At 38.3% G+C, this 72,089-nt stretch overlaps 1 protein-coding gene and 1 long non-coding RNA gene across 4 annotated transcripts; both read left to right on the top strand.

Moving 5' to 3' along the window:
- The first annotated feature begins 20,536 nt into the window (after positions 1-20,536).
- Positions 20,537-24,187, top strand: LOC130983143 (uncharacterized). Of its 2 annotated transcripts, XR_009087265.1 has the most exons (5): positions 20,542-21,079; positions 21,186-21,261; positions 21,690-21,824; positions 22,843-23,239; positions 23,615-24,187. It is a non-coding gene; the product is annotated as an uncharacterized LOC130983143 (long non-coding RNA). The 2 variants fall into 2 exon arrangements; XR_009087264.1 differs by having other exon boundaries at positions 20,537-21,079; positions 21,690-23,239.
- A 17,810-nt stretch (positions 24,188-41,997) lies between these two features.
- On the top strand, positions 41,998-54,097 carry LOC130979555 (serine/threonine-protein kinase VIK-like). 2 transcript variants are annotated; one of them, XR_009086668.1, is made up of 12 exons: positions 41,999-42,523; positions 42,651-42,725; positions 47,384-47,500; positions 48,083-48,177; positions 48,719-48,839; positions 48,959-49,038; positions 49,784-49,843; positions 50,000-50,121; positions 51,630-51,715; positions 51,791-51,906; positions 52,555-52,796; positions 53,859-54,097. XR_009086668.1 is itself a non-coding variant. In XM_057903016.1 (11 exons), the coding sequence occupies exons 1-11, from the start codon at positions 42,242-42,244 to the stop codon at positions 52,676-52,678; spliced, it is 1,278 nt and encodes a 425-aa protein (XP_057758999.1). In that variant the 5' UTR covers positions 41,998-42,241; the 3' UTR covers positions 52,679-53,557. The 2 variants fall into 2 exon arrangements, 1 of the variants encoding a protein (XP_057758999.1); XM_057903016.1 differs by lacking the exon at positions 53,859-54,097 and having other exon boundaries at positions 41,998-42,523; positions 52,555-53,557.
- The last annotated feature ends 17,992 nt before the right edge of the window (positions 54,098-72,089 follow it).

Raw genomic sequence — 72,089 nt, forward strand, 5'->3', positions numbered from 1 at the left:
CTCTAGAATTAGGGTTCTTAAGTTCATTTGCATCTTAGATCTAGGTTCAATTTCTTGTTCTCATCTAGTTTCCTTTACATTCTCTTGTTCCTTCATCTTCATTTTCTTAGTTTGTAGTGTTAATTTCCTTTTTTATGCCTCTCTTTAGTTTTATGAATGCTCATGTTGGATTTGGATTTCCTTTAATGCAATTTATGTTTCCATGTCTCTTTCATGTTTATCATCATTGCTATTGTTGATTTCTTGTTCATTTAAGTTATGGCTTTTGTTAATTCTTGCAATTTATGATGTTTGCTTTTATTGCACTCTAGGTGTTTGATGAAATCTTTTCACTAGTTAGTAAGTAGTTTTCTTTACTCTTGGTCTAGGCTAAGGGAATTGAGTGACCTTGAGTCATTGGGTCTCATTGAATCGATGATTTGAGAATCCTATGTGGTCAATTTGATAACCATTGACACTAGCCTACTACTAAGTCAATTAGTAGCTAGGTTAGGACTTATGGATTGATTTTGGTCAAGCCATTTGACATACTTCAAGTATAGAAGTAGACCTAATGAGCTCGGTTTCTCATAATTGCCAATACATGGTTTGTAAACAAGGATGGTGATCTCAATTTCCAAGCCTTAGCCAAGAGTTCTTTTACTTTCTTTTATTAGTTCTTGTCATCTACTTTCTTGTTATTTCCTTTGCTTTTATTAGTCAAGAGTTCTTTTACTTTCAAGGTTAAGGAATCTAGTAGCCCAATAGGCCTTGTGTTCTAGTTCCACTGGTAAATGACAGGATTTTCCATACACCAGCTGATATGGTGATGTTCCTATAGGGGTTTTAAAAGCTATTCTGTATGCACATAAAGCATCGTTAAGCTTTCTAGCCCAATCCTTTCTAGAAGAGCTTACTGTTCTCTCTAAGATTCACTTTAATTCTCTATTTGAGACTTCAGCTTGCCCATTTGTTTGAGGGTGATACAGTGTTTCTACTTTATGGCAAACTCCGTAACGGCTTAAGATAGAATCCAACTGTCTGTTGTAGAAATGGGTACCTCCATCACTAATTAGCGACCGAGGGACACCAAATCTGCTGAAGATATTCTTTTGGAGGAACTTCATTACTACTCTGGTGTCATTAGTGGGTGATACTATTGCTTCAACCCATTTAGACACATAATCTACTGCCACAAGGATGTAGATATTTGAGTATGAAGTCGGGCAGGGTCCCATAAAGTCTATGCCCCACACATCAAACAGCTCAATCTCTAGGATCCCGTATTGAGGCATGTCATGACCATGAGGGAGATTGCCAGCTCTTTGCCAACTGTCACAGTTACAGACAAACTCTCTAGAGTCCTTAAAGAGTGTGGGCTAGTAGAAGCCACTTTGGAGAACCTTGGTGGCTGTCCGCTCACTTCCAAAGTGTCCTACATAGTTTGAGCCATGGCAATGCCATAGGATTCTTTGTGCCTCTTCTTCAGACACACAGTGTCGGATTATTCCATCCGAGCATCTCTTAAAGAGATATGGCTCATCCCACAAGTAGTACTTTGCATCATACATGAGTTTCGAGCTTGCTGCCTATTGTACTCCTTGGGAATAAATCTTATAGCCTTGTAATTTCCAATGTCTGCTAACCAAGGTGCCATCCAGATGGCAAAGAGTTGCTCATCTGGAAAGGTTTCGGATATGTCAGTGGAGGGAGGAGAAGTCCCTGCTACTGGTTCAATCCTAGACAAGTGGTCAGCCACTTGATTTTCTGTACCCTTTCTGTCTCTAATTTCTATATCGAACTCTTGCAGGAGTAATACCCATCTTATAAGTCTAGGCTTAGAATCTTGCTTGGTGAGTAGATACTTTAGAGCAGCATGGTCAGTGTAGATAATGATCTTGGATCCTACTAGGTAAGATCTAAATTTGTCAATGGCATAAACCACTGCAAGTAATACCTTTTCTGTTGTGGTGTAGTTTTTCTGTGCGTCATTTAGGATACGACTGGCATAATAAATGACGTGCTGAAGCTTGTCATATCTATGCCCTAGAATTGCTTCAATGGCATGATCACTGGCATCACACATCAATTCGAATGGCAAGCCCTAATTTGGTGCAAAGATGATAGGAGCAGTGACAAGCTTGGCTTTCAAGGTTTCAAAGGCATGCATACATTCTTGGTCAAATACAAATTGAACATCAGTGGCCAATAAATTACACAGGGGTTTTGCAATTTTCAAAAAATATTTTATGAACCTCTTGTAAAATCCTGCATGTCTTAGGAAACTTCTGATTGCCTTGACATTAGTAGGTAGTGGCAATCGTTCAATCACTTCTACCTTAGCTTGATCTACTTCTATTGCTTTGTTTGAAATTCGATGGCCAAGAACAATGCCTTCAGTCACCATGAAGTGGCATTTTTTCCCGTTTAGAACTAGGTTTGTCTGTTGGCATCTTTTTAGCACTAGGGACAAATGATCAAGGCAGGAGTCAAATAAGTCTCCAAAGACAGAAAAGTCATCCATGAACACTTCAAGAAACTTTTCTACCATATCAGAGAAAATGGATAACATACATCTCTGAAAGGTGGCAGGTGCATTGCACAGACCAAATGGTATTCGCCTGTAGGCAAACATGCCATATGGGCATGTGAATGTTGTCTTCTCTTGATCTTGTGGATCCACTGCTATTTGATTATACCCGGAATATCTATCCAGGAAATAATAAAACACATGCCTTTCTAGTCTCTCTAGCATTTGTTCAATAAATGGTAAAGGAAAATGATCCTTCCTGGTGGCGTTATTGAGCCTTCTATAGTCAATGCACATACGCTACCCTGTAACTGTCCTTGTAGGAATCAGTTCATTCTTTTCATTATGAACCATTGTCATGCCTCCCTTCTTAGGAACAACTTGGACAGGGCTCACCCAAGGGCTATCAGAAATGGGATAAATAATCTCAGCCTCCTAGAGCTTAGTGACTTCCTTCTGCACTACTTCTTTCATAGCCAGATTCAGTCGCCTTTGTGATTGCACCACTGGTTTGGCGTCACCCTCCAGTAGGATTTTGTACATGCATCGGGTCGGGCTAATGCCTTTAAGGTCACTTATAGTCCACCCAAGGGCGGTCTTGTGTGTCTAGAGCACTTGAATTAGTGCTTCTTCTTCCTGTGGCTCTAAGGCAGAGCTTATGATCACAAGGTAAGTATCTCTATCTCCCAGAAATGCATATTTCAGGGAAGATGGTAATGGCTTGAGCTCAAGCTTTGGAGGCTTCTCCTTTTCCTTAGGAATTTTCAGAGATTCCCTTAAATCAGGCCGAGCATCAGTAAGGATGTCATTCAACCTTTCTTTGAGTCCAGCAGCCATATTTACTTCTTCTACCAGGGAATCAATGAGGTCAATGCTCATGCATTCCTCTGGGGTACTTGGATGCTGCATAGCCTTGATAGCATTTAGTACAAACTTTCCTCATTAACTCTCAGGGTTACTTCCCCTTTTTCAACATCATTAAGGGTCCGTCTTGTAACTAGGAAGGGTCTCCCTAGGATAAGGGATGAACTCTTGTGCCCTTCCATATCCAACACCATGAAGTCAGTGGAAAAAGCAAAAGGTCCAACTCTGACAATCATGTCTTCAACTAATGGTATCTTAATAGAACCATCAGCAAGTTGAAGGCATATGCAGGTTAGTCTGAGTTTCTCAGTCTAGCAAAGCCTCTTTATTAATGAAGCAGGTATTGGGTTAATGCTTTCTCCAAGGTCACATAGAGCTGTCCTTTTGCAAGCATTCCCTAGAGTGCATGGTATCATAAAACTTCCATGATCCTTAAGTTTCTCTGGTAAGTTATTTTGAATGGTTGCACTACACTCTTAAGTGAGGAGTACTGTTTCTGTTTCTCTCCAATCCTTCTTATGATTTAAGATGTCCTTCATGAACTTAGCATAAGAAGGTAACTGTACAAGAGCCTTTGCAAAAGGGATCTTGATCTCTAATGTTCTAAGATAATCTGCAAAGCGGGCAAACTGTTTATCTTTTTCCTCTTGACAGAGTTTCTGAGGAAATGGCATTTTAGCCTTATACTCATCAATCTTAGTTGATGAAGGTTGAGTGTCGTGTGTATTGGAAAAATAAGAAAGATTTGAAAATAAGATAAAATAGAAGATTAGAAAAGATTTTCTTTTAAAAATATTTGAAAAAATTAACAAGATAAGATAAGAATTGAAAAGATTTGAAAAAGATTTAATTTTAAAATTTAGAAGATAAGATAGAAAAGATTTTAAATTAAAGATAAGATAAGTTAGATAAGAAAGATAAGATAAGGAAGTTAAGAAAAGATAAATTTTAAATCAAAAGATTTGAAATCAAAATAAAAAAGTTAGTTTCTAATTTAAAAAGATTTGAAATTCAAATTTTAAAAGAAAAGATAAGATAAGAAAGAATCAAATTTTAAAAGAAAAGATTTGAAAAGAAGTTGAAGAAGATAAGATTTGAAATTTGATTTTTGAAAAAGATTTGATTTTGAAATTTGAAATTTTTGATTTTTAAATTTTGAAATTGAATTTTAAATTTCGAATTTGACATAAGATAGGATAAGATTTTTGAATTTTGAATTTTAAATTTTTTGAATTTTGAATTTGAAACAAGATAAGATAAAGATTTGAAAGAGATATGATTTTTGAAATGATTTGAATTTTGAAATTATAACCAAGATAATGATTTTGAAATTAAAATTTGAAAAACTTGTTGTACTTTTCAAAAATTAAGATAAAGATAAGGAAAGATATTTTATTTTTTATTTTTATTTTTTTTATTTTTGAATTTAATGAAGAAAGAGAAAAACAACAAAAAGATACCAAACTTAAAATTTTTAGATCTAAAAACACGTAGTGTGCAAAAATTGCAAAGAAAAACATAAAGAGACACCAAATTTAAAAATTTTAAGATCAAAACAAGAAAAAAAACAAGAGCACTTTAAAGATCAAGAAAAACACCAAGTACAAAACTCAAAGAATTCAAAGAAAACAAGAACATGCAAAGGACACCAAACTTAAAAATTTTGAAAACCAAAGACACAATTTTTTGAAAATTAAAAAAAAAGACACAAGAAGACACCAAATTTAAAGATTGACACAAGACTCAAACAAAAGACACTAATTTTGAAAATTTTTTTAGAAAAGGACTCAAGAAATTCGAAAATTCAACAAGAACACAAACAAAAGACTCAAACCAAAAACAAAGATTAAATAAAGAAAAGAAAAGGTTTTTGAAATTTTTTTTATTTTTTTCGAAAAAGAAGAAGAACATAAAAGACTCAGATAAAATAAAACTAAACATGTAAAGAAAAGAAAATTTACCTAATCTAAGCAACAAGATAATCCGTCAGTTGTCCAAACTCAAATAATCCCCGGCAACGGCGCCAAAAACTTGGTAGCACAGAATTACACTTCGCACTATTGAACCAGCAAGTGCACTGGGTCGTCCAAGTAATACCTGAGTGAGTCAGGGTTGATCCCAGGAGGATTGTGATTTGAAGCAAGCTATGGTTATTGATCCGAGAGGTTTCCATCGGTTAGGAATTTTCACAAAATAATTCCGTTGCTAGTATTGTTCCCTACCAACAAATAACCTCTAATCAAAGTTTGGAAGGACAAATTATCACAATTCAAAACCAAACATAATACCGGGAGTTTTACTTCTCGGGTCATCTCCCAAGGACACTAGTGATCAATGAGTGTGCAATTTCGGTTGTTATAATCAAAGGGGATTTAATAAAGAGATGAACAAATAAAGAAACAAAAGAACATTCAAAATTACAATTAATGAACCAATAAAGGAATTAAAGAATTAGCTATGTAATATAAATAAGTAAGATATAAGAGTGATTGATGTATGTATGTGTGTGTGTGATTCAAAACATAAATGGGATCTTGGCTTGGGATGAGCTAGGGATTCCTTTCCTTGTTGCAACCAAAACTATGACAATTGTAATGGAGTAATCTGACTTAGTTAACTCTTACATCAAAGAGTAAGTCAAATGAGCATAGTTGTTCTTAATCCACAAATCCTAACTCACTTGCTAATTACCTTAGCAACAAGTTAGCGTACGTTAGTAGAAACAAAAACAATTAACAATCCAAGAATTATCACTAAATGTTGGACATTCCAACTCTAGGAACCCAATTGCTCATTTTTTCCAAGCCAAGAGGTGAAAAGTTAGCCCATAATTAAGATTGACATTTCCACAAACACTTGGTGGGCATAAACACTAAACATGGCAAAATTGAGAAAATGCATGAAACTATGAGCAACAAATGATCAAGAGCAACAATAGCAACTCAACCAAGCATATAACAATCATCAATCATGAAAATTATCAACAAGAGATAAAAATTGCAATATATATATATATATATATATATATATATATATATATATATATTAACACTAACCCTAAACCCTAAACCCTATGACTTTAATTACAAGAAAGAGTATCAAAATTGTAGCTATAAAGAGTAGCAATTAAGAGATACTTACAATAGAGGCTAGCACAAATGCAAGATCAAAAATGGAAATGGCACTTGAAATCTAAAACCCTAATATAAACCCTAATGGTGTTGAGAGAAAACTATAAAACCCGGTTAATCAACGGCTAATTAACCCATAAATGAGAATTTATTCTAGAAAGCCTAAAATCTGATTTTTATGGCTAAATATGATAGAGGAGATTGAGGCGAGAATTTCGGTACCAATTTTATGGAATTCGGACCAACATTGGACCGAACGGGCCAAACCGGGCCAACCGGACCCAAAGTGGGCCCTTGGCCCAACATAATTAAACCAAAACCCTAGTTTTCAGCACTCTCTCTCCTCATTTGTTACACACTCACGCTGAAATTGAAGAGAGGGGAGGAAGAACACTCTCTCAAGTTCTTTCTCTCACTTGATCTTCAAACCACCATAACTTTTGATCTAGAGCTCCGATTGCCGCTCCGTTTACGGCCACGCGTTCACCGCGGAGAGCTCTACAAAACTCATACAATTAATCTTGAGGTAAGCCACGTTTTGCTCTTCGAAATTCCAGCCTTGTTTTCGAGTTTTATGAGCAAAAATGTTGAGATTTTGGGCTCTTTGATGTTATAGGACCCAACTCTCTTGAAGGAGAAGGTTAATCTTGTCTCCTTGGACCTTGGGTGTGGTAAGATTCTCAACCCTAGTGTAATTTGTGATTTTATGATGTTTGGGTTTTGAGATGTTGTGTATGGGTATGATGATTGTGGCTTAGGTTGTGTATATGTGAATATTGGAACTTGATTGGTGATTTTGAAAAGCTTGGAGAAGGGTTTGGTGGTAAAAAATCTGTTCTTGGAGGTTTTGAGGCCTTGAGAGCTTGTGGATAAGTGGTTTGGAAGTGCTCCGATTGAGCTTGGGAAATCGGCTAAGGTATGGTTTCGGTTTCCCGTATCTAATATGTACTGTGGTAGAAAATACTTAGGCTAGAGGCCCTAAGATAGGCATTGAATTGTTGATGTTGTTGAATGGTTGAAATATATGATGTGGTCATATATGTGATGATGATTATTGATGCCTTGGTAGTATGATGTATGATAAATATGCATGTTGTGATATATGCTTGATGATTGGTTATGGTTGAATTGTGGGTTGAACCATGTTGATGGTGAGTATGATATTAATTGTGTACAATGATGATTTATTGGAATTGGTGTTGTTGAAAATTGGCATGAGGAATAGTATATGATATGTCAATATGTTTGAGTTTGAGCCACTTGGGTGAAGTGGGTTAAAATGATGAGATAGTGATTTTGTAAATTGTGGTAAAGTGTCAATGTGTGAGTTGAGGAGGCTTGATGTTAAATTTGATATGTTTTGACTGATTTCAAAGAAAAGGGATGAAATTGGCATGTTTTGATAGATTTTGAAAAGAGTTGGAAATTGCTTGTTTTGAAAATGGCACTTTGTGGTTTTGTATGAAAAATATGGTTTTTGGGCATACTTTGACGGGACATAACTTGGACTACGGATCTCTGTTTTGTGCCAAATCTGTTTAGAAATGAAATTGGATCCAGGATGTCTATGCCATTCGAAGAACGGGTGAAAAACGATTTAAAATGAGGAAGTTATGTCCGTCGGAAGATTGGGGGTTGAATCTGTGAATTCTGCAGCTTTTAACTTAGAAAAATTTTTTAGCAGAATGACCCCTTGCGCGTGGGCGCACCTGGCGCGTATGCGCCGATCTTCCAGAAAGCGCCATCCACGCATGCGCGTGATGTGCGCGGGCGCGCCGATTGTGCTGCACCCAATGCCCAGCCATTTTCCAGAGAGTTATGCCAGAACTGTGCCAGTGTTGTGCCTGGGGCACGAGAATGCCCACGTGTACGCGTGGTTGACGCGTGCGCGTTAATTGGCAAATTTTTAATCCACGCGTTAGCGTGCATGACGCTTGCGCGTCGATGAGTTTTGAGGCCATCCACGCGTGCGCGTACGCGTGGCCCTGTTTTCATCCCAAAGTTGATTTTTTGAGTTTTAAAAGCCAAAACTCATACTTCTAAGCCTCCGATCTCACCACTTATATCTTAAATCATTATGATATGTCTAGCTTTGAGAAGAAAGGCTATTGAATGTGGTAACTTGCGAGTGAAGCAAGGGAAAAATGAATGATCATTGAGGATCAAGCATGATTATGTGAGATGCGGAGGATGGTGGTGGAAGTGCTTGTTATGCCATGGGCCGAAAGGCCGTATTTGTTAATGAGATGACTGGTTATGGATTTAACCGTGATGCCAATGGGCTGGTTATGGATTTAACCGTGATGCCAATGGGCTGGTTATGGATTTAACCGTGAGCCGGAAGGCTAGATTATTGCCGTGTTACGGCGGAGCCATGATTATGGCCATGTACAAATGCATATATGCTGTTGAATGAATTGTGAATGTTGCACTTCCACTGTTGGAGATGAGAGTTTCCCTGGGAGGAAGCAGTGGCTAGCCACCACGTGCTCCAGGTTGAGACTCGAAGCTCTTTTGACCCTATGTCATAAGTGTGGCCGGGCACTGTGAAAGACCCGGATGAGCTCGCCCCCGTAAATATTCACCAGTGAGGGTGATGGATATAGATCATGATTATGATCAAGTTTATAACGAGTATAACTCAAGTTGGGGATGCGTGACAGAGGGACAGTCCAATGGTTAGCTACCAGGACTTGTCGGGTTGGCTCTATAACCGACAGATGATATCATCAGCCACTAGGAACAGGCATTCATCATATGCATACTATATGAATTGTTTGAGATTGCCTATTTGACTGCATATTACTTGCTAGTTGTCTAAATATCTTACTTGTTCCTAATTGTATATTTCTTGTCTGATATAACTGTGGTTGCTACATTATACTCCTGCTGGTGGTTGGGAGGTTTGAAGGAATTGGAAAGGAAAGTATTAGTTAGACTGAAGAATCTTTAGTCAGATGCCCTTATCTGGTTTAGCTTGTTTATAAGCTTTGAATTGTCTGGAGGAAGTTCTAGGATTGCCTTCGGCTTTCCTCTATTATTATGTATTATATATGTGGAAGCTGTTACCATGCTGGGGACCTCTGGTTCTCACCCATGCGGATTTTGTGGTTTTCAGATGCAGGACGTGAGGTTTCCCGCTGAGGCATGCTGGAGACTTCTAGATTTGCGAAGATCCTTTGTTCTCGGGACTATGTTTTGGTTTATATATTTTGCTTAGATACTTTTATCTCCACTAAATAATACAAACTGTGATGACTCCTCTTATGGGAGATTTTGGAGAATAGGTTTCTGTATTTGTGTCCCTTTGGGTTTCCTTTGGGGTTTTCCTTATTTTATCATATGTATATATTTCTATGCTCGGACCGGTTATCTTCGCAGCCGGATCTTGAGTCCTGATATTCCTATTTTTGACACTCCTTTGTATATATATAATCTCGCGTTGGTTATCCTTGTTCATTACGTTATCGATCGGAGTGTTGCGCTTTCGAGTTGCGATTTTTTTGTTTACCCATTTTTCTACAAAGGCTCCTAGTTATAATCAATCATTCATACTACTATACGTACTAAATTTTTATTTTAGAGGTTGTAATACCTTGCCATCCGATGAGCGGATAATTTGTACGCTTTTTGGCATTGTTTTTAGTATGTTTTTAGTAGTTTTAGTTGAGTTCCTCGTATATTTTTATTAGTTTTTAGTTAAAATTCACTCTTCTGGACTTCACTATGAGTTTGTGTGTTTTTCTGTGATTTCAGGTATTTTCTGGCTGAAATTGAGGGACCTGAGCAAAAATCTGATTCAGAGACTGAAAAGGACTGCAGATGCTGTTGGATTCTGACCTCCCTGCACTCGAAGTGGATTTTCTGGAGCTACAGAAGCCCAATTGGCGCGCTCTCAACGGCGTTGGAAAGTAGACATCCTGGGCTTCCCAGCAATATATGATAGTCCATACTTTGCCCAAGATTTGATGGCCCAAACCGGCGTTCAAAGTCACCTTCAGATTTCCCAGCGTTAAACGCCGGAACTGGCACCAAAATGGGAGTTAAACGCCCAAACTGGCACAAAAGCTGGCGTTTAACTCCAAGAAGAGTCTCTACACGAAAAATGCTTCATTGCTCAGCCCAAGCACACACCAAGTGGGCCCGGAAGAGGATTTTTATGTCATTTACTCATCTTTGTAATCCTTAGGCTACTAGTTCCCTATAAGTAGGACCTTTTTACTAATGTATTATCATCTTTCGATCTTGAGATTTTTGAATCTTTTGATCACTGGGGGCTGGCCTCACGGCCATGCCTAGACCTTGTTCTTATGTATTTTCAATGGTGGAGTTTCTACACACCATAGATTAAGGTGTGGAGCTCTGCTGTACCTCGAGTATTAATGCAATTACTATTATTCTTCTATTCAATTCCGCTCATTCTTTGTCCAAGATATCACTTGTTCTTCAACTTGATGAATGTGATGATCCGTGACACTCATCATCATTCTCACCTATGAACGTGTGACTGACAACCACCTCCGTTCTACCTTAGATTGGGTGAATATCTCTTGGATTCCTGATACATGATGCATGGTTGATCGCCTGACAACCGAGTGCTCGCCTGACAAACGAGCCAGCCATTCCTTAAGATTAGAGTCTTCGTGGTATAGGCAAGAACTGATGGCAGCATTCAAGAGAATCCGGAAGGTCTAACCTTGTCTGTGGTATTCTGAGTAGGATTCAATGATTGAATGACTGTGACGTGCTTCAAACTCCTGAAGGCGGGGCGTTAGTGACAGACGCAAAAGAATCACTGGATTCTATTCCGGCCTGATTGAGAACCGACAGATGGATAGCCGTGCCGTGACAGGGTGCGTTGAACATTTCCAATGAGAGGATGGGAGGTAGCCACTGACAACGGTGAAACCCTTGCATAAGCTTGCCATGGAAAGGAGTAAGAAGGATTGGATGAAGATAGTAGGAAAGCAGAGAGACGGAAGGGACAGCATCTTCATACGCTTATCTGAAGCTCTCACCAATGATATACATAAGTATCTCTATCTTTATCTTTATGTTTTATTCATATATCACCATTACCCATTTGAGTCTGCCTGACTGAGATTTACAAGGTGACCATAGCTTGCTTCATACCAACAATCTCCGTGGGATCGACCCTTACTCGCATAAGGTTTATTACTTGGACGACCTAGTGCACTTGCTGGTTAGTTGTGCGAAGTTGTGTTTATGCCATGGTATTGAACACCAAGTTTTTGGATTCATTACCGGGGATTATTTGAGTTGTGAAAAGTATTGATCACAATTTCGTGCACCACCATCTCTGAATTATGACTTAAGCATAGGACTCTGTATGGTAGGGTGTTACATTATGGTATCAGAGCAGTTCATTCCTGTAGAGCCTGAGGGATGGACTGACTATGCTTCTGTGCATTCTCTATGTGTGTGTTATGTGCTATTAGTATATCTGCTTGATATAATTGGCATAAACGTTCATGAGCATGCATTTGGGACTTTGAAGTACTAGACTTCCGATATTGAGACTGATCAACTTAATATCGATTGTTTGGTATGTATAGGAACCAGATGGCACCTCGTGGACGCGGTAGAGGTAGTGTGGGAGGTCGTATGAATGCTCGTGCACCGGAGAATAACCCTAACGACCCGGTGAACTTTATGACTGCGTTGGAGAACATGGCTGCTGCTATGCAAGCCACTGCTGAGGCTCTTGGTCAACAGATGAACAACCATGGTAATGATGGAGGTGGAGTTCAGGGCCCGATGACACTGGCAAACTTTTTGAAGGTTAATCCGCCTAAGTTCAAGGGAACTACTAGCTCGACTGAGGCTGATACATGGTTTTAGGCTATAGAGCGAGCACTGCAAGCACAAGTGGTACCTGAAGGGCAGCGTGTCGAGTTTGCTACCTATATGCTCACAGGTGAAGCGTCCCATTGGTGGCAAGGTATCCGACGTCTTCTGCAGCAGGGTGATGACTATATCACCTGGAATGTTTTTCAAGAAGAGTTCTATAAGAAGTACTTTCCGACTTCTGCTAGGACGGCTAAGGAACTTGAGTTACTGTAGCTAAAGCTGGGTACCATGTCCATATCAGAGTATACTGACAAATTTGAGGAGCTGTTCAGGTTCTCTCGTATGTGCCAAGGGACTCCGGTGGAATATGAGGAATGGAAGTGTATTAAGTATGAAGGAGGACTCCGGAGTGATATCTTTAGTTCAGTGGGACCAATGGAGATCAGGACTTTCTCCGAATTGGTGAACAAGTGTAGGGTTGCTGAAGAGTGTGTGAAAAGGGCAACCGCTGAGAAAGGGATTCACAAAGGATCATTCCCACAGAACCGAAGGAAGTGCTTTGCACCTAGAGGTCCGTCTTTCAAGAGGGGAAGCTCTTTCAGGAGGCCCAACAACAACAACAACTCCCAAGGGAAGAAATTTGGGAAGCAACCTCAGAATGATCAAGCTTGTGCTAGGTGTGGAAGTCACCATCCGGGAGCACCATGCAAGGCCGGATGGGGTTTATGCTACAATTGTGGAAAGGCGGGACATAAAGCCGCAAGTTGTCCGGAGAGGCAGAAACAAGGTGCTGGGAAGGCACAACAGACTGGTCGGGTGTTCACCACTTCAGCTATAGGTGCCGAGGGATCCGAGACACTTATTCGAGGTAACTGTGAAATGGCTGAACAAACTTTAAATGCTTTATTTGATTCGTGAGCATCGCATTCATTCATTGCATTTGAGAAAGCCCATGAGTTAGGGTTGAAGATTATAACCTTAGGTTATGATCTAAGAGTGTACAATGCTATCCACGAAGCCACGGTAACTAGGCTAGGATGCCCGGAAGTTTCCTTTAGGTTCAAGCAGCGTGATTTTGTTCATAATTTAGTCTGCTTGCCGATGATCGGTCTTGATCTTATCTTGGGACTGGACTGGTTATCTAAGAACCATGTCCTGCTTGATTGTTCTACAAAGTCGGTGTACTTTATGCCGGAAGATACAGAAGGACCGGTCGTGGTAAATAATTATTACTTGAATTCGATGATGGTGAACTGTTCCGGAACCGAATGTCAGGGTATCATGTTGTTAACCGCGGGTGTTTCGGGTGATGATCAAAGGTTAGAACAGATTCCGGTTGTGTGTGAGTTTTCGGAAGTGTTTCCCGATGATATTGATGAGTTTCCACCTAACCGAGAGGTTGAGTTTGCTATTGAGTTGGTGCCCAGGGCGGGACCAATCTCAAGCGCCCCTTATAGGATGTCACCGTTAGAGATGAACGAGCTAAAGTCTCAGTTAGAGGATTTGTTGGGAAAGAATTTTATACGGCCAAGTGTCTCTCCGTGGGGTGCTCCAATGTTACTGGTGAAGAAGAAGGATGGGAGTATGCGGCTCTGTGTGGATTACAGGCAGTTGAACAAGGTTACAATAAAGAATAAGTACCCATTGCCAAGAATTGATGATCTCATGGATCAGTTGCAAGGAGCTGGAGTTTTCTCCAAGATCGATTTGTGATCCGGTTATCACCAGATAAGGGTGAGGGGTGAGGATATCCCTAAGACCGCTTTCAGGACTCGATATGGTCATTACGAGTACACTGTAATGTCCTTTGGGTTGACGAACGCTCCTGCGGTATTCATGGATTACATGAACAGAGTTTTCCGTCCGTTTCTGGATAAATTTGTTGTTGTCTTCATTGATGACATACTAATTTATTCCAAGACTGAAGAAGAGCATGCGGAACACTTGAGGACCGTGTTGCAGATTCTAAAGGAGAAGAAACTCTATGCAAAACTGTCTAAGTGTGAGTTTTGGAAGAGTGAGGTGAAGTTTTTGGGCCATGTGGTGAGTAAGAAGGGAATAGCCGTAGATCCAACTAAGGTGGAGGCTGTGATGGATTGGAAGCAACCAACCACAGTAACGGAGATAAGGAGTTTTCTGGGCTTAGCTGGCTATTACTGAAGGTTTATCAAGGGCTTTTCACAGATAGCTTTGCCAATGACAAAGTTAACCCGCAAAGACACTCCGTTTGTTTGGACTCCTGAATGCGAGGAGAGCTTTCAGACATTGAAGAAAAAGTTGACCACTGCACCTGTGTTGGTGTTACCCGAGCCGAATGAGCCATTTGAGGTGTATTGTGATGCCTCATTGAAGGGTCTAGGGTGCGTGCTGATGCAGCATCATAATGTGGTGGCGTATGCCTCACGACAGTTGAGACCTCATGAAATTAGTTACCCTACGCACGATTTGGAACTTGCTGCGGTTGTGTTTGCCTTGAAGGTGTGGAGGCATTATCTCTATGGGGTTAAGTTCCAAGTTTTCTCTGATCATAAGAGCTTGAAGTATCTCTTTGATCAGAAAGAGCTTAATATGAGGCAGAGAAGGTGGATGGAATTGTTGAAGGACTACGACTTTGAGTTGCATTACCATCTGGGAAAGGCGAACGTAGTGGCGGATGCGTTAAGTCGGAAGTCGTTATATGCGGCTTGGATGATGCTTCAAGAGGAGAAGTTGCTCAAGGGATTCGAGAGTCTGAAAATTGGTGCTCGAGAAGTATCCGGAACTTTGTGTTTGAGCCGATTAGAAATCTCAAGTGACTTTAAGTCCGAACTCCTAAAGGCTCATCAAAATGATGAAGCGTTATGGAAAGTGTTACCGGCCATTGAGCAAGGAAAACAGTGGAGAGTGTCGGAAGAAAAAGATGGGTTATGGATATTCAAGGGTAGGATCATTGTGCCGGATGTTGGCACTTTGAGGCAAGATATTTTAAAGGAGGCACACAAAAGCGGATTCTCCATTCACCCGGGAAGTACTAAGATGTACCATGATTTGAAGGCGATGTTTTGGTGGCCGGGTATGAAGAATGATGTGGCAGAATATGTTTCAAAGTGCTTAACTTGTCAAAAGGTAAAGATTGAACATCAAAGACCTTCCGGGATGTTGCAACCTTTAGAGATTCCACAATGGAAGTGGGAAAGTATTGCAATGGACTTCATGTCAGGATTGCCAAGGACTAGGGCTGGTTTTGATGCTATTTGGGTGATTGTGGACCGACTGACGAAGTCAGCTCACTTTTTGCCCATTCGGATGACTTACACCCTTGAGGAACTAGCACGGTTATACATAAAGGAGATTGTGAGACTTCATGGTGTACCTACTACTATAATCTCTGATAGAGATCCTCGTTTCACTTCAAGGTTTGGGGTGCATTTCAGAAAGCTTTTGGAACCCGATTAAGCTTGAGCACGGCTTACCATCCTCAAACAGATGGTCAATCCGAGAGGACAATCCAAACACTAGAGGATATGTTGAGAGCATGTGTTTTGGACCAACCGGCGAGTTGAGATCGGTATATGCCATTAGTGGAGTTTGCACACAATAATAGTTATAATGCGAGCATCGGAATGGCTCCGTATGAGGCCTTGTATGGGAGGAAATGTCAATCTCCGCTATGTTGGTATGACGCTGGAGAGAAAAGCTTGTTGGGGCCAGAAATGATAGCTGAGACTACTGAACAAGTCAAGAAAATCCGAGATAGGATGCTTACGGCGCAGAGTCGTCAAAAGAGTTATGCCGATCAAAGGCGAAAGCCCTTAGAATTTGAGGAAGGGGACCATGTTTTTCTTAAGGTTACTCCGACTACGGGAGTAGGTAGGGCGATTAAGGCAAAGAAGTTGAATCCTAGATACATTGGTCCATTTCAGATCCTGGAGAGGATTGGACCGGTGGCATATCGGATGGCTCTACCACCTCATCTTTCGAACCTGCACGACGTGTTTCATGTGTCGCAGCTTCGGAAGTACACTCCTGATGCTAGCCATGAGTTGGAACCTGAGTCGGTTCAGTTAAGGGAAGATTTGACGCTTCCAGCGGCTCCGGTCAGAATTGATGATACTAGTATCAAACGGTTGCGTGGAAAAGAGGTTTCATTAGTCAAAGTGGCTTGGAGCCGAGGCGGTGTTGAGGAACACACTTGGGAACTTGAGTCGGAGATGCGAACAGACTATCCGCATTTATTCTCAGGTAATTGCATTTTGAATTTTGTGGGCAAAATTTCCAATTAGGTGGGTAGAATGTAAAACCCGGTTAATCAACGGCTAATTAACCCATAAATGAGAATTTATTCTAGAAAGCCTAAAATCTGATTTTTATGGCTAAATATGATAGAGGAGATTGAGGCGAGAATTTCGGTACCAATTTTATGGAATTCGGACCAACATTGGACCAAACGGGCCAAACCGGGCCAACCGGACCCAAAGTGGGCCCTTGGCCCAACATAATTAAACCAAAACCCTAGTTTTCAGCACTCTCTCTCCTCATTTGTTACACACTCACGCTGAAATTGAAGAGAGGGGAGGAAGAACACTCTCTCAAGTTCTTTCTCTCACTTGATCTTCAAACCCCATAACTTTTGATCTAGAGCTCCGATTGTCGCTCCGTTTGCGGCCACGCGTTCACGTGGAGAGCTCTACAAAACCCATACAATTAATCTTGAGGTAAGCCACGTTTTGCTCTTCGAAATTCCAGCCTTGTTTTCGAGTTTTATGAGCAAAAATGTTGAGATTTTGGGCTCTTTGATGTTATAGGACCCAACTCTCTTGAAGGAGAAGGTTAATCTTGTCTCCTTGGACCTTGGGTGTGGTAAGATTCTCAACCCTAGTGTAATTTGTGATTTTATGATGTTTGGGTTTTGAGATGTTGTGTATGGGTATGATGATTGTGGCTTAGGTTGTGTATATGTGAATATTGGAGCTTGATTGGTGATTTTGAAAAGCTTGGAGAAGGGTTTGGTGGTGAAAAATCTGTTCTTGGAGGTTTTGAGGCCTTGAGAGCTTGTGGATAAGTGGTTTGGAAGTGCTCCGATTGAGCTTGGGAAATCGGCTAAGGTATGGTTTCGGTTTCCCGTATCTAATATGTAATGTGGTAGGAAATACTTAGGCTAGAGGCCCTAAAATAGGCATTGAATTGTTGATGTTGTTGAATGGTTGAAATATATGATGTGGTCATATATGTGATGATGATTATTGATGCCTTGGTAGTATGATGTATGAGAAATATGCATGTTGTGATATATGCTTGATGATTGGTTATGGTTGAATTGTGGGTTGAACCATGTTGATGGTGAGTATGATATTAATTGTGTACAATGATGATTTATTGGAATTGGTGTTGTTGAAAATTGGCATGAGGAATAGTATATGATATGTCAATATGTTTGAGTTTGAGCCACTTGGGTGAAGTGGGTTAAAATGATGAGATAGTGATTTTGTAAATTGTGGTAAAGTGTCAATGTGTGAGTTGTGGAGGCTTGATGTTGAATTTGATATGTTTTGACTGATTTCAAAGAAAAGGGATGAAATTGGCATGTTTTGATAGATTTTGAAAAGAGTTGGAAATGGCTTGTTTTGAAAATGGCACTTTGTGGTTTTGTATGAAAAATATGGTTTTTGGGCATACTTTGACGGGACATAACTTGGACTACGGATCTCTGTTTTGTGCCAAATCTATTTAGAAATGAAATTGGATCCGGGATGTCCATGCCGTTCGAAGAACGGGTGAAAAACGATTTAAAATGAGGAAGTTATTTCCGTCGGAAGATTGGGGGTTGAATCTGTGAATTCTGCAGCTTTTAACTTAGAAAATTTTTTTAGCAGAATGACCCCTTGCGCGTGGGCGCACCTGGCGCGTATGCGCCGATCTTCCAGAAAGCGCCATCCACGCATGCGCGTGATGTGCGCGAGCGCGCCGATTGTGCTGCACCCAATGCCCAGCCATTTTCCAGAGAGTTATGCCAGAACTGTGCCAGTGTTGTGCCTGGGGCACGAGAACGCCCACGCGTACGCGTGGTTGACGCGTGCGCGTTGATTGGCAAATTTTTAATCCACGCGTTAGCGTGCATGACGCTTGCGCGTCGATGAGTTTTGAGGCCATCCACGCGTGCGCGTGGAATGCGCGTACGCGTGACCCTGTTTTCATCCCAAATTTGATTTTTTGAGTTTGAAAAGCCAAATCTCATACTTCTAAGCCTCCGATCTCACCACTTATATCTTAAATCATTATGATATGTCTAGCTTTGAGAAGAAAGGCTAGTGAATGTGGTAACTTGCGAGTGAAGCAAGGGAAAAATGAATTATCATTGAGGATCAAGCATGATTATGTGAGATGAGGAGGATGGTGGTGGAAGTGCTTGTTATGCCATGGGCCGAAAGGCCGTATTTGTTAATGAGATGACTGGTTATGGATTTAACCGTGATGCCAATGGGCTGGTTATGGATTTAACCGTGATGCCAATGGGCTGGTTATGGATTTAACCGTGAGCCGGAAGGCTAGATTATTGCCGTGTTACGGTGGAGCCATGATTATGGCCATGTACAAATGCATATATGCTGTTGAATGAATTGTGAATGTTGCACTTCCACTGTTGGAGATGAGAGTTTCCCTGGGAGGAAGCAGTGGCTAGCCACCACGTGCTCCAGGTTGAGACTCGAAGCTCTTTTGACCCTATGTCATAAGAGTGGCCGGGCACTGTGAAAGACCCGGATGAGCTCGCCCCCGTAAATATTCACCAGTGAGGGTGATGGATATAGATCATGATTATGATCAAGTTTATAACGAGTATAAATCGAGTTGGGGATGCGTGACAGAGGGACAGTCCAATGGTTAGCTACCAGGACTTGTCGGGTTGGCTCTATAACCGACAGATGATATCATCAGCCACTAGGAACAGGCATTCATCATATGCATACTATATGAATTGTTTGAGATTGCCTATTTGACTGCATATTACTTGCTAGTTGTCTAAATGTCTTACTTGTTCCTAATTGTATATTTCTTGTCTGATATAACTGTGGTTGCTACATTATACTCCTGCTGGTGGTTGGGAGGTTTGAAGGAATTGGAAAGGAAAGTATTAGTTAGACTGAAGAATATTTAGTCAGATGCCCTTATATGGTTTAGCTTGTTTATAAGCTTTGAATTGTCTGGAGGAAGTTCTAGGATTGCCTTCGGCTTTTCTCTATTATTATGTATTATATATGTGGAAGTTGTTACCATGCTGGGGACCTCTGGTTCTCACCCATGCGGATTTTGTGGTTTTCAGATGCAGGACGTGAGGTTTCCCGCTGAGGCATGCTGGAGACTTCTAGATTTACGAAGATCCTTTGTTCTCGGGACTATGTTTTGGTTTATATATTTTGCTTAGATACTTTTATCTCCACTAAATAATACAAACTGTGATGACTCCTCTTATGGGAGATTTTGGAGAATAGGTTTCTGTATTTGTGTCCCTTTGGGTTTCCTTTGGGGTTTTCCTTATTTTATCATATGTATATATTGTTGTGCTCGGACCGGTTATCTTCGCAGCCGGATCTTGAGTCCTGATATTCCTGTTTTTGACACTCCTTTGTATATATATAATCTCGCGTTGGTTATCCTTGTTCGTTACGTTATCGATCGGAGTGTTGCGCTTTCGAGTTGCAATTTTTTTGTTTACCCATTTTTCTACAAAGGCTCCTAGTTATAATCAATCATTCATACTACTATACGTACTAAATTTTTATTTTAGAGGTCGTAATACCTTGCCATCTCTGAATTATGACTTAAGCATAGGACTCTGTATGGTAGGGTGTTACAAAAACTAAGAGAGAAAACTAAACTAATCACTACAAGAAAAAAGGCTTATGGGCACACTTTTTTCTTGCCACGCTTTTAAAGTGTACCCAAAAGTGGTCAATGGCCACGCTTTTGTGAGGGTGGCCACTAATTTGTGATTTGGCTATGTTTTTACGTTTTTTTTCTGTCTAGCTTAAAAAACGTGGCCATAGAAAAAAACCGGCACGCTTTTACTTAGATACCTACCAATTTGTGTTTTGGCCACGCTTTTTTGCTACGCTTTAAAAGCGTGGCTAATTTGTCTTCTAACGGTAACATTTATAAAGCGTATCGATATGCTGTGTATAATTAGGCATCCTGCAAAAGTGTACCGATATGCTGTATGTACCAAAATTTAATTTCCCATCCCTTCTTTTCACACTTAACATTTTTGCTAAGTTAACCAAGTGATAACAGTGCATATACTACTACGTACACACTTCACTTTTAATTTATTCCCAAATTCACTTTTAACCTAAGATAACCATGGCGATCGCGATGAAGCAAGCCGCCGTCGTACCCATCAGCAAGCCGTCGCACCAAGTTCATCACTGCAGATCGATCGCCGTCGCACCACCCAGCTCGATCGCCATCGCACCAATGTTCATCTAACCCTCACACCCAGCCCTTCATCTAACCATCACACCCAGCCCTCTCTCTGTCGCATCCAACCCTCGCACCATCAATGGTCTCTCGCAAACGATCGCAAACCCTCGTAAACCCAACCCTCTGTCTCTGTCTTTGTCTCAATGGTCTCTCCCTCAATCGGTCTCTCGGCGTGCCCAGGCATCGGTGTGGCCTCCTACTCGCAAACCCTTGCAAACCCTCGCAAACGCAACCCTCTGTCTCTGTCTCTGTCTCTGTCTCTGTCTCTGTTTCAGTGGTCTCTTCCTTAATCGGCACCGTAAACACACTGGTAAGTCTTTCTACACAAACCAAAAAACAAGTCATGAAAGAATAAAAAAAAAAAAAACCAAGGTTGTGAACGAAATTGGTAAAACTGTGTCTGAAAATGTTTTCAGGATCCTCATATTCATATTATACATACCAAGGTCACGAGATCTTTACAAAGATTCTGAGGAATTGAAGAAGAAAAAGGTAAAGAAGCACAATCCAAACTTTGATTTTCTTTCTTTTCTTTTTGTATGTTCTCGTTCTATTTTGGGTTAAACCTATTCAATTGTGTCAATGAAGGTTCTCTCTGTTGTTAAAAGTTTCGTATGCTTCAACAATGAAACCAATTTTAACGGTGTTTTGTTCTTCATGGGGCATGTGTTAGTGCCACCAAATGGCAGAACAATGAAACAGAAGAAGGGAACAAGGGTATGAAATTCTTTTTTCAGATGAAGAAGAAGAAGAAAAAAAAGAAGCAAAAGATCTTGAAACTGTTGTTCTTGCACCAATGTTATTGCTCCCTGTGTCTTTGTTTCCTCCTTTGTTTAATATTTTAGGTTCTGTTTGGCCTCCCTTTGCCTTGTTCTGATAATTATTATTCAGTTAGTTAAATCCATGTTTTAATTTTGCAGAATCTAACCCTGGAGCACTATACAAACTACAAAGCCTCAAATCTTGAAACTGTTGTTCTTGCACTTGTAGATTTGCAGCTCAACACCAAAGCCAGTTCCCTGAATGCTATACGTGAAAAGTATAAACAACATAAGGTAAAAATTTGGTGTTTACTATCTTCACTAATAAAAGTAATATCCTAAATTAGTTTTCAAAGGAATATTTTATCGGATATCTTAATTTTTATTAAATTTTAATTATTAAATTAGTCTTTGAATTTCTCTAGGTTATATTGCTTACTACCTGAATGGACTAATTTGAGAATTTAAAAATTTTTAAGGAATTTTATTAAATAACGTATAAAGTTATAAAAAAAATTATATAAAGATTTTTATAAAATCTTTAGCAAAATTTAACACGTAAATGATCTGTGTAACAAAATGTTAAAATAAAACATTGAGGCTAATTTTCGTAATTAAAATTTGTTTGGTATGGAAGTGTTTGACTGAATATTCTATATGAACTAATTTGGGTATTCCTATTTAATAACTAAATTGGTGAATTAATCGACATATAAATGCTTATAATATTAGAGTTCGTTATGGCTATTATAGTCCATGAAAATGAGTATTATACAGCGCATTGTGCTCAACCCTCACCTTAAACACTACAAGGTAAGTATTTTTTCTGTCTGTTTCCCTGTTCATGTGATAAGGGCCATTATTTTGGAAACTTAGGTATTAATGGTGTGTTGTGTTACTCTGTTTCTCTGTTCTTGTGATAAGGGCCATGAATGAATCTGATTCGTTTTTGTATGTTTAGTAAATGACTGTGATTATGGGACTTGCAAAGGTGGGGAAATCTACACTGTTATGTGCCAGTTCAGGTCTTAAAATAACTTCCTTTGTCCTTGCTCAATAATAAATATATTTGTATGATTTAAGCTAAATTGGAAATTATGAATTTTTTTTTCTTTCGGGTAATTTGCATCCTTCAACCAAGACCTCTGGTGAAGTGTTTGTGAAGGGAACAAAATCACACTTGTCTTATGGATTGTATGTTTTTTCACTGGCTGTGATTTCTGTTTAACATTCAAATTGAGGTTAATCTGCTTAGTTATAATAAATTTATGCTCAAATAGATTTGTATTAACTTTTCTGACATATGAACCAGTGTTATGGTTTTGTGTCCCGAAATCAATGCCTGCTATGTTGAGCAAATTGATGGCATTCCTAAGTTACAAGGTGGTGTCTCCTCTTATGGAAAAATGGTTAGTAAGAGTAGCATTCTTTCTTTATTACTTTTATGAGAATTGATTTATCTTCTTAATAGATCCTCCTAATTGTTTCTCTTAATCTGAGGCAAAATACTCTTTCATTCAGTACCTCTTGACAAGATTGAGTAAGGTTTAGATGTTGCTTTCCAATTCAAATTTCATTCTTTTTCCAATTAAAATCTCCTTATTAGCCATATGTAGCCTGCAAACATAACTTGTAACTGTGTCTTCTCCTCCCAGTTTGATGATGGGCTTGGTTTCGACATTCCAGCGGCATCATACTCTGAATCATAGGTGAGTATATTTTTCCTTGAGAATTGAATTTTATGCCTAGTTAGGATCCTAGTTCTGATTGAGTGTGCGAGATGATAATCTAAGTAGTTGGCCTAGTAGCATAGTTCAAAGATATGCAACAGCAGGTGGTTTATAATTCTTTTTTGTTTTCCTTATCTTTTTAGTCATCTACTTTTTATTTATTTTTTATTATAAATAATTAGCACTGGATTTTCAAGATATCTTTCAAACCCTAAGCACCAGCTCGGGTTCTTCTCCTCCTCTGCTCTCTTAAACTTCCTCCTATTACACAACACGCCAACCTAGATCTATTCTTATCTTCTCAAATTTCAGATCCAAGGTTTCCATCTAATGCTATTCATTTTTTAATTTCAGATCCAAGGTTTGCTTGCTGCGTTATTGGCTGTTGATTATTCAGTGGATTCGATTCGTTGATGTGCAAAAGAAGGCAGCAGCAGCAGCTAAGAGAGGAGGCAAGGCGGCTGCTTTGTTGAAATAATTATGTAGGTGTGAAACATGAAGCATTCATGCTTGGAGCTTCCAAGGGCAAGCACACGAACAAAGGATTTGATCTTTTCATTACCACTTCACCAATACTAGATCTGAATGAGAATCTTATTGTGTTGGGGCGAGTTGTCAAGGGAAATTAAGGATGTTCGGGTGACTAAATTTGCTTCTCGTTGTTATGTCTGTGTCCTTTTTGTTGATCCATATCCTTTCCCATTTAGTTAAGGTTTTCTACACATATTATCATGTCTGAGAAGTTAATGATTATCATTTTTATCGCTAAATTTAAACAAATAATTAACTTCAAATGAGTTGTTCACTGCATATATTTGTTTTAAAATTTCATTTCATCACCATCTGAATAGATAAGTTCATATTCTGACTTGATGATGTATTTTGGAATGAAATTACATCAAAGCAATTTCAATATTAGTTATTTCACTTATAATCTTTCTTATTTCTGAGAAATAATGATTTAATGTCAGCAACCTGTGTAAAATCTACCATGGGTTTCATTATTAAGCTTCATATTCAATGTTACATTACCTTGTGCCAGGAAATTGAAAAAGTGGATATAAATGAACATTACAAACCTAGAGTCTCTATTTGGGGTTTTTTTTTTCATATTTTAGCTGCCATATTTACTCTCTACTGTATTAATCCCTAACCAAATTTATGCTTTGCATCTACTGTTGATTTAGTTTCTCTATATTTTTTGGCAATCTTTTCGGACTATGTCAGAATCATTTAGATGCATATTAGAAGCGGAAAACTGTTAATTATTCTCTATATGTTTAGTTTCTCTATACACTACTAACTTTTAATTTGCAGAATATTCTCTCTGTTACAAATATACATCTCAACCTCATTGTTTTCTTTGCTGAATTCACTTTTCCTTAATTATTAAACTATTGATCCCTATAATTTTCCACTGTAATTAAAAGTCACAAGACCAAACTATAAGTTAAATGCAAAAATTAACACACACACAAAAACTTTAAAATTACTAACTGTCATTTGTTTCAAGATTTTAGTCAATATGCATGTAACATTCAATTGTACCACTGAATGAGTAGTATGAGTGTATCATATGCTAATTTTCCATGGTGGGCACCAGACAAACATGCCAATGAAATAATTGTTGTAGGCCTATCTTCATATATAAATTTATGTGTATTACTTTCTTGTCCAACATTAATAGAACAGTAAAAATAAATTGTGCTTAACTATTGAAACTGCTTGTTTTATTATTTAATGTAGGTTCAAGTTGGGGCCTATATATATATATATATATATATATATATATATATATTGTTTTAGTGGGTTGTGTATTGTTAGAACTTTTATGAAAACTTTCTCTATAATCATAGAAATAAACAAAAAGCTTTTCATCATTGGTATGTATCCAGAATAATCAGTTGTCTAAATATATTGTTTTTACTTTCTATTTTAAATTTTCTGAAATAATACCACATTTTTTTTAAAGTTCACCCATAATTTTTTTTTTTAAATTTGATGAGGATATAGTCATGCTTTAAAAGCGTGGCAATAGGTTGTTTACATCTAGGTACTTTAAGAAAGCATGGCCAGATGTCCCCGTACAGCTACGCTTCTGAAGCGTATCCAAACCCAAACCAATGTGCACACTTTAAAAGCATGGCTATATATTCATTTTTCGGCACGCTTTAAAAGCATCGTGATATGTATACTTATCGGTACGCTTTTTAAGCATATAGGTTAAGACCTATGGCCACGCTTATTTTAAGCGTGGTAAGAGATGAAAGCGTGCCAACATTAAAAGCGTGCTGATAGATCTACAAAAGCGTGGCGATAGAGCAACCGGCACGTTGGCGGATGTGACCCTTTTAAAAGCGTGCTGATAGCTCAAAAAGCGTGGCAAAAAGCTATCGGTATATTTTTTTGTACTTTTCGGCACGCTTTAAAAACGTGGCAGAAAGCTTATTTTCTTGTAGTGAATGCCTCCTACTACTATATAAAAACTACCCTAATGATATGCTATCCTCTACAATGTTTTCCCCTTCCATTATGAGCTTCTAGCATCAGAATTGGGCCTTCAAACCCTTAAAAACGCGAGTCACATGCGTTTTTAATGAACGCATGTGCGGATACTTGTGTGTACGCACAAATATGTGCACACACATTCGACCAAAATCTCAGGTTGTGCGCGCACACTTTGCAATGCTTTGGATTATCGTGCAATGCGTACGATGCCAGCGCGCGCACGCTTCGCTTTGCTTTGGTGCCTGTGCGTACGCACAAAGGCTTGTGTGCACGCACGCATCACTTTGCTCTTCTCCTTTGTTTCTTCATGCTTCCTCCTCCTTGCATGCTCTTAGGGGTGGCAAACAGGCCTAAACTCGCCGGGCCGGCCCGTGTAACCTGCCAAAAAAGGCAGGCTGGGTTGGAAAATTGGGACCGCCAAATAGCAAAAGCCCGCCTAACCCACACCGCTTAAACCACGGGCTTTGACGGGGCGGGAGCGGACTTTCCCGCCAGGCTTAGTATTTTTTTAGCAAGGGTAATTTTACAATTTTTTTTTGCCAAAACCCAACTTCTCCCAACTCAACTTACAAGAGAATGAAGATGAAAATTGAGTGTTTTGGATTATGTTTATTTTGCTTTAGGAACAATATTTATAATTATGTTTTAGATGAAAACTCGGTTTATAATTATATTTATTAGATATTTATAATTACAAACACTTTAATGTTTGTGAATATAAAAATTATAATTTGTTTATATTTTTAGAAATTATAATAGTTAAAAGTAAAAAATAGAAGAGATTTTTTATACCTTTATATATATTATTTAATAGCTAAAAAAAAAGAGGATACTTGGCGGGCTTAGCCCGCTGGCCCCCAGCCTGCCGTTAGGCGGGGCGGCCTAGGATTCTGGGACCGCCTCACTAGGCGGGGCTGGGCGGGCCATCCCGCCAAAGGGCAGGCTTCTGGCTGGGCGGGACGGGCTTCTCCGCTTGCCACCCCTACATTTTTCTCTTCCATTTTCACCAAGTCATTCCTATCTTATACATCTGAAATCACTCACAAACAACATCAAGGTATCGAATGGAAGGCAAATGGAATAAAATTGACTAAATTAGGCACAAAATAGCATGTTTTCATAATCAAGCATGCAATTTAATGGGATAAGTGCAGGTTTATATGATGAAATCCACTAAATTTCAACCAAAAATTATCATCAAATATGGATTCATCAGTTAACTTGTAAATCTTAGTCAGGCGGATAGAAAAGTTGATTGATTGCTTAAACGCACAAAATTGGGATAAGATGGAATTACTATGTTTGATTATAACCAGTGATAAGAAGATGGTTAAGGCTTAGAGATGCTTTGTTCTTCTGGATTAATTCTGGTCTTACTGTTTTCTTCAACTGTGAATGATTTCTTCTATGGCAGGTTGTATGTGATTATCGTCTTTTTTAAGAAATCGCTAATACTCTTCCAGATCTGAATTCCAGGGTTAGTGCGGATCCAATCTGATTGAAGGTGAAGCTCCTGCAGTTCATTCTCCTTGGTGATCCTACTCAAAACGCCACATGACAAGGTCGAATCTTTCGGATCAGAGGATGTTGCGCCTTGGTTCTAGCCTCTACCACAAAGACTCTAATCTCCCCATACCTCGGCTGAACTGATGTTTCGAGAAGTCCCCAACGAAGTCGTGGATTAGTCGTCTAAGAGATGTATAATCAAGCTAGTGGTTCATCATTGTCCGATGAAAGACTCACTCTGAACCCATGTAGAATCATTCTACTAAAATGGGATAACCTTGTGCTGGTTCAACGCATTCATATTGATGAAGAACGAAGATACATCTTAGAATAGAGAATTGATCACGAATTGAAATAGAACAATAGTACTTTATTAATCCATAAAACTCAGCAGAGCTCCTCCCCTCAACCTAGGAGGTTTAGAAACTCATACTGATAGAAAATACGAAGGTGGAATTCAAAAATATGCTGGAAGAGCTCGTGTGTTTATGTGATCTTCTCTCTTAAATACTAAACTAATGACTAAAGATTACATAAAAAGGGTAAAATAGTCTTTTAGTGCTAAAATCTACTTTTGGGGCCCACTTGGTGAGTGTTTGGAACACTGGCTACTCCTTTGTGGGCGTTGGACGCCAGCACAGGACAGGAGGCTGGTGTTGAACGCCAGTTTTGGGCCTTCAATTCTGAAAAGCGCTGGATGTTAGCTTTCCATAGCCGTTGAGAACGCTCCATTTTGGACTTCTGTAGCTCCAGAAAAGCTCATTCGAGTGCAAGGAGGTCAGATCCGGACAGCATCTGCAGCGCTTTCTCTGCCTCTGAATTAGACTTTTGTTCCAGCTCCTCAATTTCAGCCAGAAACTACTTGAAATTGCATAAAAATATACAAACTCAAAGTAGAATAAAAAATGTGAATTTTGTATTAAAACCTATGAAAACTTAATTAAACTTAAACAAAACATACTAAAAACTATATGAAAATGATGATAAAAAGCGTATAAAATATCCACTCATCAATAGGCATTTGGTATAATGGAAGGTTGATTTTGAGGCACCGGGAGTACCTATGCGAGGAAACCAACAAATTAGAAACTTTCCTACGCGCTCAACTACTGCTGGGAATGGAAATAGGCTAAGACAGAACACTGGTAAGCAACCTCACCAGAGTCAGGAGGGCCCGACGTGTAGGCAATGTGGAAGGGATCACACTAGTAGACCTTGTTATTTTTGAATGAGGGTCTGCTACAACTGTGGTGAACCGGGGCATATAGCAAGCAGTTGTCTAGAAAAATCGGTACAAGGAGTAGCTAAATTGCAACAGCTAGGAAGAGTATTCACAATGACTACTGAAGATGCTCGTACTTAGACTCCTTGACCCAAGGTCAGTATTGGGTCAAAACTCGCTTCTTAACTACACTTCACGATTCCGGTGCATTGCATTCTTTATTTCTTTAACTGCTATACGTAAGTTGAGACGAGATGAGAAAATACAACACACCTGAGGATTTGAAAATAAGATAAGGACCGATTACTCGAACTTGTTTACAGGTAAAGAAAATTTTGAGAGCAAAGTTTTTTTTTAGGGGGGTTAGAATGTAACAACTCTAATTTTTTCACTAACGCGAGTTTTTCTTAAAATAATATTTTAAAAGTGATTAGCTTTATTTTCACGAGTCGATTTCGAATTCCGAAGTAAAATAAATGGTAATATAATTTTATTATTATATTATTTATTTATTTTATTTGCTCTAATTATAATGGATCTTAGATAATAATATTAATATTATTATCAAGTTCGACTTTTTGCCGATATAAGTAATTATTGATATTTTTGGTTGAGTTTAAAATTACTAATGCTTCATCAAATATCTTTTAATCCCTAAGGTATATAATTATCCATATATATTATAGACGAGCAAATAATTTAACAGTGGAAAGTACAAGAACTAGACTATTAAAATATAAATCTAACACGTTATTAAATGAGTTAAAAGAAAATAAAATCCTAAATAAAATGTATTCATAAAAATTTTTGGATTAGATGTTTTAGAAGAAGTTAATTTATTTATGAATAGAGAAAATAATTGAAAAGGTGAAAAAGAAATTAAAAAATGTTTATAAATATTAGAAAAGAAATCTCGTTTAAAAAAATGTTTCCACTGACCATGGTTAACTTTATTTTTTGTTATCAGTAGTTTTTAATTTTTAAATCTATTATATATTACTAATTTTACAATAAAAATGTTACTATATGTTATTCTTTTATTACAATTGAAATTAAATTATTTTCTCCAAAATTAAAAAGTTATTCCAAAATGATCTTTGAGATTCACAAAATGCACCGATTTAGTCCCTAACTTCTTAATTACACTAAGGAAAAGTCTAGGGGGCCAGCAGTTTTATTGAATTTTGGCCAGCATGTAACCAGCAGAGGAAGGTGAGCCATTGGATGAAATTTCACACCAATCTCACACCATCAAATCATCATTGATGGCTAGTTGATGGCTAACAATCACAAAAATTGCTGGCCCCCTAGCATTGCTCTTACACTAATTAAGTCCTCCAGATTGAAAAAATGCATTAACGTAGTCCTCCTCATATTTTCCAGTGATATTCTTTGTTGGCGGGAGTGATGTGACGAATGAGTGCACGCTGGAGTGTGTAACAGTTGGTTGAGGTGGCAAATGAAAATTTAAACCCCAATTTAGTCCTTGATCCCTTTTTAAACCCTAACTTAGAAATAGGACAGCACTTTTTCGTCCTCATAATCTTCTTCTTCTTCTTCCCTGCTCATTCTCCTACCTATTACTTTGCTGGTTGGATGATGGTTGGACGTGTCTTTGCTCTGACATGGCCTTCTTGTGGTTGATCGCATAGAACTTCCCTCTCCTTCGTCTACACGTCCAAGGTAGTGGGAGGCACATTTGCAAAATGTTCATAGTCAAGAAGATAAGCAGCAACCTCCCTGAACCCTGTTTTCCCCACCCGAACCGAGCGCTTCAGACCTGGTTGTCCAAGAGCTTTACCAACAAAACCTTTCAAATTATTTGGGACAAAAGGCTCCTCATCAGTTGATTTCACAATTGCTGCATTCTCACCACGGCTATTCAGGAAATAGTAAGCACCCCCAAGCCCACTATGAACAGGAATTGGATCTGCCCCATCTTAATTGCCTTCACAATGTCTTTGACCATATCTTTCATCCTATTAAGGTGATTTGACTGCCCCAATATCTCAATAATCCCACTCTTGTCCCTTTACTGCATATCGCGTCCGATAGGTGACAAGTACGGTGTAGATGAGCTCCTATGAATAAGTTTCCTTGTGTGAAGGAGGGGCGAATCTTTCCGTATAGCACTAAGGTCATTCTTCAAGACCAAATTCCCAAATGTTAGTGAGCTTTGTTCAGTAGGCACATTAAGGGCAACCTGCAGCCTCCTCTTCACAATATGTGCATTGTCACCTCGATCCAATTCCATGCTTAGGACACACCCGGTATCGGTTTGCACAAAAATCCTTCTCCTCTTTTATAAATTCTTTTTAAAAATGAATAAATAAAAAAAAAACCTAAAAATCGATAAGCATTTGAATGATATATTAAAGAAAAAAAAGAAAAAGATGCAAGATTTATCAAACACTCAAAAGAAGAAACACAAAATTGACGCTAAATAAAAGAAAGCTTCCAAAATCGAAACCATAAAATTGAGTTGAGAAAAATAAAAAATAAAAGGATCGAAGAAATCGAAAGGGAAAAAAAAAGAACTGCGAAGAAATTATTATTATTTACCACATGATGATGAAGAAAAAGCAATGGGTACCAGAATGAACAGGGAAGAAGAAGAAGAAGATTATGAGGACGAAGAAGTGCTGCGAGTTAGGGTTTAAAAAGAAGAAGATTATGAGGACGAAGAAGTGCTGCGAGTTAGGGTTTAAAAAGGGATCAGGACCAAATTAGGGTTTAAACTTTCATTTGACACCTCAACCAACCGTTACACACTCCAACATCCACGTCACTCCCGACTGGCAAGGAATATCACCAAAAAATATGAGGGGGACCACGTTGATGCATTTTTTTCAATCTTGAGGACTTAATTAGTGCAATTGGGAAGTTAGAGACTAAATCGGTGCATTTTGTGAATTTCAGAGACCACTTTAGGGTTTAACTCCTCTCTTTCTCTATCTATCTCATATCTTCACCCATTCTATCTCTCTTATTTTTATACCCACATTATCTCTTTTATATATCATTATCAATGACTAATTATAAATTTGACAATTAAAATGTGCGCATCATAATATTCTCTGATTACAATTAAAATTAAATTAAAACTAAATTAAAATTAAAATATAACTATATTATATATTGCTAATTTTACAACCAAAATATATCACATGTTACTATTTTATTACAATTGAAATCCAATCTTTCCTTTCAAAATTAAAGAGTTCTCTCCTCCTCTCCTTCTCTCTCTATCTCTCTCATTTTTGCACCCATTCTATCTCTCTTATTCTTATACCCACTTTATCTCTTTTATATATCATTATCAATGACTAATTACAAATTTGACAATCAAAATTTGCAACATGATATTTTTTAAGAGCAATGCTAGGGGGCCAGCAATTTTTGTGATTGTTAGCCATCAACTAGCCATCAATGATGATTTGATGGTGTGAGATTGGTGTGAAATTTCATCCAATGGCTCACCTTCCTCTGCTGGTTACATGCTGGCCAAAATTCAATAAAACTGCTGGTCCCCTAGACTTTTCCATTTTTTAATTGTAATTAAAATTAAATTAAAACTAAAACTAAAATAAAAGCATAGCTATATTATATTACTAATTTAACAACCAAAATATGTCACATAATAACACTCATTAAAATTAAGATGAATATTTTTTCTAAAATCGATAAACTCTCTTCCTCTTATGTACTTCTCTCCTGTTCTCTATTTCTCTATTTCCTTTTCATTCTATATATAACTTATAATTTATATTTTATATTATTAATTTGATAAACCAAAATGTGTCACGAAATATTCTTTTATTATAATTGTACAGAATGCTTCTGATACGGGTTGAGAGGAGGATCGGGAACCTGCGGGTCGGATCGGATGTCGGACGGCCCTGATGGAGCGGAGGGGAGGTACCTGCAAAGACACTCCGACGCTCAAGTCAGAATAGATCTAAGAGGTATAAGGTGTGTGTGATGAATCAATACCTGGAGGGATCTGGGTCCTCTATTTATAGGTGATGGTGATAATCTTATCTTATCTTATTTGCTTAAGATAAGGGAGATGTTTGAATTCGAAAGTTAGTTAGAAGATCTAGAGGGCCGATTTGGGGCCTTCTAGAAAGACGAGATGGGTTGACCCGGTAAGCCGGGTTCGGGTCTTGGTCGTGGGTCCGGGGTCCGTGGGCCGGATCCGTAACAGTTGCCCCCGTAGCGGGAGAGCGAGTAAGGTCGGTTTGTCGCTAAGAGTTCGAAGCGTTTTTCTGCGTCTTTGGTACTGGTCGAGTATTCGTTTGGCGACAAGGTCGGCTTCTTGATTTCGTTTGGTGAGAGATTCGTCTTGACCGTACTTTGGTCTCGACGTGACCTTTCCGTGTCTGCTGCGCCTGTTGCGTCTTTTGAGGCGTAATTGATTAGTTTGCTTTTCCGAGGGGGCATTTATTGTGGTGGGGGTTTTCTCTTTTTTGCCCCCGAGAGTTTTCATTGCGTGGAGGGTTAGGTGCGTCCTTTCGTCTTTTCGAAACCGTTTCGTTTTTGGTTTTTATTTCCCTCGTCCGTTTTTCTCTTTTGAGAGAGAACTTCTTCATTTCCTGAGAGAAAACTGCTTTTTGCTTTCCTGGTGCTGCTTCTGCTTCTCCTCATTTCCCTGCATTTCTTTCGAGTTTTCTTCTACTATTACCAGGTTGGTATCTTCTTTTTGCTACTTCGTTTGTTTGTGCCTTTTTCTGTTTTTGCCATGTTTTGTTCTGCCTACTTCCCTTTGTTTTTGTTTGCTGTGTTTGGTGTATTGAGTTTGGGGAAGGGGCTGAGCACCGCCATTTTCTGTTTTACTTGTAGTGGTGTCTTAGGTTTTTGTTTTTCGCAATTGTGTCGAGTTGGTGGGCTGATGGTGGTGCTCTTCCCTGTTTTAGGTATGCAGCGTCGGAGAAATGAGGGTGTGGGTGCCCCCATTCCCCCTTCCAGGGGCGTTCCCAATCGCTATGGTTGGGTGACCAGCGATGTGTGGGGCGTTCCATCGCGGTTGACGGAGGGTGATCTCCAACGGCTCCGCGATCAGGGAGCGATCTGCGGTGGCGGTGAAGAGGAGGGGCGATATATACTCGAGCTCCCTGATGCGGATGAGCGCGTCTGCTATCTAAACCTCCGTTCTCCCACCGTGCCGGACTGGATGTGGGTCTACGAATCCATGTTTACTCGGCTCGGGGTGCGGTTCCCCTTCTCTCCGTTTGTTCAAGGTCTACTTAGTCGGTGTTCCGTGGCGCCGTCTCAGCTTCATCCGAACAGTTGGGCAGCTGTTCGGTGTTTTGAGTTGGTGTGCCAGTATCTTGATCTCCCGGTTTCGGTTCCTGTTTTCCTTTTCCTTTTCTTGTGCACGCTTCCGACTAAAGAGGGGAAGCATAAGAAAGGGTATATGTCTTTCCGGGCTCAGCCTCACCGTCGGATTTTCGGGTTGTTTGAGGACTCCTTTCATGGGTTTAAGTGGGAGTATTTTAAGGTGCGTCCCGTTGAGGGGCACCGTCCGTTTTGGCTTACCTTGGAAGGCGAGCGCCGGTTTCCAACTTACTGGAATTTTGGTGCCGGGCCGTCGGTTCTGACTAAAGTTCTTTATGACGATTTGTCTCGGGAGGATAAGGATGTCGCCAGCGTTTTATGGCATTTGTTTGGCGAGAGTCCGTTGAATCCTCGGGACGTTATGGGGGATCCCGAGGCTTGTCGGACATATATTGGTGTGTATATATATATATATATTTTTTATTTTTTTATTTTTTTATTTTTTTTTTTGACTTTTCTTTGTTTTTCCTTGCAGTTGAGATGGCGGGCGGGCTAACTACCTTGGCGAGGTTGAAGGCTGCTTTGGTTCGGGAGGAAGGGTCTTCGTCTCCTTCGACCCCTGTTTCCAACCCAGCCGTGGATTCGCAGGCTATTCCTCAGGAGGTAGTTCCTTCGGGGGGACCTGCTGGTGTTGAGGCTCCTCCTGGCTCGCCTGAGGTAGTCGTGGTGTCGGCTGCTGAGGCTTCTCGGAAGAGGAGTAGAACCGAGGAGCCGGGTAGTGAGACTTTTGAGGAGGAGGGCTTGGTTCCTAGCGTGATGGACCGTCGTTTCGATGCTACGAGCTTTATTGATCAGCATTTAATGCCCGGGACAGAGTCGTTTTTTGATGGTTGTGACATTGCTGGCCAGGCTCAGTCGGTTTACCGTGCCCTTCTCCGGTCTGCTGTGGTTGTTAGGAAGGCGGAGCCTGTGATGGCCCAAGTGGGTTTGTTGGAGAAGAAGCTTCGGCAGGCCCAGGCCGATGTGACCAAGTTAAAGGAGGAGCTTGGGACAGCCAAGGTTGCAAAGGAGAAGGCGGAGAAGTCGTCGGAGGATGCCGGGGCGGAGATTCTCCGACTTGCCGGCCTTGAGACTTCGCTTCTTTCTCAATTGGCTGAGGAGCGGAAGAAATCTTCAGATGCGAGTTCTCAAGCTGCCCTGCTCCTCGTTGAGTCGGAAACCTTGAAGGCTGAGGTTGAGGCTTTGAAGAAGGAGAAAGCGGCTTTGTTGGCTGATGCCGGGGATGCCATTGCTGCTACCGAGGAGACGATGAAAGCGCAGTTTCTTGTGTTGGCCCCTGGTGTGGATGTGTCTGTGACGGGAGCTTTCAAGACCGTTCGTGATGGTCGGATTGTAGATATTTGAGTAGTTTCTTTTCGTACTTTATTTTTGAACATGTTAAGTTTCTGAATGTTTTTATTTGGCCAAGGGCCGTGACTTTTTGGGGATCGTTCAATAGTATTTTCGGCCGTCCGGGCCTTTTGTATGATCCGCTTGTGGTGTTTATTTGGCCGTTCGGGCTTTTCTTGCATTTTTGTTTGTTTTTGTTGTAACCGTTTGTTTGGTCGGTTTTTTGGGTACCCGTGTGTTCGGCCTGGAGGGTGATCAGTCCTCCAGCGATGGCCGTGTCTTCGTTTGGTGTTTTAAGAAACAGTAGTGACTTGTAATGGGGATGAAGTGAAAATAACTTGTAAAGAATTTTATTTGAATAGTTGGGCCTCGTTAAAACCCTTCGTGGGGGAAAGAGTACCCGAGGTTCTAAAAGACAATGAACAATAAAAAATAAAGGGAAATAAAGGGTGATTTAAAGGAAAAAATAAAGAGTGACTTATTTAAGTATAGTATCTTCGTAGGTTGGCCGCGTTCCAAGTTCTTGGTATTTCGCTGCCGTCTAGTCGTTCGAGTTTATACGCTCCTTTTCCTATTACGGCCTTGACCCTGTATGGTACTTCCCAGTTGGGTGCGAGCTTTCCTTCTCCTGGGGTCGGGAGGCCGATGTTGTTTCGTCGTAGGACGAGGTCGTTGTCCGCGAATTCTCGTCGGATGACGCCGTGATTATACCTTAGGCTGATCCTTTGTTTGAGTGCTAATTCTTTGACGTGGGCTATGCTTCTTGCCTCGTCTATGAGGTCTCGTTCTGCTTCTTCGTCGTTACCTCCAACCGTTTTTCTGGGGCTGGGGTCTCCGATTTCTACTGGGATGACAGCTTCTACGCCGTATGTGAGTCGGAAGGGCGTTTCTCCCGTGCTTGTTTGGGGTGTTGTTCGGTATGACCATAGGACTGATCCCAACTCGTCTGCCCACAATCCCTTGGCTTCGTCAAGTCGTTTCTTAAGTCCTTTGACGATAATTTTGTTGGCGGATTCCACCTGTCCGTTTGTTTGGGGATGTTCTACCGAGCTGAAGCGATGGGATACGTGCAATCCTTCTAAGAGTTCTCTGAATTTTTGTCTGTGAATTGGGTTCCGTTGTCAGAGATGATGACTTCGGGAATTCCGAACCGAGTAATGATCTGTCGCCAGACGAATTTCCGGCATTGGGTTGCCGTGATGGAGGCCAGGGGTTCGGCTTCAATCCATTTGGTGTAGTAGTCTATGGCGACGATGAGATATCTAAGTTGGCCGGGTGCCGTGGGGAAGGGCCCGACGAGGTCGATTCCCCAACTGCCGAATGGCCGTTCAGCCGATATAACGCTGAGTTGGTGTGGGGCGGCTTGGTGGATATTGGCATGCTTTTGGCATTTGTCGCAGCTTTTTGTGAGTTGTATGGAATCTCGAATGATTGTGGGCCAGAAGTAGCCGGCCCTGATGATTTTTTGGGCTAGCGTTTTTCCTCCGATGTGGTGACCGCAGCAGCCTTCGTGGATTTCGCGGAGTATATATTCCGTGTCCTCGGATTCTACACATTTGAGTAGGGGTTGCGAGAATCCGCGTTTGTATAGCTGTCCTGCTATGATGGTGTAGTTAGCGGCTTCTCTTTTTATCTTCCTCTCTTCTTTCGGGTCTGGTGGTAGGATTCCGTCGCGGAGATATTGCAAGATCGGGTATGTCCAAGATTCCCGATTTGAGGATGTTAGGTGTGCGTTGATTTCCGTTGATACGGAAGGCGACTTAACGACCTCCTGGATTAGCGATCTGTTGCCGTGTCCTGACTTCGTGCTGGCTAGTTTGGAAAGTAGATCCGCCCTGGCGTTTCGTTCCCTGGGGACGTGATGTATGGAGACGTTTTCGAATCCTTCTTTTGTTTCACTTACTTTTTTAAGGTATTGTTGGAGCAGGGGGTCCCGGGTTTGGTAGCTCCCGTTGATTTGGGAGCATACCACCTGGGAATCGGTGTTAACCTCGAGTATCTTGGCGCCGACTTCCCGAGCTAGGTTTAGGCCTGCCAAAAGGGCTTCGTATTCTGCTTGGTTGTTTGATACTGGAAAGTCGTATCTTATTGATTGTTCAATTGTGATCCCATTTTGGTTTTCGAGTATGATTCCGGCGCCTCCGTGAGTGGAGTTTGATGAGCCATCGACGTGCAGTTTCCATGGTTCGGGTGTCAGCTTCGTCGGAGTCATTTCGGCGATGAAGTCGGCCAAGGCTTGTGCTTTGATGGCGTTTCGGGGCTCGAACCTGATCTGGAATTGGGATAGCTCGATGGACCATGCTAGCATTCTTCCTGCTAGGTCGGGTTTTTGTAATACTTGTTTGACCGTTTGGTCGGTTCGGACCGTTATGGGGTGGGCCTGGAAGTATTGTCGTAGTCGTCGGGATGCCGAGAGGAGTGCGAAAGCCAGTTTTTCTAGTCGTGAATAACGGGCTTCCGTGTCTTGTAGCACGTTGCTTATGAAGTATATGGGTTTTTGTTCCTTTTTCTCGTTTTCCCGGACGAGTGCTGCTGCGATTGTTTCTTCCGTTATGGAGAGGTACAAGTATAGTGTTTCCCCTGTTTGAGGTTTTGCAAGGATTGGAGGTTCTGTTAGGACCTTTTTGAAGTGTTGGAAAGCTTCTTCGCATTCTTTCTCCCATTTGAACGGAATCCCTTTTTTCATAAGTTTGAAAAAAGGAATTGCCTTTTGTGCCGAGGCTCCGAGGAACCGGGATAGTGCGGTTAGTCGGCCGGTGAGCTTTTGGATATCTTTGAGGTTCTTGGGACTTGTCATCTCCAGGACGGCACGGCATTTTTCCGGGTTTGCCTCAACTCCGCGTTGTGTGATCATGAATCCGAGGAATTTTCCTGCTTCCATTCCGAAAGCGCACTTTGTTGGGTTGAGTCGCATTTGGTGCTTTCGCAAGGTGTTCATTATGACCTTTAGATCGTCGGTTAGTTGCTCCCCGGATTCCGTTTTGGCGAGCATATCATCGATGTAGACTTCTATTTTGTTCCCGGTTAGGTTGCGAAATATCTTGTTTACGAGTCGCTGATAGGTGGCTCCGGCGTTTTTCAGGCCGAAGGGCATTACTTTATAGCAGTAGGTTCCGTCTGGGGTGATGAATGCTGTTTTTTCTTCGTCTGGTCGGTGCATCGGGATCTGGTTGTAGCCGGAGTATGCGTCCATGAAGCTGAGGTACCGGTGTCCGGATGCTGCATCTACTAGTCCGTCGATGTTTGGTAGGGGGAAGGCGTCTTTTGGACATGCTTTGTTGAGATCTGTGTAATCAACGCACATTCGCCACTTCCCGTTAGTCTTTTTAACTAGTACGACGTTGGCTAGCCAGGTCGTGTAAGGGAGTTCTCGGATGAAGTTGGCTTCGAGCAGGGCCTTTACTTGTTTTTGGACCTCGGCGGCTCGGTCTGGTGACATTTTCCGTCTTCTTTGCGCCACGGGTTTGGCTAGGGGGTCTACTGCCAGATGGTGAGACATTAGATCGGGACTTATTCCCGGCATGTCGGCTGGTGTGAATGCGAATAGGTCTCTGTTTTGTTTCAAAAGTTGAGAGAGTTCTTCTTTAAGGTCGTGTGGGAGGTTTCTGTTGATGAACGTGTATTCATCTTTGGTTGGCCCTATTTGTAGTTTTTCCATGTCCCCTTCTGGTTCCGGTCTAGGTTGGCCGTCAAGCCGTGCGTCTAGGTCGGCAAGGAATATTCCGGCCGCGTCCCGGGATTTTTTCCTTAGAGCTAAGCTATTGTTGTCGCATTCGGCTGCAACTTCTCGGTCTCCGTGAATGGTTCCGATGGTGCCGTCATCGGCTTTGAATTTCATGAGGAGGTATTTGGTGAAGATGACTGCCGAGAAGTCGTTAATTGTTTTTCTCCCGAGAATGACGTTATAGGCTGTGGAGTCTTTTAGGACGACGAATTCGGATAGGATCGTCTTTCTCTGATTGCTTGTTCCTATGGTGATGGGGAGGGTGACCGAGCCGTCTGGTTTGAGGAAGTTATCTCCGAGGCCCGTGACGCCGTGGCGATGCGTTTGGAGGTTGTCGTTGCGGAACCCGAGTTTGTCGAAGGCTCCTCGGAAGAGGATATTGGAGTCGGCACCGTGTCCACGAGTATTCTTCTTACTAGTCCTGTTCCGATTCGGGCTGATATGACGAAGGGGGCATCTCCTGCCGAGGTGCCGTGCTGGCAGTCCTCGGGTAAGAAGGTTATCGTGCTGTTGGCAATGGTTACTGGGTCGTGGTTTTTGACGGCCATTATCTTGAGGTCTTTTTTCATTGTTAGTTTTGATTTATTTGGTACGTCTTTGCCCGTGATGACGTTCACTATGATGGTCGGATCTTCTTCGGTGTTTTCCCTGGGTGGTTTTTGGGTTCTTGGGTTGCGTCCTTCTCTTTCTGGTGATTTGTCTCTGTCGGCGCGCCTTGGTTCTCTGATGATTTTGACGAACTCGGGGAGTTTGCCGTCTCGTATAGCTTGCTCAAGAGCGTCTTTGAGATCGTAACAATCTTGTGTTTTGTGGCCGTATCCGCGGTGATAGTCGCAGTAGAGGGTTTTGTTTCCTCCTGTCCTTTCCTTGAGTGGTCGGGCTCTGGGGATGATGCCTCGGTCTGCTATTTGGTGGTATACCTCAGTAATTGATGTTGTTAGGGGAGTGTAGTTGGAAAATTTTCCTATTCTTGGTGGTCTGTGGGTTGGTTTAAGGTGGTCTCGTTGGTTCTCTTTGGGTGGTGCGTTATGACGGGGAGTCGGGTTGCCGTGTTGGGTGGCGGCGTGCTGCCGTTTGTTGGCGGCGACGACCTGGCTGACTTCCTCGTCGTTGATGTAATCTTTGGCGACGTTCTGGATTTCGTGCATGGTCCACACTGGTTTGGTGGTGAGATGTTTGCGAAAGTCTTCATTCATGAGTCCGTTAGTTAGGCAGAGGCTGGCAACGGAGTCCGTGAGTCCGTCGACCGTTAGGCATTCGTCGTTGAAGCGGTCGAGGTATTTTCTTGTGGATTCTTCTTGCCTTTGTGTGACCCCTAACAGGCTGATAGGGTGTTTGGCTTTGGTGATTCGGGTTGTGAACTGGGCCATGAATTTTCTTGTGATGTCGTGGAAGCTAGTTATGGATCCGTTTGGGAGGGCGTTGAACCATTTGATCGCTGGCCCGGCCAGGGTTACTGGGAAGGCTCTGCATCGGACTGCGTCGGATGCTCCTTCTAAGTTCATTCTGGCCTCGAAGGCCGTTAGGTGCTCTTGAGGGTCTTTGGTTCCGTCGTACTTCATGTCGGTGGGTTTGTCGAAACCTTTGGGGAGTTTTGCTCTTAAGATTCCTTCCGTGAAGGGCGTAGCTCCCATTATAGTATGGTCGCTTCTCGTGCGTTTGGTGCTTCGGTATCTCCGGTCTTCGTCTGAATCATGCTGACGGTTTACATCCCGAGAATCGCTGCGATGGTGTTTCTTGTCGTATCGTCGTTCGGGCGACTTCTCGCGTCGGCGGTTGCGTGAGGTGCTGCGACCATCTCTCCTATTGTGCTGCCGGATTGGCGACCTTCCGTGGTGGGATCTTGACCTGGAAGTTGCCTGGCTTCCATGCTCGTTATTGTGTTTTTCCCGGTCGCTTAGCTTGCCTTCAAGTTCTTGGACTCGGAGACAGAGATCCTGGATGATTTGTGCCGCTTTGTCCCTGGCTTTCTCGGGATGTTGTGGGTCCGTCGTGACGTCCTCGTTTGCGTGGTGGACGGTGCTTGCTATTTTTGCTTGGTTTGTGGCTTCATGGTGTTCTGAGATCGGACGTCGCGGTTGGGAGTCGTCCTGGCTTGATGGGTTATCCTCCAGGATGCCCTCCATCCGGTCTGATTGTTGCAGGTCCCCACAGACGGCGCCAATGTACAGAATGCTTCTGATACGGGTTGAGAGGAGGATCGGGAACCTGCGAGTCGGATCGGATGTCGGACGGCCCTGATGGAGCGGAGGGGAGGTACCTGCAAAGACACTCCGATGCTCAAGTCAGAATAGATCTAAGAGGTATAAGGTGTGTGTGATGAATCAATACCTGGAGGGATCTGGGTCCTCTATTTATAGGTGATGGTGATAATCTTATCTTATCTTATTTGCTTAAGATAAGGGAGATGTTTGAATTCGAAAGTTAGTTAGAAGATCTAGAGGGCCGATTTGGGGCCTTCTAGAAAGACGAGATGGGTTGACCCGGTAAGCCGGGTTCGGGTCTTGGTCGTGGGTCCGGGATCCGTGGGCCGGATCCGTAACAATAATTATAATAATTTTTTTTAAAGTTAATAAACTCCCTCTCTCCTTGCCTTTTTCTTTATCATTCTCTCTCTTTCCTCTTTTATTCTTTCTCTTTTTACATTTATGACTACAAAAAATAAAATCAATAAAATAACATAATTTAATAAATTCATAAAATTATAAAAAATACATTAAAATTATTGTTAAATATAATTAAAAAATAATTTTTCTAATATTATTTACATAAAAATATATTATTATATGCATAATTTTTTTAGTTTTTTAATTTAGTTTTTAATTTTCATGAGTTATCTTTTTAATCTATATTTATATTTTTTTCAAATATTTATTATATATTGATAGGAACTTTTTTTCATATAATTTTTTTGTAAAAATAATTTAATTGTATAAATTTTTTAATTTTTTGTTATGGTGTATAATGTCAAAACAAAGTGGATATAGTTTTTAAAGATGTGCAAAAACACTAGTTAAAAATAAATTCTATCCTGAATTCCTGATGCTACAAACTAATTGGATGGAGCAACTAATAATTTCTCTATGGCGAAGGAAGCGAAAATAAAAATTCGGTTGAATTAGTAAAAGTTGAAGACCAATAATGGACAAGATAAACAACATATTCACAATCACAGTTTCATCACAAAAGAAACTAGATCAAATTCATTTCTCATCAAAATCTCATTTGAATTTGATTTCCACATTGATTTCGTACTAACCAATTTCCGCTGCTCAAAAAATAAAATACAAAGAAAAAGCCACCACTCCGCCTAACATAACTGTAATATCGATCGTCCTCTCTATCTTGATCGGCGATGGACACCACCTCTGACGGAGACACGTCCGCGTCGTACAGAGAGAAGGCTAAGGAGAAGGAACGGGTGAGCAGGACGTCGCTGATTCACTGGCATTCGCACCATAACGACGCCGCGGCGGTTCGGAAGCTTCTAGAAGAGGATCCCTCCCTCGTGCATGCACGTGACTATGACAACCGAACGCCCCTCCACGTGGCCTCCCTCCACGGCTGGGCCGACGTTGCCAGCTGCCTCATAGAGTTTGGTGCTGACGTCAACGCCCAAGACCGATGGAGAAACACGGTATTACTCTCTCTATCTCTTTCTCGCGATACTCTGTCTTGTTGAAATTTGGTGTTAATTTTGTGAGGTTTATTTCATGTAATATCAGAATATTCATAAATTTTGTGGTGTTATTTTGGATTGAAAGCCCCTGGCTGATGCGGAAGGAGCAAAGAGGAATTCAGTGATTGAGCTTTTGAAGTTACGTGGAGGATTGTCTTACGTAAGTTGCATTTCCTACTTCTGCATTCATCTTTTGGTTTGGAACCCAAAAAAAAAAAAAAAGGAGGATTAAAGGAACACCATAGTTCCATGTGAAATTTGTGTAGATAGGTTTTCATGGCAATGTGCGTCATTTGTTTTGATTACTGCTATTTTGGTTGATTATGTGATTTTTTTTAAGGGTATCTAATAGGGATGAGGATGGGAGTCGAAAACGGAATTCTAGATTGATATGAGACTCTCGTAGAGATGGCAAAACTCCTGAAATCTACGGGGACTATCTCGATCTGACGGTGAAAAATTTTTTCAAGCGAGAATCTCTATTTTTGCTAATCTTTGAAATTCATAAATTTACTTAATTGTCTTTAATAGTTTATTTCTCATATATGTTTTTTAGTCATTTCACATTATATATATATATATATATAGAAACTCAAAATTCGTAATCCTTCTTTAATTCATAAATTTCTAGCGTCGTTCATACTCCATCCAATCTCTCTGTAGCCACTTCCTCGCCACTCTCCCGTCTCACCGCATTGTCACCCCTCACCGTTCCATTACTCTTCCCGTGTCGTTTTCTATATTGGTGGCGTTCCGTTCCACAACTCTGTCGTTGTGTCCATTCTCTTTGCTGCTGCTGCATCCCCCACTTCGTCCACTGTTCTGTGCTCTGGGTCGCCGTGGCGTCTCTTACTGTGTCATTTTGAAAGAAATTACCATCTTGTCATTTATACTTTTTGTGTAAAATCTTACTATTTTTGTATAAGATAAATACTTTCAGTTCTATTCCTATGGAAATTAATAATTAGTCAGAACTATCAGAGAGAAGGAAAATGCGATCCTCGCAGAAAATAGGATCTTGTAGAGAATGGAGATGGAGAGCAATATTTTTCCACGGCAAAAAATCGGGACGGAACGAGGAGCAAATCTAGGAACGGGAATGGGGAGCAGAAACATCCCCGCTTCCGTCCTACCCCATTAACATCCCTAGACTCTCATAATTCATGAATCATGATATGCATGAGTCAGTTACTCCCTCCATTTCAAAATAACGGTCATTTTTACTTTTTATTCTTTAAAAGATTAATGTAACTGTAATTATTTTAAAAATAATTACCGCTTTTACTTTTTTTATTTTTTGAAAATTAACGTAACTATAATTATTTTTAGAGACTTACTACACATACAAGTCTTTTTGGCATACAAGTCTATACAAGTTAGCCCAAGTCTAACAAAAATAACTCTCAATTTAGAGAGCGTGTAAAGACGCGCTTTCTCAACTTTGAATAACGCGAAATAAGAAACGGTTCTTCTTCAACATTTGTATTCCACGTTCTTCCTCCTTCTCCTTCTTCTTCTTCTTCTGCTTCTTCTTTGTATTCCTCCTCCTTTTTCTTCGCATTCTTTCTTCTTCTTTTTCGCATATTTCATCCTCATTGTGGTTCTTTTTATTGATGTTATTGTTGTTACATTTTTTGCCTCCTCCTCTTTCTATTGATTTTGCAACATTATGTATTTTTTTTCTTTTTTGTTTGATTTTTTCTCCCAAAAAGAATTATAAGAAATGAAATAAGAAGATGAGAAAGAAGAAGTAGTAGAAGATGAGGAGGAGGAAGAGGAAGAGTTTTGAATTATGCAGAACTTGTCAGAATAAAAATACACCAAAAATTCTAAAAATATACCCAAATATCTTAGTGTTACACCCAAATATCTTAGTGTTACACCCAAATTTGCTGCAAATACAAAAATATATTTCTATAACGCTGTATTTTTTTCTTCTTTTTTTTTCCTTATTTCTTTCTTTCTTTTAGTTAAATGAATGTAAATTCATCGTCTTCCAAATAATTTTGCATCATTTATGTGTTTCTTCTTCTTTGTTTGATTTTTTTATTCTTTTTAAGAGAGTAAAACAAGAAAAAAATTGAGAAGGTAAAATAAAAAGAAAAAGATGAACAAAAAAAAAAAGAAGAAGAAGAAAATGGTGATGATGATGAAAAAAAAAAGCAGGAGAAGATGAAGAGGTAGAGAAAAAGTTTTGAATTATACAGAACTTAACAGAATAAAAATACACCCAAATTCTTAAAATACACCAAAATATTTTCGTGTTCACCCAAATATATTCGTGTTACACCCAAATTTGCTGTAAGTACAGAAAAATGTTTCCTCTAATGCTGCATTTTTTTTCTTTTTTTTCTTATTTCTTTCTTTTTTTTGTTAAATGAATGTAAGTTCATCCTCTTCCATGTAATTTTGGAGCATTATGCGTTTTTTCTTCTTCTTTGTTTGATTTTTTTTTGTTTTTATTCTTGTTAAGAGAATAAAATAAAAAGTAATTTGAGAAGTTAAAACAAAAAGAAAAAGAAGAAAAGAAGAAGAAGATGGTGATGATGATGAAAAAAAAGAAGCAGTAGAAGATGAAGAGGAGGAAGAGGAAGAGTTTTGAATTATGCAGAACTTAACAGAATAAAAATATACTCAAAATTCTTAAAATACATCCAAATATCTTCATGTTACACTAAAATTTGCTGCAAATACAGAAAAATATTTTCTCTAATGCTACATTTTTTCATCTCAATTGAACCACACCTCAGCTACTTGATTGAATTCAAAACAATAATCAATTTCGTTTTGGTTCAATTGACAATCTGAATCTGAATTATTCTTTTTCTTCAACAACGAGATAACTGATGATAGAGGAGAAAGAGAAAAATAACGAAAAAGAAAAATAACGAAGAAGAAGAAGTAACAAGAAAAAGAAGAAGAACGTGCAGTAAGACCATCTCTAGTAGGGAACTCATCCTAATCCCTATTTATGGCCCACCTGTTATAAAAAGTAACTCCACATCAGCTTTTCCGTCATAAACAGTAAATAGGAACTCAAAGTATCTCTCTCTTCTTCATTAGAAGGAACTAATTTTAGTCCATGTTGTAGTCCCACTTAATTAATTAATTAAAATACTTAAAATTAATATAATCATTATTTTTTATAATAATATTATTTAAATTTATGATTTAAAATAATTTAATATCATAAAATATTAAAATAGATAACTTAAATTTGATTAATATTTTAAATTTTACAAATAAAAATAAATAATCCAACCAAAAATTATTTTATAATATATAAAAATTAAATTTATTTTTTATGTAAATAAATTTAATTAATTATGATTCAATATAACAATATAAATAATATTTGATATTGAGTTAATATAAACAATTAATTAAATAGATATATATCTAATATGTTTTTATTTTTTTATTAATTTACTACATGGCATGATTTTATTGGTTGATGCAAGTTCCTCTTTAGAGGGACTCTTAGCCTTGATCCCCATGAAGAGCCTCTCTTTTCTCTTTGCTCCAACGGCAATTGGGTCCCTATATGTCAGAAAAGGGTCTCTATTTCCCAGCATTGGAGTTGCTCTAATGGCACGAAGCGCGTGTATAAATGCACGTGAATATAAATGACTTGTAAATACTTGTATGGAAAAAAACGCTTGTAGATGGAGAATAGTTTTTTTTTTTATTATTAAAGGGAGAGAGAATAGGTCTTTTTATTTATTCGTTTTAAAATGTGTTGGTAATGTAACGAAAATAAAAAGTGCACTTATAATTGTAACGAATTGGAAAACAACAATACTAGGGAACCAATTTTATATAAGCCAAGAATCAGCCAATTGGTAAACCAGAGGCACCGGTGACTTTAACCGGATGTTGCTACTGATAGGCACACGGATGTTTCTTTTTCTTGTAAATTGGATGGTTTTCGGTATGATTTCTATGTTTCATGTGTTACGCATTAATAAAACATAATTAATTATATGGGACCAACTAATGAATGATCAAAGCATTTGTTCCGTGATTCTCTCCTATCACTAGCGTATCTTTCCTTATGTTTTGAACATGGTCAACAATAATTTTAAAAATAAATTAAATTATAAATTAATAAAACTAATTATAATTAATTATGTTGTTCCATTCTTGGCTGATTATTAGTTGGTTCTATATACTTTTCCATTGGAAAAATTCGGTACTCTTCTTTAGAGTTGCATTTTCCAGAGTTTTATTGACATGAAACCCTCATGTATTTATGGGGGTATGAGTTAGTATTAATTAGATTTGTGCTCTTATCCGGTCTATTTTAAAGATTCGAATTCCAATATCAAATTAATTTAAAATAAATTCAGATCAATCTAATTTATAATCAGTGTATCTAATTGTGTAAATTCTATATGACAAGTTAATAAAATCTTAGCTGTGAATATTAAATTTAATAAATATTATATAGCACTTATACTACAAATTCTTTTAAAACAAAAATGATTTTCATATTTGTGAAAATATGTGGTTATTAACGTCTGCTAGTTCCTTTTAAACTTCCTGTGCTTCTAGGATCATTGTATAAAATCTGTTGTGGAATGTAATTCTTGAATAATCGCTCTGATCGGTATTTACTTTAATGCTTTCCCTGATATTTGACACACTATACTTTCTGGAATAGTAATGTTTCCCGTTGAAGTTTGCTGTCAGTTTTAAGATCTTTTGATGATAATTAACCATCATACATGCTTACCCAAGATTGCTTTACAAAGGATCCTTAAATTCTGATGGATGCCTACTGTTGGGGATGTCAGAGTATTAACTTTGATGATACAGGGCCAAAATGGAAGTCATTTAGAACATAGGCCTGTTCCACCCCCATTGCCTAACAGGTGTGATTGGGAAGTTGACCCTACAGAGCTGGACTTCTCGAATTCAATTTGTATTGGAAAGGTATTCTGTTTCCTTCATGTCGTATCATGATCCTACCAACAAATTAGTAATTCTCACTGTGTTGTGACTTGTGACAGCTATTTGTTGTGGTAGGATTGTGAGTCTGGAATTGTTACTCAAACATTTTAAGCTTGTATTTCTTTCTTAAGGGACCTGTATTTCTTTTATAATTAAGCTTGTGGTAGGGTTGTGCGTCCGGAATTGCTACTCATAAATCAACTCTATCATGACTCACGTCATGAATTTTATATTTTATTGGTAAGGTCTGGCATAACCAACCTTCGTGGTGAAAATATGATTTATTTTGTTTCACTTTAACTTCTATCAGTCTTGGTTTTTCATGTTGGATGATTATCAAAAGGAATCTGTCCATTTAAAACATTGGATAAAGTTGACTCTTTTTCTACTTTTTTAATAAAAGATAGACAAATTTGTTTACATTAGCTTACTCTACTTTCAGTACAATGTTTCTTTGTTCCTACTTTTCTATTTTTTCTTTTTCTGCTTCTATAATTTCACTAATACTCTGCATTTATACCAATGATGAGATGTAAACTTATTAAGGATGTATCTCTATTGAAGGGATCTTTTGGTGAGATTTTAAGAGCTCATTGGCGTGGAACACCTGTTGCTGTCAAACGCATTCTTCCAGCTCTTTCAGATGATAGATTGGTGATGTAAGATTGTAATTTCTACGGTTTGTTAGTTTGGTGGCCTCTGCATTCTAATGAATGATAAGAATACTGGGACAATCACACCACCTAATTATTATTATTATTATTATTTTTTTTTTCTTTTTTTAAGTTCATAGCCTTATAAACTCGATACTCTCAATCCGGAACTTAATCTGGTACCTTACAATTGGATTGTATCAAATTGTTTCTTTATGTTTAGACAAATACAATTTGACCCTGGCCAATTGACAATAATTTCAAGTCATTACTTTATCTAGCCCATATAATGATTTTTTATTCTTGTTGAACCTACTTCACCTGGGGAGAAAAATGAATTGTTCTAAAGCATGTATACTTTTATCTGTTTATCAATAAAAATCAAAGACAAAGTGTGGTATAGAGGGGAGTTAGTAATGGACCTCAAATTAATTGAGCTTGTATTTCTTTTATAATAAATTATACTTTTCTGTCCAAGGTTTCTCTGCTGTGTCATGTGTCAGTCGGTTACTTATCCTCTTTTCTCTATTGTTAACTTTTTATGCAGTCAGGACTTCAGGCATGAGGTTAATTTGCTAGTGAAACTTCGCCACCCTAATGTTGTTCAATTTCTTGGAGCTGTTACTGATAGGAAGCCTCTAATGTTGATTACTGAGTATCTAAGAGGGGTATGTAATTGTTGATAATACTGCTTCACCACTTGACACCTAGTTTCTGACGTATTGAGCATTTGCAGTCTCAAGTTTTGAGGTTAAACTTTACTACTGCTAGTTCGTGCCATTTGTAGGGTGATCTTCATAGGTACCTCAAGGTTAAAAGTTCACTTAGTACTTCAACAGCGATCAACTTTGCCATGGATATTGCCAGGTATGATATCATACCTGAATTTTCCTACACTTGTTATTTTTATTATTTTGTTTCTGATAGATAATAGAAGAACAAGAATACAGCAAAACAAAGGAATTACTATTAGGACCCATAAGGTAGCTAGGAATTACTAACCATAAAGCAAAGGTAGAAAGTATTACTTAGGTGTGAGTGATCATTTGCAATAGATTATTAGAGAGTAGAGGAGCTCTAAGGCTATGACACTTCTTGTTAGTTTAATTCTTCTATGCTTCTCAGAGATTCGCCATTGACACTACAACAATAATACAATTACTTTCACTTATCCATTCCACCAAAGTTGTCAGGAAAGAAATGTTGAAAACTGTGGCAGTTTGCTCTTCAAATCTTTCAAAGGACCTTACACTTGGATGAATGAAAGAAGATCCTGAGCATGTAACGTGCTTCTCAAAAAAATTCCGAAAGCCACTTTTGAAGCTTCCAAGAAATCTCAAGAAAAATCTAAGGGCACATGTGGATTAAGAATGCAAATATTTACCCTCCTCATACCCATCGAGAGTATCGTGCACAAGTCACCCTTCTTTCTTGGACAATATTTTGTATATCCCATAGATTTGTAATGTGTATCCACTTTGACATAAGCAAAATGCAAAAATCAATTAAAATGACATGTTGAGTTTGTGACAACTAATCTCGTGTCTTTTATTTTCGTTCATTTTGAAATTAACCATTGTTGTAACCTTTATTTCGTGAATGTTGTTTGTAGAGGGATGGCCTATCTTCACAGTGAACCAAATGTTATAATTCATCGAGATCTCAAGCCAAGGTAACATGGTGATTTCTATCTTATATATTGAAGATTATATTATCTTAAATGGCTGACATGCCACATACTATGTTTAATGTCATCCAGATTTCTGTTGCTGGAATTTATATCCATATTCATTACATGTTGAATTTTTACCTCCCCCTAAAATTTCAGGAATGTTCTTTTGGTCAATTCTTGTGCCGACTATTTAAAAGTAGGAGATTTTGGACTTAGCAAGCTTATTAAAGTCAAAAGTTCTCATGATGTGTACAAGATGACTGGTGAAACTGGAAGTTGTGAGTATTCTTAGTTCTTTTAAATTAGAGAAAGTATAGGAAACCAACTTTTTAATTAGCCAACATTAGTTAACATTAGAGTTTACATTTATAATTTAGGATTTAGGGTTAAGGGTTTATGATTTAAGGTTTAGATGTAAGATAAAAAAAAGTAATTTTAAAAAAGTTGGCTGATGTTGGCTGAAAAAAGGTTGGTTATAACAAGCATTACTCTTTAAATTAATAAGGGAAAAATGCATAGACCCATTCTGCACTTTATCTTGCTTTACATCTCATGCAATCAGGTCTTTAAACTTCCTAAAATGTGCAAATTACAACCTTCCATGTACTAATTAGCTAAAGTTCTTCTCACTCAACTTGTGTGCGTTGATCAATACATATGACAGTCTCTAACTTTTTCCATACAACAACAACAACAAAGCCTTATCTCTCTAAGTGGAGTCGGCTACATGGATCAAACGGCGTCATTGCACCCTATCATATATCAAGTCTATAGTGAGACTGTTGACACATAAATCTCCTTTGACCACCTCATGTATAGCCTTTTTAAGTCTTTTACTAAAGGTAAATTTGGTTAGTTAACCTTTTTTTTTTTTAACTAAATATAAGTATAGTTTATGGTAGAATGTATGGCACTAGCTGACTGATCCATGTACCCGATCAAATCTAGTAGGATAAGTTCAGTTGGTTGTTGTTTTTAATTTCTGACATCACATGCAAATCCTAGAAATACCCTCTCCTCTTGCAAGGGGTAAGGTTGCATAATTGCATTTGTCTACCCTACCTTTGTATTATGAATTTTGGTTTTGATCGCTATAGATTTTTTTATCATTTTTTTATATTTTTTTTTCTCAATTCAAACATTTCATAAAATATCTGGTTTAGCCCCGATAGAAATTTCACTTTGATTGAGGTCCAAACATTTCTAACATTAATTGGTTTTAGTTCTTGAGTAAGTATGATTATTTGATTTCTGGAAGCCAGTTTTTATGGACCTAAATCTAATTATCATAAGTTTTTATGAACTTAAAGAAAATATATTGCTTTGGTATAAGGAATTAAGGACAAAAAACCAACCAAAATATTTTTATGGTCGTGAACCAAACACTTTAGGAAATATGTGCACCTAAACCTGTTTGGTTAAAGGAATCGAAAGCAAAATTCCCAGTATTTTGAGGGGCCAACATTATATTCAACCAAATAGAAAATATAGAATAATATTTAGAAAAACGGTATTAGAAGAGAAGTAAAAATGTTTTTCTAAAGATATTTATCATGTGCAATCAATACATAAAAGTCATATGGTGAAAGGTTTTCTTCAACTATGTATGAAGGGTCCATTTAAAAGTTGTGTGGAAAGTTTAGCCTTTCATCTAAAAAAGTTCAGTGGCTATTTTACAGAGATAGAGTTAGGGAGTCTGTGCAGAATTTTCCAATCAAATAATAATCACTACATGCAGTGCCTAAAGTTCTTCTTTCTGCTGTGAAAAATAAAAATAAAAATATAGACCGCTATATGGCTCCTGAAGTTTTCAAACACCGGAGATATGACAAGAAGGTTGATGTGTTCTCCTTTGCTATGATTTTGTATGAGGTAATTCTGCTTTCTTCATACTGTGGTGTGATAGAATTAGACAGTTCTAATTGAAGACATACTCTTATGTATTAGATGCTTGAAGGTGAACCACCATTTACAAATTTAGAACCTTATGAGGGAGCCAAGCATGTGGCTGAGGGACACAGGCCAATTATTCGAGCGAAAGGTTATGGTCCTGAACTACGACAGTAAGTCATTTTAAATATTTGTTCATCCAATTTCTCTTTTTCTTCTTTTGCAGGCTTCCTATGTGATTTTTTGATATAAATCACTCTTGGTCTTGATCTTACTAGATAAGAATCCTCTTAATAGTGTTAATAAGATGTTTCGGCCCTTGATAGTCGGATTCTTAATGAATGAGATTAAGGAAAACAGAAATTATGGTCTTGTCGCCAACTACTTTGTAGACTACTATGATAAACTTACGCTTACCCTAATCTACATGGGTTGGTTTAATAGGTAGATAATTAATCCGCTTAAGTAAGTGTGGGGTTTAAATCTTATCTTGTGCATGCAGCAAACCCTTAATGGAGTTTCGATTTGCGACAGATTAATTCTTGGTTTCTCAAGCGGGAGGATATCATGGGAAACAAAAAAAAAAAAAAAAACTTATGATTTACCCTTGCTTGTTTGTCTAACCATAATATCCTGCATTCCTAGTGTTACTAGCTTAAATACGATCTCTCTCATATTCTGATCACTGGAAATTAAGTTATCAAATGTTAGAATCATATCTATCATGTATGCTCATGCATATTAACTATTTGACAGAGCATCTTTGGACTTGTAATAATTTGTAATCACACAAGATGAAGTTTGACCTTGCATGCCCTCAGGTTAATAGAGCTTTGTTGGGCTGGTGACATGACTCAAAGACCTTCCTTCCTAGATATCCTTAAACGGCTTGAGAAGATCAAAGAAAAACCTTCAGAGCATCACTGGCATTTGTTCTCTTCATAAACTATGGGAACATTCAAATGTCAAGAGACTCGTGATTATTTTCAATTACAAAATACCTTCGCTACCGCCTGCAGGATTTGTGAATAGAGCCAACATGGAAAACCAACAAATTCTCGAGGTTTGTATACTACTACAATGAGCAAGCAGGATATCTTGAATTGTTTATGGCTTTTTTTTAAGTTTCTGAGTTTGATTTCTCTTATCAAAATTCTTGGGCGGTCTAGATAGACAACAGGAAATGTAAACAACGTAAATAATGGGCTACACTATAGATCCACTAAACAAAAAAAAAACATATTATCCATCCTTACTTCCAATTACACTTTTCTCCTTTCCCATTAACCTATTTTCTCCTTTCCCATCAAAGTTGCCGGCAATCACCGGACCTTAGCGCAGCAATAAAAAAACATCCATGTACAATAAAATGTTATATCCATCGAATTTAAAAGAAACATCCATGTATAATAAAAACGAAATATGCGTGTACAATAAAAACAAAACGTTCATGTACAATAAAAACTAAACATCTGGGAGGCTGTGCTTTGATGGAAGGTGGAGGGCGCCCTGAGTCGCAGAAGGAGTAAAAGAAGACCGACGGCGGCGGAGGGACACGATGGAGGACGATGATGCGATGGGTGCCGCAATCCTGTCATTGATGCGACTTCTCCCTGTAGCAGCGACGTGAAGCCTGATGAACAGTAGCAGCGACAGAGGGAAGAGGCAGTCCCCGCGGTGCAAATGGAGGCCGAAGCTGGGCTGTCTGCAGCGGTGCAATGGAGGCGCGACGAGACTGGGCTGCCTACAGCGATGGGCGAGATGGAGGCGCGATGAGGTTGGGCTGCGTGTGGTAGTTGCGGACGCATGTGGGAGCCAGAATGCCTGCGGTGTTTTGAGAGAGTCCGGCGGGGGGTTGTGGGGAGCAGGGGTGGGGTGTGGTGTGGTGTGGATGTGGGAGGGGGGGGGGGGGGTTTGCTAATCCTTATTATTCAAAATGTGTTTTCGGATGATTATTCAAATTTTAATTTAAAAAAAAATTAAATTAATAATTATTAGTTGGTGGTGTTTATGATTTTAGTGGGAGTGTTGTCCCGATACTTCTCCAAAAAATAAATAGCATAGTTGCCAAATCTTTGTTTAGACTTCTATTAATCAGATTTACCTCGCCAAAATTTTACTGTAGGAGCTTCTTTCAATAGAGGACTATGCGGATCAGCCCTTGCAGCATGCTGCATGCATATGTTTCGATGGAGGATTTGCATAGGCAAAAAATGGAAGACAATTTTTTTCTCGCTAAATTGAGATAATCTTAATTAAATTATTAATTATGTTTTATATTTGTAAAAATATCTAGAATTCTCATAATTTTGTTCTGTAAAAATAAATATCTAGATGTTTATTTAAGTATTAGAATTATGTAACATAATATATAAAAATATCTAAAAAATATCTAAAACAAAGAATTTTTAAAACTTGTGATGAATCAATTAATAATATAACTATTAATTCTCTGCAACGATTTATCTAAATTATTCCTTCTTCAAAACTAATCCTTTTACATTTACTATGAAATGTAATACTATAATATACAAAACTAACTTCATGTTGTGATAAAAGGATATGGATGCCCATGCAAGTGACTCAGTTTTATGTTACCAATAGAGAATGAAATTAATATGGGTTGAAAAATATTCCTCCCATATGCTTATAAATAGGAGGTTAACCTCCGTTGTTAACACACAGCAATAAAAAGCTAATATATTCCCTCTCTCTCTTTCTTATTATAAAGTATTTAGTTTCTTTTCTTTTACTACTCACAACCAAATAATAAGAGATCGATTCTCTTTTATGTTGCAATCAAATACCCTTCTCCTTATATTACTATTACAATTCTTTCTCTTCTTTTATTTTATAAGTATTTTAAATTCTATTTTCTATTACTCTTTACATATAATATTAATAGCAATATTAACCATCTTTATTATATTGAGATAGTATCAAATACAAATCTCTCTCTCTTTATTTTTAATACTTTTTCTTATCTTTGTATATATATACACAATACAACATATAATATTATTATATATATATAATAATTATTGAGCTAATTATATTAATAATAGAGTCTTCTATTTATACATCTTTATTTTATATATCCTTTATTTTACAACACGTTATCAGCACGAGACTCTGATCAAATCTTTAGGAAGACTCAGGTAATATTTTCATTATGTCGAAGCTCTCTCATCTTGAATTCAATGCTCTTGATATATCTGGAAACAATTATTTATCATGGATATTAGATGCTGAAATCCATCTTGATTCAATGGATCTTGGAGATACCATTAAGGCTGAAAATAATGCATCCCAGAAGGATAAAGCCAAAGCCATGATTTTCCTTCGTCGTCATCTTGATGAAGGGTTGAAAAATGAATATCTCACATTAAAAGATCCTGCAGATCTTTGGAAAGACCTTGAAGAAAGGTATAATCATCAGAAAACGGTAATACTTCCTCAGGCCCGATATGAATGGACGCATTTGCGTTTACAAGATTTTAAATCTATAAATGAATATAATTCTGCAATGTTTCGAATCACCTCACGAATGAAATTGTGTGGGGAAAAAATAACTGATCATGATATGTTGGAGAAAACTTTCTCAACCTTCCATGCCTCGAATGTGCTCCTACAGCAGCAGTATCGAGAGAAAGGGTTTAAAAAATATTCTGAGTTAATTTCTTGCCTTCTTGTTGCCGAACGCAACAATGAGTTGTTATTGAAAAATCATGAAGCGCGCCCAGCTGGCGCCGCCCCATTTCCTAAAGTAAATGCGGCAAAACATTACCCCAGAAGAGGTAAATGGCAAGCTTTTAATAACAAGAAAAATTATGGAAGGAAAAAGAATTATGTTCAAAAGAGAGGATCTCACCAGAAGTGGGATAAAGAAAAGAATATCGGGCAGAATAAATCAACAGAGGAGAAGTGTTTCCGTTGTGGTGGAAAGGGCCATTGGTCTCGTACCTGTCGTACCCCAAGGCACCTAGTCGATCTTTATCAGGCATCTTTGAAAAAGAACGACAAAGGAAAGGAAACAAATTTTGTTTCAAATGAGGCTGAAAACTCCACCACTCATTATGATGTATCTGATTTCTTTGAGGATCCCGAAGAAAATATTGGTCATTTGATCAATGATGGAATAGTTTTATATGTGAGATTGTGAAGTATTTATGTAAATAAATAATGTAAAGAACTTATTGTTAAGTTTTATTTTCTATGTATTTAAGTTTCAAATGTGATGTACATAAATAATGAAATTTTAATGTTTATGAATTTTGAAATTATTAAATGTGTCAAATTTTAAAATAAAATTTTAGTATATGACATTATTTTATGTATAGTGTTCCTTAGAGAAATAATTCTGATCAAGCATTCAATTTAACTGTGCATACTACTCATTCTATTATTATTTGTTTTTGAAGAAAATGGCAAGGATATGTAATGAAGATGTATGCCTTGCGGATAGTGCAAGTTCGCACACTATTCTCAAAAGTGATATATATTTTACCCATCTTGTGCCAAAAGAGGAATATGTTAATACTATTATTGGCTCAGGCAATGTGATTGAAGGCTCCGGAAGAGCTATAATTTTGTTTCCTGGAGGAACAAAATTTATAATAAATAATGCACTATTATCTACCAAGTCTCTAAGGAACTTGTTGAGTTTCAAAGATATTCGCCGAAATGGATATCATGTTGAAACTATGAATGAGGAAAATCATGAGTATTTATATATCACAACTCATGATTCAAATAAGAAAGTTATATTAGAAAAATTACCCTCACTTTCATCTGGGTTGTATTATACCAAGATTAGTGCAATTGAATCACATGCCACTGTAAACCAGAAGTTTACTAGCCCAAATGAATTTATAACTTGGCACGACCGATTGGGTCATCCGGGAACAACTATGATGAGGAGAATTATTGAAAACTCTCATGGGCATTCACTAAAGAACCAGAAGATTCTTAAAACTAGTGAATTTTGTTGTGCTGCATGTTCTCAGGGAAAGCTAATTTTAAAAGCCATCACCAGTAAAGATTGGATTTGAGTCCCCTGAATTCCTAGAAAGGATTCAAGGTGATATATGTGGACCTATTCATCCACCATGTGGATCTTTTAGATATTTTATGGTCCTCATAGACGCATCTTCGAGATGGTCACATGTGTGCTTATTATCTTCACGCAACCTGGCGTTTGCGAGATTACTGGCTCAAATTATTCGATTAAAAGCACAATTTCCAGAAAATCCAATTAAAGCAATTCGTCTTGATAATGCTGGTGAATTTACTTCCCAAGCTTTTGATGCTTATTGTATGGCTAATGGAATAAGTGTTGAACATCCAGTAGCTTATGTTCACACACAAAATGGGTTAGCAGAATCACTTATTAAGCGCCTCCAATTAATTGCTAGACCCTTGCTTATGAGAACAAATCTCCCAACCTCGGTTTGGGGCATGCTATTTTACATGCCGCAGCACTTATTCGTTTGAGGCCAACGAGTTATCATCAATTCTCTCCTATACAATTAGCTTTTGGCCAGCAGCCAAATGTTTTCCATTTAAGAATATTTGGGTGTGCGATATATGTTCCCATTGCACCACCTAATCGCACCAAAATGGGACCCCAAAGAAAATTGGGGATATATGTTGGATATGATTCTCCCTCTATAGTGAGGTATCTTGAGATACAAACTGGTGATGTGTTTAAAGCCCGGTTTGCGGATTGTCATTTTGATGAATCAAATTTCCAACATTAGGGGGAGAGAGTAAGCTTCCTGAAAAGGAACTTAACTGGAAGGCATCATCATTGATGCATTTAGATCCTCGATCAGGGCAATGTGAACTGGAAGTTCAAAAGATTATACATTTGCAAAGAATAGCAAATGAATTGCCTGATGCATTTTCCGATACAAAGAGGATAACCAAATCTTATATACCAGCGAAAAATGCCCCAATTCGAATTGATGTCCCAGTAGGACAAGTAGCCACTGAAGCAAATTCACGCCAGAAGCGTGGCAGGGCGGAAAATGCCCCAATTCAAATTGATGTCCCAGCAGGACAAATAGCCACGAAAGCAAATACACGCCAGAAGCGTGGCAGGCCTGTCGGTTCCAAAGACAAAAATCCTCGAAAGAGAAAAGAGGTAAATAATATTCCTGTTGAAAAAGACACAGTAAAGACACCTGTAGTTGTCCAAAATTTTGATATAACGCCAGAAGACGTTCAGGTACCTGAAAATTGTGAAAATGACGAGATCTCGATAAATTATGTCTTTACAGGAGAGAAATAGGACCGAAATAAGACAATTGTCAATGAAATATTTGCATATAATGTGGCATTAGATATCATGCATGAAAGTAAGGATCTTGAGCCAAGATCAGTTGAAGAATGTCGACAAAGAAATGATTGGCCAAAATGGGAAGCAGCCATGAAGGCTGAATTAGACTCACTTACAAAACGTGAAGTCTTTGGACCTGTAGTCTGTACACCTGAAGATGTAAAACCTGTTGGATATAAGTGGGTATTTGTGAGAAAACAAAATGAGAAAAATGAAGTTGTGCGCTATAAAGCCCGACTTGTGGCACAAGGTTTTTCACAAAGGCCTGGTATAGATTATGAAGAAACGTATTCCCCTGTAGTGGATGCGATAACTTTGCGTTATTTGGTCAGTTTATCTGCATATCATAAACTGCATATGCATTTAATGGATGTGGTAACAGCCTATTTATACGGCTCATTAGATCGGGATATCTATATGAAAGTCCCTGAAGGATTAAAGATATCTAAACCACCCAATGAATATTCACAAGGGTTATACTCAGTCAAATTGCAAAGATCTTTATATGGTCTAAAACAATCTGGACGAATGTGGTATAATCGTCTTACTGAGTATCTGGCCAAAAACGGATTCAAGAATGATGATATCTGCCCATGTGTTTTCATAAAGAAATCTGCATCTGGATTCGTTATAATTGCTGTGTACGTTGATGATTTAAATATCATTGGGACTCCTGAAGAGATTCCAACAATTATAAAAACTCTAAAAGAAGAGTTTGAGATGAAAGATCTTGGAAAGACTAAATTTTGTCTCGGCCTGCAGATCGAGCATATAAAAGACGGGATCTTTATTCATCAAACAACATATACATAAAAGATCTTGAAGAGATTTTATATGGATAAGTCACATCCATTAAGTACACCAATGATCGTAAGATCTTTGGATGTGAAAAAGGATCAATTCCGTCCTAAAGAAGAAAATGAAGATATCCTTGGTCCTGAAGTACCATATCTTAGTGCCATTGGAGCGCTAATGTATATTGCTAATAATACGCGACCTGACATATCATTCGCGGTGAATTTATTAGCAAGGTATCGTTCCTCTCCAACCAGAAGACATTGGAGTGGAATCAAACAAATTTTTCGATATCTTCATGGAACGGTTGATATGGGATTGTTTTATCCCTATGGATCCAAGTCACAACTAGTTGGCTATGCAGATGCCGGATACTTGTCTGATCCACATAAAGGGAGATCTCAAACAAGATACCTGTTCACATATGGTGGTACAGCTATATCTTGGAGGTCCACGAAACAGACGATTGCTGCAACATCCTCTAATCATGCTGAAATACTGGCGATTCATGAAGCTAGTCGCGAGTGTTTTTGGCTGAGGAGTCTGATTCAATATATTCTATTATCATGTGGACTGATTGATCATAAGATAGCTCCAACTGTTCTGTTTGAAGATAATACAGCATGCATTGCTCAACTTAAAGGTGGATACATCAAAGGTGATAGAACAAAGCATATTTCTCCCAAATTCTTCTTCACTCATGATCTTCAAAATCAAGGGACAATTGATATCCAACAGATCCGCTCAAGTGATAATCTGGCAGATTTATTTACAAAGTCACTCCCAAAATCCTCCTTTAAAAGATTGGTACATGAGATTGGGATGCACCAATTTCGAGACATTAAATGATGTCGGCATGAGGGGGAGACTGTACTCTTTTTTCCTTGGTCAGGTTTTTTTCCATTGGGTTTTTCTTGACAAGGTTTTTAATGAGGCGGTCCCCGTCACAAAGGATATTGTACTCTTTTTCCTTCACTAAAGTTTTTTTTCCCACTGGGTTTTCCTTTAGTAAGGTTTTAACGAGGCAATAATCCTGAATGGTCATCCAAGGGGGAGTGTTGTGATAAAAGGATATGGATGCCCATGCAAGTGACTCAGTTTTATGTTACCAATAGAGAATGAAATTAATATGGGTTAAAAAACATTCCTCCCATATGCTTATAAATAGGAGGTTAACCTCCGTTGTTAACACACAGCAATAAAAAGCTAATATATTCCCTCTCTCTCTTTCTTATTATAAAGTATTTAGTTTCTTTTCTCTTACTACACACAACCAAATAATAAGAGATCGATTCTCTTTTATGTTGCAATCAAATACCCTTCTCCTTATATTACTATTACAATTCTTTCTCTTCTTTTATTTTATAAGTATTTTAAATTCTATTTTCTATTACTCTTTACATATAATATTAATAGCAATATTAACCATCTTTATTATATTGAGATAGTATCAAATGCAAATCTCTCTCTCTTTATTTTTAATACTTTTTCTTATCTTTGTATATATATACACAATACAACATATAATATTATTATATATATATAATAATTATTGAGCTAATTATATTAATAATAGAGTCTTCTATTTATACATCTTTATTTTATATATCCTTTATTTTACAACACTTCAAATTATTTTGATAAAACTAACAAAAATTAAGGGACAAAAGTTACATGATAACTCTCCCATATTTTTTAATAAATAATGTTTCAAAATAAAATAATTTCAAATTACTTTTTCTCTAAACCTTTCCACTTTACTTTCCAAAATAATGTTCCTTGATATATTATTAGTTACAGTATAACTAGGTAAGATAACCCATGGAAATTAGTATTTCGGCCAATAACGAGTAAAGATTTAAGAAAAAACAAACCTCGTGCTTTAATAATGTCTTACACTTTAAAAAAATACAAACACACTATCATTATAAATCAGTAAATTCAAATCAAAATCAAAAAAATAAAATAACAAATCTTGTAACACTTACCAACGAGGCTCTATCAATCAGTATTATACAGAAAAAGAATTATAGTTACTAATGTAATTATATCTGTTCTTCATAGACAAACTTAGAATTTAAGATTTCAGGTAAGATTAATCAAAGTCAAACATTATCAAAACTAAATTAACAAATTCAAATAAAAAATTCATCTGTCTATTTATATCATTTAAAAGCTGATAACAACATATAATAAAATGAGTCTATACTAATTGTGTTACGTCAGTAATTTTGCATAGATAGCAATTTTATAATTTTACAATATAAAAAATAGATTTTTATATAGTATTAATATTATTAACCCATTATAAAATTTAAATAATTTTTTTTACACCACTAAAAAAATTTGAAGTATTTATCCAAATTGATTCGAACGAATTCAAAGTCAACATTTTGATCTCTAATAAAAATTAATTATTCAATTGATCCTCAACAATTTTTGACATCAAACGGTATATATAGTCCTTCTGGATTCACTACAAAATTAATATTTAATTTTGGAAGTATTTTAGTGGAGGTTTCTAAAAACCTCTACAATACATTTTATTGATGGCAATTTAAAAAATCTCCACTAATATTTAATATAGAATTAAGGTGATTTCTTCCAAACCCATGCTAATTTTGTGGGTAAGTTACCCTTGCTCATGTGTCATCATCTCAGCCATTGATCAAAAAAATTTTCAAACTTTCATTAATGCATTCATTGGTTATAACAAAAGCCTTTAATGAACATATACCATAACAAATACTATATTAATTATTGTATACATATACTGTATAGTGTATTGGGGAACATTTACAATTATAATTTGTAATCTCTAACTTATTTTTCATTTTAAAAAATACCCTCCATCTCTTCCTAAAATTCAACATGCATGTCTAAAAACTTAAAAAACGCATAGAACCCACTACCCATGGTTTTTTCTCCTTCGTTCTATACCCACTACCCAACCCTGAAAGTTGTTATCCTAGAACCCACTACCCAACCCCGTTTGATTTTTTCACCGTCGTTCTATACCCAGCGTCCATTTAGCAAGAATGATCTCGTTCGAGTAATAGGTTCCGGTACTGGTGCTCTGGTTCCGTCGGATTGGCATCGACGTCAACTGAGGAGAGGGCGAACGCTAAACTGATGTGGTTCCAGTAGAGAAATTTGTAGCTGAACTTCTGCTTGATCCGAAACTGTGGCTGCTTGAAGCTGGTTTACCAACATTCATTTTTCGGCTGGCTTCGAATTAGGTGCGTCCGATTCGGCAAAGTCACCTCCCTCCGAGAGTGCATTTTTTATCCGTTCAAGCTCAAACTTTGGTTGTCATCAAGGTATATCCGATTAAGTTTTTTTGTTAATCCAGATTAGTTTAATTTGGATGATGGTCTATGCCTTTTAAATGGTTCTCTGTTTAGGGTGTTGGGTTGCTATTCTGGAATTTGAAAATTAAGTAACATTATCCAGTTCTATGCTGTGGCTAGGTTTGGAGAATTGAAATTAAAACCTTATACTGAGGTCGTAAACAATTGGGTTAGTTTAATTGGTTTTGGTTCATTTAATTTTACATGTAGCTTAGTTTAGCTACCCGTAGTTGCTGCTGTTGGATCTGTTTATTGACATTTTTGGGTAAAATTATAGCAGGGGTTAAATTATGTCCATAAACGAGGTTGATGTGAAGAATGATTCTGATAATGATTTGGGTGATGATTTCGATTATCAATCGAATGCAAAAGATGATGCTGAAGACGACGATGTGGATTCGTTGGATTCTACTAGCAAGAGTGAAGAAGTTTGTGGTGTAAAAAGAATAGCAAATTCAATGGTGGAGGATATTTGGAACCTGGAGTTTAGGACAGAGGATGAGGCTTGCCAATTTTATAACGCTTATTCTTGTTGGCATGGATTTTGTAATGAGGAAGGACGACGTGGTTAGGGATAATCAAGGTAGAATCATTAGCAGGCAACTTGTTTGCAACAAAGAGGGGTAGAGGAATGTGAGGTATCTTGATCTGGATGATAGATCAAGGGAGGCAAGGTCACTAACGCGAACCAAGTGTCCAGCTCGGCTTAGGGTAAAGCTTGACTATGGCAGCGGTATATGGAAGGTATCATGTTTTGTGGAATCTCACAACCACGATCTGACGCCACCCCAATTTGCGCATCTGGTTCCGGCCAATCGTCGTCTCAGTGTCACTGATAAAGTCCAAGTGGAAAATCTTCATAATTTTAGTGTTAAGACCTGCCATATTATGGGGTATATTGCGTTCCAGAAGGGTGGATATCGTCATGCTGGCTTCACACGCAAAGATTTGTACAACCACATTGATCGTTATCGTCGGTCGAAAGTTAAAAACGGGGATGCCAATGCGGCAATAAACTATTTGATTGGCAAGTCAAACAACGATCCTCTATTCTTTGGAAAGTATACGTTCACTAGTGACGAAAGGCTCGAGCATATTTTTTGGGCAGATGGGCAGTCAATTATCGACTATCACTGCTTTGGAGATATTGTTGCCTTTGATTCAACCTACAAGAAGAATAAATACAACAAGCCTTTGATCATTTTCTCCAGATGCAATCATCACGGGCAGACTGTTATATTCGACTCTGGCCTACTATCTGACGAAACCACAGAGACGTATAAGTGGTTGTTGGAAACTTTTGTTAAAGCAATGGGTGGGAAAAGTCCTAAAGCAGTAATAACTGACGGAGACCTTGCCATGCGAGATGCAATCAAGAATGTTGTTCCTGATGCGACCCATCGGTTATGCGGATGGCATCTGCAGAGAAATGCATGTGAAAATATAAAGAATCCTAATTTTCTGTGCGATTTTAAGTGTCTTATATACGACAACAACGACCACAGAGAGTTTGATCGGAGATGGGCAGCCATTTTGGATAAGCACAACCTTGTTGGGAGTACCTGGATGGAAAAGACGTACGAAACTCGTGCGATGTGGTCCCATTGTTTCCTCCGGGATAAGTTTTTCGGTTACATAAGGACGACATCACAGTGCGAAGGTATAAATTCTCTCATCAGATTTTATGTTAATCGCAAGAACACCCTCATTGATTTCATGCATAACCTGGATAGGGCCTTAAAGGAGTATAGAAACAATGAATTAATAGCTGACTTTAAGTCTCAGTTCTCAGAGCCAGTGATGATTACCTCGTTGGAGGTATATGAAAGATCTGCATCATGTTATTTCACGCGAAACATTTTCAAGGAAATTCGTAATGAGATTCAGAGGGCAGGGGCTTTGAATATCAAGGTACTAAGCACAACCTTGGACAAGGTTGAGTTCAGTGTGACTGCTCTCAGAGACCCGGCCAAAGATCGACGGGTGGAAGTCGATAGAGGTAAGAATCTATTCTCATGCTCGTGCAAGCTGTTTGAATCACGTGGTATTCCGTGTAGTCATGTCTTCTGTGCCATGAAGTTTGAAAACATACTTAAGTTTCCAGATTCATTGATCTACAAAAGGTGGACAAAGAATGCAAAGAACGAATTTATTAGCACAGAAATGCCTGTGAATGATGACATCGAAAGGGTCTTAAAGTTTTGAGTTGGTGCATTGGCATCGAATTGCAACAAGCTGTGTGATATTGCTTGTAAGGATCTTGCAGATTTTGATGAAGTCCAGTATGAACTTGTCAATTTAGTTATCCGCCTGCAGTCACACAAACAAGGCAAGTCAACTCCTAATGTTAACGTGGAAGGCATCAACGATCCCTTTGTTGTCAAAAGCAAAGGAGCCCTTTCCAAGAGGTCTTCTTGGAGGAAGAAGAGAGCATGCTCTAATTGCTACAAGTACGGTCATTACTACAAGCGCTGTCCAGATCTGATGCAGCATAGTGTTGAAGGTAACCCTCGCGATCGATCAGACGGCAATGCATCAGCCAAGGACTCAGGTTTTAGTCGAGAAAGGTTTGCTAATTGTTCGAGGTCGATCTCAGTTAAGTCCGAAAACCACTCAGGACCTAAGACCAAGGTACGATTTGTTTATTCTAACTAGGCTCCTGCTGTGAATATCTTTTTCGGTGTGTGTCCCTTTAAAAACCATTAAACTATGTGAATGTTCCTCTGTTTGCGCAGCCTTTTAAAAAGGGTGGAACAAGGAAGTTTACGGCGACGGGTATGAGGAACCGGAAGGGTAAAGACAACACTTTGATGAGGTAATTTTTTTGAATCTAAACCTCTAATTTCTACTCGTTAACACAGGTGTGATGCGTAAAACTCTTCTTAACCACTTTGCGATGAATGACCATTATGGTTTTATGCATGATTATGGTTTCTGATTGGGGATTATGATGTCATAAGCAGGTGAAGGAGTCACAGCAGGACAAGAGACATTCATTCACGAACTATGAATGCGTTAATGATGTCATTGATGATAAATATGACACACCACATGTGCAGATCGATGTTCGAGATCCGTTACCATCGTCACTGCCCTGTGGCAACAAACAAGGATCGTACATGGCATTGTTCGCATCGATGCATAGGACACTTTGACCATTTGAAGGAATTAGTGCAATGCAAATATAATTGGTTCTAAAAGCATGATGTATCCTGATTTACTGACCGCAATGTATTTGTCATTGCTTGGTATTGAGGAGTTTTAACTTGTTGTTATTTACGTTAACTGTGAATATATCCATTAGGATGATAATTATGTTCAATAATATGTATGTGATTTGCTTACATTGCTGTATTCTCGTTGCAGTTAATTGTGGTTGACTTTTGGGTAACGAGTTGCTACCATTGTGATTATGCAATTCAGTTGATGAATTAGAGTTGTGTAAATTGATTTTTTTTCCCTACTTAGTCCATAATGATGACAATCATGTTCAATGACATGCATGTGTTTTGCTTACATTGCTGTATTTTAGTTGCAGTTTATTGTGGTTGCATTTGGGGTAAGGACTTCCTACCATTGTGGTTATGCAATACAGTTGATAAATTAGAGCTGTGTTAATGGATTTTTTTCCCTTCTTAGTGTATTTGATTTACCAACCAAATTATTAGATTGAATGAGTTGTAGTCTCCAAGGTTGAATTGTTCATAGATGGTTGTAAATCTCTTTTGTTACGTTGAGGTTGTGAATCTATTTTGTTATTATAGATTTCCTATATTCATTGGAATTTTTTTAAGGGGAAATGGCACACTGTGTATGAAAGCAGTTTCTAATATATATGTTTCATAAATCTATTATATATGAAGCAGAAAATCGTAAACACAAACACATTTATATTCGCGCATATCATAGTTTCGATTATTAGGTTCAATAACATTTTGAAGTTGTTAGAGTCTTACATACTGACAGAATTTAAAAGTATGAACAACAAATGTTTGAAACCCTGCGGAAATTTCCTTTTAAGTTGAAAAATAGTGAATCTTTCTATGTTATCAGCTATGTGTCTACAGCATGACTTTGATAGGCAGGGTTTTGCTTCCTGGGATTGAGAGCATGAATATTTCCAAAATGTAGTCATCTGGTATCCGTAACATTGTTGACTATTATGACCTGATATTAAAAATTAATTAACAATGACTGTAAGAAAAGTATTTGTGAAGACAGTTCAAGAAAGCAAAGACTGCAATATTATAATTACTTGATTCACGCAGCCATGTGAGAATGCAACTCAACCATGTCGTCAACCATAACCGTTAGTCGCCTCTCGCAAAAAAAAAAAAAGATGTGGTCAATTTATCTAACGCATAGGAATCTCATTAAGCAGTTATAGAAGCATCCGATATAGTGCATTTACAAGGACAGTACAACAACAACCTAGTGTTTGAATTTATATTAAGCATATGAAGGTCATTAAGGAATCATAGAAGCAACATATATAGGTAATTCATGGGGACAGAAAATACCCATACTTTAATTCCAATAACTAAACAACTCTGGACCAGCATTCATACAACCAAATACTACCATCTCCTTCCTTCCCCATGTTACTTTTATCCTATAGAAGACGATTGAAAATTCATTTGTGTAACAAAATTTTTATCCAACTAGTATTCATCCGGCTCCTCCTCATGAATGTAGTTGAGAATGTGTTATAGTAATTACCAGTAAGACATTCTGTGTGAATTAATATTAAGCTACTAGCAGTATAACAAAATCTGTTTCTATTTTTTAGTTTGTAACAAAGGACATGGACTACAGTTAACTCCGATATTGTTGGAACAACCAATCAAAAATAAAATAAAAGGAAAATGGAGCATGAAAGAAGATATCAGTGTTTGGTTAAATGAAGGTTGGCACAGAATTAATGAGTTACTAGGATTAAAGCATGGATATTTTGTGGTTTTTAAGAGTACAAGATAATCCAAATACAAATTCATGGTGATTCAAACGAGTTTCTCAGAGATCCATTATTTTAGTTTGAGAAATTTTTTGTTACGATCGCAACCGTGCGAATCGGAAAATCATTTCCCACACGGCAGTTATCGTGACTGAAACTCGACAAACTGGAATAATCGACCTCTGAGTCACATTAATGGATCACACACGAATTTTAACTAAGGATTGACCTTAACACGTACATACCAAAAAAATACTCAGACTTTAGTCCCTGTAACTTGAGAACTCTATACCAAACATTCATTTAACCAAACGCTAACCTCTTCATTCTTACTCTCCTTTGTGTTTATTTCATTTTCCGCTTGGTAATTCCAACCGAATCAAATATCATAGTATAAAATAGATCCCCTTTTATTAGGTTTGCGTCAGACAAAATTTTAACAGCTTATTTTCTAATGACATAGACAAAGTTAAATACAATATTATGTACCGGTTCATCAGTAGTGGGCGGAAGGAAAACGGGTCCGGGCATTCTATAATAGCTGGATCTTAAGCTTTCATGTGTTCCATCATGGGTGTATCGAGACTTCGTAAATCCTTCATGCAGCAGCAAAGGTTATTGACCACCATCTTCACTATTGTTCGCATGTACCTCATTCGTTAATGTTTCTGGATATTTGGTGGCCTGAAAAATTACCTAAAAATCAACCTGGTTGCACAAAACAACGACGCCAAAAAAAACATATACAGAAATTTAGTATTCATTGAAGCAAAGAAATCAAATATTCACATACCCGGAAATAAAGAGATCCACCAAACTGCTACCACTCCTGTTGTCTTTGGGTATTAGGTTCTTCATCAATTTCCTTTCATACTTGACACAACCTTCTCCGTGTTGTTTCGAATGTTTCAACCCCTGTCCATCTGATTTCAAATTGATTAAAAAAAATCAAGCAAATGAGAAACACACAGATCCTTATAACTTATAATGTACAAAGTCAAACATGTTAATCAAAGGGGAAACGAAGGAGTTGTTATGATGAAGATGTAGTGTTGAACGCCTTAAAGGTAAAAGCCACCACAAACATGATATGGCTGAGGTGATAGGATGATGATATAAAAGTATGCGGTTCCTTACTTTGTTTATGATTATGGATCACCCTCTAATTACATCTGCTCAAGGACCTTAAGAAATTAAAAAAAAAATACACACTCCACACTGGACCTGGAACCCAGCTGAGATCTAAGCCCAACTACAATAAATTACCAGCCTTGAGTCATTAAAAGAAACTGTGGTTGGGCTATTTTACTCATTGATTGGGCCGGATTAATTTTTTAATAGGCTGTTAATGCACCAAAAAGGAAAACATTTTTCATTATACCAAGTTAAACAAAAAAAAAAAAAAAAAACTGGTGACATATGGCTTCCTTCAAACATTACCGGTGTGTACATCTTTCTCGAGTAACTTTTTTTTCTTTAACATTTCAAGGTCCAAGAAAACCAATTTAAAAAAACCCCCCTAAAATGACCAATTTAATACCCAATATATTAAAATAGTTTCATTTACAAAAAACATGAGGTTTTGTTGTCTTCCTAACCGATTGGGCCAGATTTTTTTTAAAAAGTTTTTGTAAAGGCCAACAAAGTAATAAATTCATTCTGGCATAACTTCAAAAAAAAAAAAAGGCAACTCTGCCATTTGTACTTGGAAAACTAATTTTTGTCTAATCAAGTTAAATTGGTAAAGTGAATAAAAAAAGTGCAAAGACCTATAACATTTGCGAATGCGATTCTGATTTAGTTAATACCGAAAGTTGTTTTCAACTTAATAACACAAAAAAAAGTCAATATAATTGTTCAACAACCAAGAAACATATAATCTAGTTTCATACTACCTAAAACTACGGGAAAAGCCTTAGCATGATATATGGATAAAGATGTCAAACACAGGGCCATTACGCCTTCAGTTACTCATCCCTATGCATCCTATCTGCATCGAACCTGGAGGATCGTCACTGGCTCAATTGATATCACCTCGAAGACCCCCACACCACCTGGCTTGAAGTTGCACAATGAAGCAAAGTTCTCCCATCCTCCAGAAATAACGCCGAAGCTACCATCCCTTTTTCCACTGTAACTTGTATATGTAGCCTCGACCTGTATGTGGCCGTGTGTAAGGATAACAGGGTGCCTCTGACCAGTGAAGTGACTGAGATGAGGGACGTTTGGCTGATTATAAGACAAGACATTTCAGCTAGTATTAGCTAATTTAATGATTTCTTAAGTAGAATAATATTTCAACCAACATGTTGCAACAAGTTAACGCTTACCAACAATCGCGACGACATCATGGGAGCAATTAGGTCCATCACAAAAAAAGGCCACTTGCTTTTGACCTTTGCGGCAACAGCTCTGGCACTGGCTGAAGGAGGAATGTTGATACACTTTGCAATTTCATAATGACCAGTCCTTACATATGGTGGTTTTTCAGGATCACGGAGTTGGAATGAATTCTCAATGCCACCAAAATCAAAAAACCGGACTTGGAAATTGGAGTTTCCTTTGTGTTTGAAATATAGCATGGAGTCCATATTGATTTTGTACATCTGGTAGAACTCCTTGATAAACCACTATTTTATGGTTTATCTTGTGCTTAATTGAGTGGATTTTATCAACTCTTTACCCACTTATTCATACTATTTGCATGGTTTTACATTTGCCTTCCTAATTATGTGCTTTGATTGAAAACATGCTTCTTTGGCCTTAAGTTCCCTATGTTTAATCCTCTCTTATTACCATTAGATGCCTTGATATGTGTGTTAAGTGTTTTCAGATTTTATAGGGCAGGAATGGCTCAGAGGATGGAAAGGAAGAATGCAAAAATGGAAGGAATACAAGAAGTTGGAGAAACTGCTAAGCTGTCCAGCCTGACCTCTTCGCACTCAAACGGCTATAACTTTAGCTACAGAGGTCCAAACGATGCGGTTCCAGTTGCGTTGGAAAGCTAACGTCCGGGGTTTCAATTTGATATATAATATGCCATAGTTGCCCTGACGCTAAGCGATGCGAACGCGTGATCAACGCGGACGCATCGCATCTGGAAATTTCAATCCGCGCGGCCGCGTGGGCGACGCCTCCGCGTCGCTTGGCTGCGACCTGTACGGACCAGAAAGCGCTGGAAGTGACTTCTGGGCTGTTTCTGACCCAGTTTTCGGCCCAGAGAATACATATTAAAGGCTATAAACTGGGGGAATGCATCCATTCATGATCATTATTTTCATAATTCGCTTTTCATGTTTTAGATGTAGTTTTTAGAGAGAGAGGTTCTCTCCTATCTCTTAGGATTTAGGTAGAGTTTTTAGTAATTAGGATTTAAGACTTCTCTTAGTTTTAGGAGTGACTCTCAATCCCAGGTTCAATGTTCTTTGTATTTATTTATTTTCAATGTTCCATGTTTAGATTGATTTTCTTAATTAATGTTATTTGAGGTATTTCAGTTTATGATTGCTTTATTTACGTGAATGCTTTTATTTAATTTAGATAGTTTCCCGTTTTGGCTTTGGTTAAATAATTGGTGACTCTTGAGTTATCAAACTCATTGTTGATTGAAAATTGGATTTCTTCATTTCATTAATTCAAGTTCCAATAACTCTGACTTTTCCCAAGGAAAGACTAGGACCTGAGGAATCAAAATTAATTCATCCACTTAACTTACCTTCATAGTTAGAGTTTAACAAAGTGGGAGAAAAATCCAATTCTCATCACAATTGATAAGGGTAACTAGGATAGGACTTCCAGTTCTTATACCTTGCCAAAGGTTTATTTTACAGTTATTATTATTTTATTTTACTTGTCATTCAACTAACCTTTTACCATAATCCAAAACCCCAAAACACAGTTTTTCATATCCAATAATAAGAACATATCTCCCTGCAATTCCTTGAGAAGACGACCCGAGGTTTAAATACTCGGTTAACAATTTTAAAGGGGTTTGTTACTTGTGACAACCAAACTTTTGTACGAAGGGATTTCTGTTAGTTTAGAAGCTATATCTACAACGCGAATATTTTTATAAATTCTTTACTAGCAAAAATCCTAACGTCAAAATGGCGCCGTTGCTGGGGAATTGCAAACGTGTGCCTTGTTATTGGTTATTGTAAATATTTTTTCAAAAATAAAATCAAATTTTTTTTCCAAAATATTTTCTTTTTGTTAGTTTTTTTTGTTTTTATTTTCTCTCACTACTATGAACTCTCACCCCTTTGGCTTTGAGTCTGGTTATAATTATGTTGCAGGAAGAGGAGATTATAATGACAACATGCACCATGGTTGGAACAATCAAAGATGGGAGGAGCCACAAGGATTCGATCAACCCTCATGGCAACAACCACCTCAAATGGACTATCAACAACCATTTTGTGATGCATATCAAGGCAATGGCTATGGTGAGCAATCTTTTGATTATCAACAACCACCACCATATGCCCATGAACTATCTCCTCAACAAAACTTTGGACCACCACACCCACAAGCCAACTACAACCAAACACCACCATATGACCCTAACCCGTATCCACCATACCAACCACCTTATGAGCCAAATGAACCATACACCGAACCACCACCTTTTCGACACAACTACTCTCATGAACCACCACCTCAATGTTCACCATCTCGATATCATTATCAAGATGAACCACCTTCCTATTATGAACCCTCTCTCCTAACCAATGAATCCTCATATCCACCCCAACCTCCAATGGATGACAGACTTCGTGTTATTCTTCAAAGGCAAGAAAGAATGAATAAGAGTGTGCTAAATTTCGCGACCGCCTTAAGCGAGTTCGTAAATATAATAGCTTCCCAATATCTGAGCACTCAAAAAACTCCCATGGCTACATGTGGAGAATCAAAAGA

Source organism: Arachis stenosperma, chromosome 5 (genome assembly GCF_014773155.1).
Source record: "Arachis stenosperma cultivar V10309 chromosome 5, arast.V10309.gnm1.PFL2, whole genome shotgun sequence".
In the NCBI taxonomy this organism is placed as follows: Eukaryota; Viridiplantae; Streptophyta; class Magnoliopsida; order Fabales; family Fabaceae; genus Arachis; species Arachis stenosperma.

Coding starts and splice junctions, on each gene's coding strand:
- LOC130979555 (XM_057903016.1), top strand. CDS start 42,242: ATGGACACCACCTCTGACGGAGACACGTCCGCGTCGTACAGAGAGAAG. Junction 50,122..51,629: donor GACTGGTGAAACTGGAAGTT/GTGAGTATTCTT, acceptor ATAAAAATATAG/ACCGCTATATGGCTCCTGAA. Junction 51,907..52,554: donor TATGGTCCTGAACTACGACA/GTAAGTCATTTT, acceptor GCATGCCCTCAG/GTTAATAGAGCTTTGTTGGG.